This window comes from Diceros bicornis, chromosome 16 (assembly GCF_020826845.1).
Source record: "Diceros bicornis minor isolate mBicDic1 chromosome 16, mDicBic1.mat.cur, whole genome shotgun sequence".
Taxonomy (NCBI): Eukaryota; Metazoa; Chordata; class Mammalia; order Perissodactyla; family Rhinocerotidae; genus Diceros; species Diceros bicornis.
This window is the reverse complement of record NC_080755.1, coordinates 35164515-35236603: the sequence shown is the minus strand read 5'-3', so window position 1 is coordinate 35236603 and position 72089 is coordinate 35164515. Positions and strand designations below refer to the sequence as shown.

General features: G+C 38.8%; 1 long non-coding RNA gene across 3 annotated transcripts; it reads left to right on the top strand.

The window, feature by feature from the left end:
- Positions 1-19574: 19574 nt before the first annotated feature.
- On the top strand, positions 19575-46521 carry LOC131415386 (uncharacterized). Of its 3 annotated transcripts, none has more exons than XR_009222445.1 (3): positions 19575-19755; positions 24083-24220; positions 45469-46521. It is a non-coding gene; the product is annotated as an uncharacterized LOC131415386 (long non-coding RNA). The 3 variants fall into 3 exon arrangements; XR_009222446.1 differs by lacking the exon at positions 45469-46521 and adding an exon at positions 26135-26657 and having other exon boundaries at positions 19575-19673; XR_009222444.1 differs by lacking the exon at positions 45469-46521 and adding an exon at positions 26135-26657.
- The last annotated feature ends 25568 nt before the right edge of the window (positions 46522-72089 follow it).

Here is a 72089-nt window from a genome sequence, read left to right as displayed (position 1 = left end):
TTAAGGTTTCTTGAGATTCCATATTCTCCCTCATCTTTTAAAAAACCTTCTCCCAGTTTCCAATGTCTCTTTTGCTCACTACAACCAACATCTTGAAACAGTTTTTCTCCTCTCTCACCATATCTATCTCCCCATTTACCCCTTCTCAACCTATTGTCACCTGGCCGTCACCTCCACTACTCACTGCAGCTAATCTTGTCAAGCTCGTTGAAGATCTTTCTGTTCCTAAACTTAGGGGACTCTTACCTTGCCTGCCTTATCAATAGTATTTGAGACCATTAACCTCTTCTCCAGTCTTAGGATACTCTTCCTTTGGCTCTTGGAAATCCCTCCTCTGACTTCTTTCTATGTCTTGAGCTGCTCCTTCCCAGTCTCCTTCTTGGGTTCCTCTGACCACATTCTGGAATCCTTTCTCTTCTACTTAGTAGTTGATGCTGAGTGATCTAATGCATTTTCTTGACCTTGATTTCATGAACCTAATTACCAAATCTGGCATCTCGTAGTTTAAAAATGTATGAAAAATGAAGCAGAGGTGTAAAATCATAAAAGCGCATAAAAATACCAAAGCTAAAGAGGCATAAATTGAGGCAAAAGAGAGTTTAGGTTAAGCTTAAGGAAACATTTCCTTATTTTTAATTTAATTTAATTTTTTTTAGAGTTACCAAACAGAACTCCTGAAGTTATTGAGGAATTTTCTTTCTGGAGTATTTACCTGCTGGATATGTATCTTGACCAAAAATTGTAGAATTGCCTAACATTAATTTTAAATGCATTAATTAAACTCCTATGACATCAAACATTCTTTTTGCTCGTGATAAATTTGGCAAAAGTTTTAACGTAGTAGGTAGGCAGCTAGGCTAGAAGTCCCAAACTGCACATGAATGTGTGGGCAAGTTACTCAGCCTTTCTTAGCCTGGAGCCATTTCAGACTGATTGAAGAGATGGATTTCCTAACAGAACACTGTAATAACACTAGAGAATATTTACTGAGGGGAACTTCATCTGTGTTCTTAGTGTGAATCCATGTGTATCTGAATTTTAAGGGAAATTTTGTAAGGAGAGAGAATAAGTGCTTCTTGGGGATAGGGGGACAAATGACTGGGCAGACCTGGGACTAATGGCCCTAAGCTGTTCCCTTAAAGAGAAAGAAAGATTTAACGTAGAGGGCTGTGTGGTACAAGAACTCAGAGACGGGATGAGGGGACATTGAAAGAGTCAGGTGCAATGACACAGATTGTCTTTTGACCCAGGCCCCTTTGACCAATGTCACACAGCCTAGCCAAAGGGGCTTTAACTAATATCAAGTTAAATAAAAAGATTTAGCATTGGAATGTCTGGTAAGGCTGAGCAAACTTAGATAGCCCTGCTTGGGGGCTTGATAACTGAAAAGATACGTAGGGGTGTTCATCACAGCCTGCTCTTTATATCTCGCTTACCCTGCATGAAAGCTATAGGTGCAGAGTTCTACAGAAAAACCAAGGGAATTTCAGCATTCATATGTGGATTCTTTTATTTGTATAGGCAGCAGCTGTATCAGGCAAACAGTCAGGACACATACCTTGAACTAGAGTTAAGGATTTGGGAGGAACCACATTATCATTACTTTGCTGTGTGGTTTCAAGTTGTCCAGTTGTAACAGGACTTCTGAACACATTTAAATGATGGACCCAAACCTCATAGATTACAGACTCGGGCAAGAAAAGGAACGTGACTGTCCTCCTGCCCAGATTACCAGCTCGGCACCTCCCTTTCTCTTTGGTCACCTGCCCATCTCACCGCCTGGACCATTAGACTGGCTTTGCCTATACTGGTCCCCCATCTGCTGTGTTTTACTTGGGCCTGGCTTCCTTGATATTTTTTTTTTTTCTGGGATCAAAACTATACCTTTCCTTTGTTCTTCTGGGTAACAAAAGCTCCTCTGAAAATTTATCCTGAGCCAAGGCATTCAAGGGATAATACTTTATAGATTATTATACCCATAGAAATTGTTTGCCTTTGATCAGGGCCATTTAAGTTCTTGCCCTACAGCAGTTAATTTTATGATGCAAGTGTTAACACTTGTGACATGTGAGCTTGTGGGGAGACATCTCCTATGGTGGGTGATGGTCTGGGCTTCCTTTCTCCTTATCAGGCAGTGCGTTTTTCTAACATGGAGAGATGGCTAAAGCAATCAGTCAATCGAGGATCCAGCTAACCTGGCTTTGTTTTCTTTTCTGGGGGATGAAACTGAGGAGGGTGTGGAGCGTAGGGAGTTGGGATTGCTTTGAATGTTTGAACTGATTCCCTCTGCTAGTTAAAAAATCACTCTGGCGTAGCCATTTGCCGTGGTATTTTTCACACTTTATCTAGCATCCCGTGTCTCTGTTGCCTGAGAACTGTATTTATATTTACACTGCGAAGCGTGAATGTGCTGCTGTTCTTTGGGGAAAGGGATTCATCCAATAATCCTTTGGCTTGAGTATTATTAAGTGGACCATGGCACTTCCTCTGCTTGTTTTTGCCTGGAGCCCTCCGGACATGTGAGGTGGCCTTGTCCAGTTCAATGGGTTTCAGTAGGGTGAGCCAGATTTAAAGAAACATAAATTCAGTTGAAAGAGAAAGTAATACGGCATAGCTGAATAATGGGCTTTAATAGGCAAACCAAATAGTTAAATGCAAGATGCTTGCTGCATGCTAAAACTCAAGGAATGCATATTCAATGCAATGCATTATTAAATACAACATTGATCATATGGGTACCCACAATTAATGTATATAAATAGCTGATAAAATTGCTCAGTATTAGAAAGCTAGCGGCAAAAATGACCTCATATGTCAAGCAGACAAGTAGGCAGCTACCATTTTCTTTGTACACCTTGCAGATGATAAATTAGTTTTATGGTCTGCATGGGGCCCTTATCACACTATAGCACCAAGTGCATGATAAAGAAAAAAAATGCCTTGGCTCAAAAATCGAACTGGAATTTGGAGTCCCAGCGGAGCTCATTTTTTAAATGTAAAGAATTTTAGCCCGCTTCCTTTGGGGAAGATTTATTGTGCTCAAGAGAAATGTAGATCTTGGTTATGTGTTTTGATTAAAACTTGATTTTTATTTTTATTGACACTGGGTGGAATGTGAATCCGTCATAACTGGCTGCCTATTGATTGAGAGTAGTTTGGTCCAATGGGCACAGGACAGGAAAAAGAAGGGGAGTCCTGGCTCTTATTTCCAGCTCTACTACTAAGAGACAAAGCTGACCTTGAATGAAACTTTGTAACTCCTTACTAGCTCTGCCTGCCCTGTTTAATTCCCCTCGGTGCCGATGAATAAACACTCTGTTTTATCCTAAGTTCATAGGATATAGGACAGCAGTTACCCAATATAGAATTAAAGGAAGATGCAGTAATTCATCCTAGCATTATACGTCCCAGCAACCACTACCTGAATAAATGGCATTATTGTGCAGTGTGTGTGTGTGTGTTTTGTATGGGGAGCCACTGATATCTATTTAAAAATCTTGAATAGAAAGATACCAGGCTCTGTCGCAGGGTCTGTGTGTGGTTTCTCACTCTTTGTAAGACTATGCCTCTCTTTGATAACATAAAAATCTCATGTGCTCCTTTCCTACAATTTAAAATTCAAAATAAATTAAGTATTGTGACTGAAATCAATTATTGTAAGGGACAGAGGCCTGCTTTGCTTTCAAGTGGCGTGAAACCTGGTCCTCCCCCAAACACTGCTGCCCTGGAATCACTGCTTTGCCAGCCAAGAGTCTCCTTCACATTATTTTCATATCAAACCCCATCAGTGATCTGTTATTTCATATCAGGCAAGCAGCAGCCAGCAGCGTGTATCTGTGACAGGATGCATTCCTGTGCCTCTGGGGTGTGGCTGAGATTCGGAGGTGATTAAATTCCTTGTTTGAGGACTAGCATTATTCAGAGAGCTGGTGTGAGAAAGGGTCAGTTAAAGGTATAAAGAGGGGTAGCTTGAAGAAGAGAGTAAATCCTTCCCTCTCTTCTCCTGTCTTTGTCCACTCTTGTGCTTTGTCCCCCTCTCAAGTCTCCTGGGAGAATGGACTTTCCTTTTAAAGTTATTTTTAATAACCCACTTAATTCCTACATATAATTAGGAGCAGTGTTATCTGTTTTCTCTTCCCACCTGGTAACCAGAAATGATGCGTTTGGACCATCCATGAGGAAGTGGGCTGGTCCTCACAGGGAGGAGCTGTCCTCAGGGATGTGCTACGGGCAAGTCAGAGGCAAAGCCCTTTGGGTCCCTTTCCACTAAGGTGGTGTCTGGGGTCTCAGCAAAGCTTTAGGGTAAATATATGTTTTGCCTCACAGTTTTTTGTTTGTCCCTTATGGGGACAAATGGGGATGACATGTAGAGAATCTGGTTATTCCTCTAGACTCTGAGCAAAGTAAATATTTCTTCTTGGTCCTCGTTCTTGCTAGGATTTCATATATGTCTCTGATATTTCATTCATCCCTCCATGCATTTGTTCCAAACATAATTATGTGCCAAGAGCCAGTGATGCAAAACTCTTCATGAACCTGCCTGTCTCCTCCCCAACCCCAGTTTCACACTCCCCCCCCCCTCAACACCACCATTTCCCCATGCTCGTGCTTCCTTCCAGCTCTACTAAATATCATCCAGCCTTTGAACGTGTTACATGCTTTTTTGCATCTCAGCCTCTGTACATGATGTTTGTCTTGGCCAAAACTGTTTTGTCCCTCTTCTCCCGAGTCATTCCTAGTCATTATTTAGGTGTCCAGTCAATGGATACTTTCTCTAGGAAGCCTTCCCTAACCTCTTAGACTAGGTAGGATGCCGTCCATTATAATTAATTCTTGACAAGTTTTACTGCTACAGGTGTTCAATTGTATTTCATCCCCACTGGACTATATGTTCCTTGAAAGTGGAGACCATCCTCACCATTATATCCTCAACGTCTACATCCACCTTGACACATAGAAAACACCTAATAAATACTTTTGAATACGTGACTGCAACTGCAATGATCTCTGTCTCCTAAGCTGCAGAATGGTGTGAGACTGGAGTTTTAACATCCAAGGTGGGTGGGTTTACCTATTCCTGGCTGTTGTAGCTTAGGATTGCCTGGATGTGTTGTTTGCAATGACAGAGAGACGCAGAAGACTAAGGATCATGCGGAGGCTTTTAATTTATTAAATATTTAAAACACAGTTATTATTTGTAGGCCTCTACTTGGAACTGATTCCATTGTTTATTACGTGCCGATATCATTTGCCATATAAATAATTGTTCAGCTCAGGTTTATTCAAAGATGTACACACAGACTATTAAATCCCTAGGAATGACGAAGAAGAAAAGGCTGTTTGGCCACTCTTTCCTTGAACTATTAGGTCTGGGAAATGCTATATGGCACCACATAGGACATCCTGTCTAGATTGTTTACATAACTGCTCGTGTAGCTCCACATAGCGGTTGTCACTCTCTTTGGCTGGCAATAAACTTATCGTCACTTAGAGGAAACTAATCTGGATAGGTAATGATAGGGATGAGCAAAGTCATTTTGTAGATGTGCAACTATGGTCATTAAAAATAAAGCAGACCCTTCTCAGGGGGCTGCTAACCTTGCCAGCTAGTTGACATTGTTTAGATCAGAGGACGCTCAGCCTGTGTCTGAACAGAGAAGAAAAGCAGCAGGATTTCCAAACAAATGCACACTTTCTGTCTTTTTATTTATTTATTTATTTATTTAAGTTTTCCTTGAGTTTATTAGCAGCAGTGGAGCTGATTTGGAATGGAAACGAAATGGTGCCCCCAAGTGGGGTCCAGCCTCCCAGTTATTAGCCACATAGTGTGGGACAATCAACTGACATACGCATTGATAACATTACTGCCCTTTATCTGAGCTTATCTCCTGGCTCTGTCCCCTCCGCTGCTCTCAAATATTTGGGCCCTAGAGACACTTACAAAGGGACAAAATGTGTTGTCCTTGTTTGTTGGTAATGTCACTCCAGAAAGTGGCACAGCCAAGAGGGTTAGGGATTGGTTTCTTTTCACAGAGATTCTAGATGAGCACATAGACACACATGCAAAAAGTAGGATTTATGCCTCTGAACATGGCTTGCAAGGAGGGAGTAAACAGCCTGAATTTAGCAATCAAATTTGTTAAGGCTTCTCTAAAGCCTAAACATCCAATTAACAAGCAAATCATCATCAGACAGCCAGTGAATGGCAAATTCATTCCATTCAACATCTTTTCAAAAGTGGATTTTGTGCACTTATCTCCATGAAAACCCAGCAGGAAGATTTTCCCTGGGAGTGCTCCTACATCTGCCTGTTTTTAATGACGGTAATGGCAAGCAATATTCTACAATTACTTTGGCGATCTCATTTCAAGCATGCAAATCATATTATTGAAGAGCCCAGCAAAAGCCATTTGTTCCTTGGAACGACCAGATAAGTTCTGTGGGGTGAGCAAACGCTGCTTGGAGAAGGGCAGGCCCTTCTGTCTTGTCACCTCAAGACACAGTGGTAGAAGTTGCCCGCCAAGGTCAGAAAAGACAGCGAAGGAGAAATGAAACAAAATTTTATTCCTGAAGTGAAGGAGTCCTTCTGTTTGTTCCATTCGTGACAGATTAGCTTTGTAACTCCTTTACTTAATTAAAAATAACATCATTTAAAGAAAATGAAAGAACACAGGCTGCTGGTAAATTTCATAAGGTCAAAGCCAAGGCCCAGCTCAAGGGTGAGAACTTCATGCACCACAATGATCCTGATGCCTTTTCCATCTTCTCTACCTTTTAGCTATTCATCTGAGCTATAATATAGTCAGTCTTTTATACATATAATTAGAGGTAGCATAAATGGGATAAGAAAATGATAAGCATTTATAAGTGATAAAATTCATCTAACAAATACCATATGCAAGGGGCAGTGGGGAAAAGGGAAAGATAAAGCAACAGAATGACTCCTCTTAACTGGCTCACAATTGTAAAACTGGGGAAGGAGCGCCCCTTTAGCTGGGGTGATCAGGGATGATGTTACGCATAGGTGGGAACTGAGTCTTAACGGAGAGATACAATTTCAATAAGCGATGAAGACTATGAAACGATATTCCAGACCTGAGAAACTGTGACCCATGCCACAAAGTGGGAGAAACTGGCTTATTTTTATAGAAGTGATGCAGAAGGTAGAAGGGAATAATGGTAGATAACACTGCAGTGGGAAAATAGAGGCTTAAGTGCAAGTCCATTGTTAGTGCTTCCAGACTGTGAAGGGAACCTTTTGAAATAGGTGTTCATTATCCAGTTTTATCCACTCTGGACACCAATATATTGACTGCAGTCATGAGGAAGGATCCTACTGTTTCAGATAGCTCCTATAACACCCCTTGGAGGGTTCTTTAATTTGGGACTTCCTAAGAACACACATAAATTAGGCTGAGACTAACAGAACATACACCATGATATGTGAGGTCTCTTAATGTACTATTCATTTCATTAAGCAGAGAGAATATCATGATACATGGACTATAACATGGTCTGATAAAAATTTCTAGTTACTTCTCCAGGAAGGAGTTTGTGAGAAGCTTTAGACTATTACATTTAGGACATTTTTTCTGTTGTGATCCAGTCTGAATTCTTCAATATTCAAATTCTGCTGATCCTTTTCTATGTCCTTGTTCCATGGTAATTTTTACTGATGTAATTTCTTTATATTGCGGCCCTTGTTCCATAGGCAGGCAATATCCATTGCAGCATGTGAAAAAAATGCTCAAAGTTGCCTTTAGACAAAGCAGGGCTCAAGGGGTGTTGGCTCCTTCGCAACACAGCTCTACAGATGCTTGACATTAGAAGGTGTCTCTTTTTATTTGTGAAGTTCTGTGGTCCACTGTTGAGCCCTCTGTTCTGAGTGCCTTGGATTCTCTAGGCAGATGCCCATCTATGCTGTACATGGGTGTAAATGAAGGGAAGGGTGTTTATGTTTGTCTTTTATAAAAAGAGTAACTCACAGATTGCTGTCCGAGCTGATAACAGATTTTAAGTGTGGACAGCATCCTGTGTCCTGTGAAACTCTACTGGAAACTTCCTTGGCTGCAGCAGTTCAGAACCATTTGTATTCTGCTCTTTGAACCCCTCTTCCTTGAACAAAAGAGACCTTCATTAAATGTTTGTTCCCCAGAATGGTGTCCTTATCTAAGGAGATGGGAATTTTTCTAGAGGACAATGGAGGGGTTGTTTAAACTTTCTGAGCAGAGTATTTAATGAGGATTTATCTATAAGCAGTCAGTGCATTATAATAACAACATTCATAGCTAACGCTTAATAGCACTTACCATGTTCCAGGCCCTACTTTGACTGTTTTACCTATATCATCTCATTTAATCTTTACAACAATGTTTTGAAATAGATATTATTATTATCCCCATTTTACAGATGAGGAATTAAGATCTTTCCAAATGTCACATCCAGATTCAAATTCAGGTTCTCTGGCTCTAGGGTTCATGCTTTTTTTAATGAATAAAAGACACTTGAGAGCCATTGAAACTGTAACGATATGAAGTGATAACGGTTCACATATTTTATTTTTCCTTAACAATCTATATGTTGGGGCCAGCCCCATGGCGTAGTGGTTAACTGCACACTCTCCGCTGCTGGCGGCCTGGGTTTGGATCCCGGGCGCGCACCAACGCACCGCTTGTCAGGCCATGCTGTGGCAGCGTCTCATATAAAGTGGAGGAAGATGGCATGGATATTAGCCCAGGGCCAGTCTTCCTCAGCAAAAAAAGAGAAGAATAGGCGTGGATGTTAGCTCAGGGCAGATCTTCCTCACAAAAGGAAAAAAAAAAAAAGAATCTGTATGTTATAGCATAATAACCCAGTAATTGTTGTAGAAGCTTTGCTTTTGGGAGACAGGAGTTGTTGGTGTTATTCTAAGGCACTGTGTCAGCATATCAACCTTGCTGACAGCTTGGCCACCACGACTGTCCCCAGACACATTAGAATTGCTTACAACGTCTGTCTTCTTGGTCTTTGAGCACCTGAGTTACATTCTGAGTGGTCGTAAAAGAGTCGTAGAGCGAGCCCTTTAGTCATCACCCATAACTGAGCTGCCACAATTTCTTAAGATGTAGAGAGTCAGGGGAAGTGTTGATTCTGTTCTCCTGAAAGCAAGTTCGAACAACACACTTACCTTTCCTACCTTACCTTCCTGCTCCTTTCTCCTGTGAATTCTCGTAGCAATTCTCCAAAGTCTCTGAGGGTTAGGAATGAAAGAATTTGGTCATAGAAGGAAGGTAACTGTGAAGGTATGAAAGTAAATATTCTTGTTTCACTTTTCTTCTCTTCTCAAGACTTAGAACCAAAGGCATGGTCCTTTTCATTAGAAGCTACACTCTAATTGACAAGACCAGAGTATCTGCAATGCCTAAGAACTCTATCTATGCTCTAGGATTTGCTTCTTTTTGTCTTTAATGGGAACCAATAAATCATCTGAGGCCAAACCATAAAGACAGAGAATGCAATGGGCTGATGACCATAGACACATTGTCCGTTAACTCAGGCATGGGCTAATCAGGCCATAGAAGAAAATGAAGCATGGTTGGGTGAACAGGTGATCGAGTTCTAAGCACGAAGCCAACAAATGCTCATTGATCAACATTAAATAGCTTAAAAAATGATTTCAAGACAGTGACCTAAAGCTTCTTCTCACTGGCTGTTTTGGGAAGTAATCAACTTGGAGGAACATCATCCCCTCCATCTCTAACTCTGAACTTTTGACTGCTTGACACTGACTTTACTTTGGTTATCCTGTGCCTTGACACATTATGGATGTTATTAATTGCCCTTTTCTCTTTACTCTGAGACTCCTTTTGTTTGGCAGGAGTCGCCAGGGGCTGATCTGGCTTTTAGACTCTGTTAGGCTGGGAAATGATAGTCTCTTATCTGAAGCTATGAAGGATGTGGAACTCAGAGGAGGGTGCAGAGTGGGAAGTCAAGAAGGAACAAATTTCACTAAACCAAAGAGGAGAGTTTGAACAAGTTGCCAAACTGAGGGGCTAGAAATTGAGACCCAGAGTGTAGGGTTAAGGAGGTAAGCAAGTCTGAGAGCAGACTTGGGTGATGACCAATAACTGGATTTCTGTCTATAGCTGGCCTTTACCTGACTGCTATGTGGGGAAAGGGAGGAGATGTGCTGGTAATTTTAAAGGACTAGGAAAAGGAGTGATATTTCTCTCAATTTGGTCCCCTTTCTCTGCTTTATCATATCTGGTACTATTCATTTGACTTTCATTATTTACTACATTGTTTATAATTAATTATCTTCAGATGTGAATATCTTGGTTTCCTACTCTATAGTAAGCTCCGGGAGGGCAGGAATCTTTTTTATATTCCACACAACTCATGAAGATTGTCTTGAACATCTCAAAAACTCAATGAATACCTGTGATGGATTGATTAAGACAGGTCATTATGACTTGCTGCTATGAACCATCTCTAGCTGCTTTGAACAGATGGTGGTGGTTTTGCCCACATCATATGGACACAGTATGAGAACAGAAACTATCTAATAAGGCATGGCTAGGAAGCAAGCCAGAGGAACTTGAACTCTACATTATGGCACCTCAGATCAAGGTGGTCCGTTCGCAAAAGGGAACTGCATCTATTACTTTGGTTGTGCTGAAAAGGCATACTAGTAAGAGGCCTTCTTAGCCTATTACCATTATAATATAATGAAATATCTTTAAACTTAAACTTAAACCCATCTAATTAATAGCGGTATTAAACCATAATCATAGGGGGCCGGCCCCGTGGCTTAGCAGTTAAGTGCATGTGCTCCGCTACTGGTGGCCCGGGTTCAGATCCTGGGCGCACACCAATGCACCGCTTGTCGGGCCATGCTGAGGCGGCGTCCCACATACAGCAACTAGCAGGATGTGCAATTATAACATACAACTATCTACTGGGGCTTTGGGGAGGAAAAGGGGGAAAAAAAAAAAAAGGAGGAGGATTGGCAATAGATGTTAGCTCAGGGCTGGTCTTCCTCAGCAAAAAGAGGAGGATTGGCCTGGATGTTAGCTCAGGGCTGATCTTCCTCCCAAAAAAAAAAAAACAAAAGCATAATCATAAAGTGGATAATTCAGGCCAAAAAGTCCATTATTTAGGATAAGTTTTCCAATTTATCTATTACTGTGCTATTAACTAAATAACTGCTTTATCTCCATGGAGTTTTTGAAATCTTTACTAAATACTTCAGCCAATACTGGTCTGTCTCTGATCTGATTTCATGTAATTCATATTACTAGAATCCTTCCTTTTGGCAGTTGATTATATACATAATCAATTCCATTGCATCTGCAGGATATTTTTCTCTTGTATGCTATAGTAGATGGCCACTGCTACATCTCGTGTCTATTTTATAACCCCAGAATCACCTAGCACAGGGATCAAATACAGTAAGTGTTCAATGTATAATTTTTGAATTAAAATAAATAGTAAACAGAGGTAAGTTGTCTGAGTTCTTACATCTGTTTTGGAGCTTACACTGAATTATTTGACTCCTCTCATTTGATTGCAAGCTCCTCAAGGGCTCTCCATCTATTCAGAATATAATTTTCCTTAATTTCAAAGTGGTATCATTTAAGCATTATTTGTTTAATAAATATTTATGGACTATGATGACCATGGTTTTTAAGATGAGAGACTACGTAAAGACGGCACATTAAATGTAATAAATAAATATATAATAAAACAGCAGCATCCAAGTAGAATGTCTTTGGCTCATTGCCCTTTAACGTTAAGCTTAAAAATAGAAGCTACAGAGCTCAGCAAGTGGTTATGGGCAGAGGGGGCCTATTGTCAGTAGGTTGCTAATTCACAAGTCTTTACCTTCTGATGGCTGCCTCATGGTCTGAAAAGAAAATTTTTGCCCAATTCCTAGCTAGGGTGTGTGTGTGCAGGGTGGGGATGGGATATGCCATAACCATCTTTTTTAAGCCCACTTGCTAAATATCATCATTAAATTGGTTGCCATTTCTCTGAATGCAGTTAGCATTTCTATGAAACTATTAATATGTAATACAAGTACGTATGTAATGCATTTCCACCTGTTGACAAGTTGTTCTCAAATTACATATGTGAAAGTCCTGAGGAAAGAGTCATTATGCTCTCTTTCTTCATCTTATCTAAGATGAGGTTTGTGCTCAATAATTGTCAATACCTTACTGACTGCCTCAGCCACTAATGAGTGGTTTCACCAGAAATCGCTGGTCCCTTTAAAAGTCCACACAGAGACTAAAGTGTTAATAAAATTAGGATTCTTCTGTCCTTTAATTTCTACTTAGTTCTCTCACTCAGTTATAGACTCTTTGACTAGCTTTCTCTCTCTCTCTAATTGTTTTGAGGCAGACATTAAAGGAGACTGATTATTCTTAAAATCAAAACTTTTATATATCTTCTAGAAATGGTTCAGCAAGATCAGTACTAGGGCATCAGGGCCTAGCTACTCCCAAATATGGCCGTGTGTCTCTCAATTTCCCTGGAGTGAGGACCTTCAACTCTCCAAAGCTGTCAACCTGATGCTTTTTAGCAACATTGATGAAAGCCAGCAAACAATGACAAGCCCCTAAAATAGATTCACAGGGTTTGTGGTGGCTAAGAGCTGGGTTTGCTAAAAATAAAGCTACTTCTGCTCCCTCCATCCTTTTTCTGCTAGACTATAATTAAAGTCCACATCTGAAATTCTTATTGAGCTGCAAAGTCCCATGAGTGATTGGCATCTGGCATCCAAAAATATTTTGCAAAGAACAGTGTTCTCAGTGGCACATCTGACGGGCTTGGCTCACTTTCAGTGCTCCTGGTTTCCCGATGAGTGGCAAACCAATGGATGAACAGGAAGATTGCTTCAGCCCAATATCAATCAATCAGTTGGTTTTTCCATCAATGACTTAAAGCAGTATCCCATGCCTACTCTCACCTACCCCACACTGGCACACAAGAAAAGAGTGATAGGAGAAAAACCAGCCTCACTAATTGGAACACTTTTTGCTTTGTCAGTGCTGGGAAAGAGAGACTCAGCTTGGTTGGGAAAATGTGATTCCCCAGCGAGACAGAGAATTGCACTTGCCTGCTGGTCCAAATAGCATTAGTTTTTGCATAGAAATTCCACCCAATTAGAGGACTTTTATTTGAACCTGAGATTTGTGGTCTCTCTAGAAGGGAGAGATTAGTTTTAAAGAGGAGAGGAAAAGCCTTTCCCATCAACTTATTTTTCATGCTTGTGCCATTTGCATGAAAACTAGACAATGTGTGATTGCACGTGGGTTACTCCTCATAGCATCCTAAATAAGACTATGTTGGACAATGAGAGGCACTTTTTTTCCTTTGAGCAGTCAAATAAACCTAATCATATGAATATACAATGAGATAAAACACCAATCTTGCACCAAAAGGTTTTATGATTTTAAGTAGACTCGTGCTAAACTCTTATCATAATTGTAATTAGAAAGAGCAGGACAGTTTCCTGCTGTTCGTGCTCACATTTTGACATGTGAACACTATGAGGTTAGATGCCTGAGTTGAATTCTTGATTCACACTAGTTTAGAATTGCTGTTTGCTATGTTGCGAGTAAAGAGGTCATATAAAGCAGTGTTAACTCTGCTGAAAACAAGTATATTATCTTTCCATATTTGCTAGAGACAGCCAGTACTTGTCTTTAAAGGTGCAAAATTGTTAGTATACATTATATTAAATAATAGAATGGCATAAGAAAGGAGACCCAGAAGTATGAGAATTATAATCTTAGGACAGAGACAATGGTTCAAATGTTTTGAGATGCATGTGATTCATTCGATGGCATGGGTGGTGAGTGGCATGAATTTCTGCAACTGATCAAACCCATTTCCTAGGTCTTGCTTTATCACTGCGTGTGAAAGGGAGAGAAATAAAACAACAACAATAAAACAAAACAAGGAGGGAGAAACAAAACAACAATTTGATGGAGAAAGAGTCACAGAGATGACTTCAGAAGTAAGCAGAAAGGGAGTGTAATACCAGCTAGAGATGTTTTCTGCGGAAGGGACTGATAAACCAATATGTATTGACAATGTATGCTTCAATTGTACCTTTTGATGAGTTTCAAATAGCCTTTGAAGATGTTATACTTGCAATACTTGACACAGATGCCATGGGCAGGTACTTGCGTATTATTGCAAAGCCCATTTCTCTATACTGAGACTAGTAGAAAGATGAATGTTGGAGCTGGAAAAGCACCTTAAATATGCTGTAGTCCTTTTTCCTCAGATGGAGAAGCTGTGACCAAAGAAGGTTAAAGGATGGACATAAAGTGCTTATTATGGAAGATCCAAAGGAGAATTTTCGTCCCTTGAACATAAGCCAAGTGCACTTTCTAAACTGGATTAATCATCAGAAGTGTGGCCTTGAATAAAATATGAGAAATGAAGAGATGCCTCACCCACTTTGCATCAGTACCGTCAGGTACCACCATAGGTACACTTGAGGCAGTGACGTGTTGAAGCTAGCTTGTTTTTGTCTTAAAGTCTAAACTCACTAGAGCTGACTAATAAATTTTCAGAAATTTTCTTAGCTCGTTGATGTCATGTTGGAAGCTTGAAATCAGCCATGATGGGAAATGCTAGAATCCACAACCCTGGAGAAAACATTTACCAGAATGTTGTTGACTGGAGGTATATTTAGGAAAGGAGAAATTTTAAATAATTAAGACCAATGCCTGGAATGACAAATTCAATGTTTGCTTATGTGTAAGAACACCAAGCTAATGCAATATGCCAAAAGCTTGTTCAACATGAAAGAAACACTTAGTGAATTCCACTCCTTTAACATATGTTCATAAAAATAGCATCACGTATTAGAGACTGAATAGAGCAATGTTAGCATTGTAGAGATGAGCTCCAATTCTGGAGATGAAGAGAGATGATTTCTGTTCTTCATGTCGAAGGACGAGCATGTCAGTCTCTTTTAGAGCAATCTAAGAAGGAATTCCGAGAAAAATTTCCTAAAGTGGAAAGTTCAAATCCGTCCCTAGATAGCTCTTGATTTCTTCGTCAATGGGAATGATATTTACAGAATGAATCTATTTTCGGGCTGTCTGGAGAGATAAGATTTGAAAATATTCTAAAACAGAGAAAATCACCCATCTTAAAGATAGTGGGAAATTTGGTGATGAGCTGGAGCTGGCATGTACTGACTCAAGAGGCTGAATGTGTGCATCTCTTCCCAACTTTGCACTCTGTGACATCACTTTGGAAGCTTGAAATCAGCTATGACAGGCCTATTTCCACCATGGAAACTGACAAACACTACTAATCAGAATTTTTTCCTTTTCCTACAGAAAGACGGTTGTTGAACATTTACCAGAATACGACTGGATATTATACTACCCTAACATTAAAACCACAAATAGTCAAAATCTGATTCAGAAGGTTTCTTTTTCATTTAAAATTATTCTTTTACAAAATAAATTTAGCTAAATATATAATTATGAACTAGAGATATGGTAATAATAGGCCTATGATGTGAGGCCCTTATAGGAGAATGGAAGAATTCTCCCACCTGGACACATAAGGGGATCTATTGAAATAAATAGTTCAGATAAATGTGGTGAATTGGACTGATTTTCAGTCACACATCATTGAACACATTTTAAAACCTACATTATACCTAAAAATGTGATAAGCGTTTTAGGGAATGCAAAAGATGTACAAATTTGACCTTAGACAGCTTAAAGTCTAACTATATAGAAAAAACCCAAAGAAATAAAATACTTGGAGAACAGTGACTGACTGTTAAAGGGACACACAGTAAGTACGGTAAGAATTGAGAGGAAAAAAGAGCTGAGTATTGGGTAGAATCAACATTCAAGGGTCCACAGTGAAGGGGGACTGCAGCAGAATCTTAAAAGAAAAGCAGTGTTTGAATAACGTTTGGGAATGGAGAGGAGATTGCAGACGTGTTCAAGGGGCTATGTAAGCAAAAAGTCTAAAGGAGAGAGTGCTGTATATGTAAGGTCTGTTAATAGACCTTCCTGGCAAGAGTGGGGGGGTAGCCGGAAAATAGTGGCAGACAGAGTGGGATACAGAAAAAGGAAGAAAGGAAAGAGAAGGAAGGAAAGTGGAGAAAGAGAAAGGAGAGAGGGGAGGTAAGGAGTAAAACAAAGGAAGAGGAGCAGAAAAGAATCAGTTACTCAGTTCAGAGTGTTACGTGAAATAGCCCTCTTGTGTGTCATGTCAGGTAGTTATGAAAACGTCACTGCAGGCAGACAGTGTCCTCTTTTCACAGATGAGGAAACCAAGGCTGAGCCAGATGAACTCTCTAAAAATTGCAAAGTTACCAAGGATGGAGCTTGGTGTCCAGTTCAGCACCTCTGACTTTTTACCCAGGCTCTTGCCACAACACCACGTACTCTGGTACTTGATTTCTTGAAAAGTCAAGCAGTTTCTCTAAAGTATTGCTTTAGTTAAGTGCCAATAAGAGAAGGAAAAACATCACATGCAGAAACACAGGAGGCTGAACCAGCTGTACTCCAGGCAAATAAACATTAAAGAAATGGCTTGATTGAGTATGGAAACAGCCTTCCATGTTTGGGTGAAGGTTAAGGTTGACAGGAGCATCACTCTGTAGCTAGCTGAAAAGACACCAAGAGTGAATAGCCATATATTGTAGAAGAAAAGAGGTTCCAGTCATTGAAATGGAAGGAGACTAAAGACTCAACTAAAAGGAAATACCGAATCCCGAGCATTTGTTATGAACTGTACCTCTAAATCTTTCTCAAATGGAAGAATCACTGCAAGTTAGCTCACCAGGGAGCCAAGGATACTTTTGACAGAAATACACAATCCCCTGGTAAAGATAAACGGGGTGTAATTTAAGTAGTCCCAAACTTTTCTGCAAGCTTCAAGATCACTGCACGTTGTTGGATCTGTTCATAATGGCCTGGACTGTATCCCAAAAATACCAGTGGGAGAGACTCAAGCAGACTGGCCAGGCTGGAAAAGGAAAATGAAGCCATTTGGACTTGGCTGAGGCTATGGATGGTCTGACAGTTTGCAATTTATAATTTTTTTTTTAGTCCTTTTAACATTCTTTATCTGCCTTTATTTGCTCAACAGTCCTTTGCTGAAGTTCACGCTCAGCTTACCACATTCGGTGAAGCACACAGCGGTGGACAGGGGAATTTAATCTAGAAATCAGCCTGACTTGTCTTCACGGTGTATTTTAGCTTCCAGGGCTCTGCTATGAGGATGTGTAAGCAAGAGCCCTGTCTAGATCGGGTGGCCTGAGAGCCCTGCCAGCATCCCTAACTATGCCTTTTAGGCAATGCTGTCAAGCAGACTCCCATCTCCTTAACTGACAGCGATGAGCATTTTAATAAAATGCGGTTCTGGTTGTTTTGAAGCATGAAGCCTAGTAGAAAGGAGAATCTGATCAGCTTTTGCCATGCCTTTCATAATTGTGAATCCTTCCATCTGACTGCCGGTAATTCTCCTTCCTAAACATTCAGAATAGATCATCCTCACTTCAAGCTGTCTCAGACCCGTTGCTCAGAATTCTTTCAACCTGCCTTGGAGCTTTCAGGTGGTAAGATGGCAGGCATCCAGTCTCTCTGAAGAAAAAAGCCTTCATTGTTCATTGTGCCACTGTATCTTCCAATCCTTTTTGTTATATCCCGGAAACCTATTTGCTTTTTAACTGCTGCCACATACTGGGAAAACATCTTTATCAAGTGGTCCTCAATGCTGTGGCTTGAGTCCTCTTCATCAGGGGGCCTGTAAGTCCCTAGCTGAGATGAAAAGTCAGAATGTTTCTGTCCACCTGGTCATCTTTATGTCAAACCAATTTGAATGTCATTGATCTTTGTGCTGCTCTGTTGCTGAAATTTTCCTGGAATCATCACCATCTTCCCCAAAAGGCATAATTCAACACTATTGGCAAATATTCTCAAATTAGAATTCCTTCCGGTTCTGACTACATGTGTCATCCTAACAGTATTCTACAACAGGGTCTTTTCCAATATAACAAGGAAATTCTGGGTCAAATATGCCACAAGAAGGGATACTTGTCCACCTTGCCAGAAAACTCCTGCAATCTCTCTCTTGTATTACCTAAAATCTCCTTTTCCCTTCAATGTATAAAACAGCTTGATTTCTACTAACTAGAACTTAATTTGGATTCCATACATACTCTTGCACTCAACATATATATATATATACAGAGAGAGAGGTAACTTTGGTTTACAACACTAGGTAAATTTCATGTGTACATCATTATATTTTGGCTTCTGTATAGACTACATCCTCCTGTTCACCACCCAAAGTCTAGTTTCCATCCATCACTGTATGCATGTGCCCTTTTACCCCTTTCACCCTACCCCCACTCCCCTTCCCCTCTAGTAACCACCAATTTGTTCTCTGTATCTTTGTGTTTGTTTGTTGTTGTTCTTGTTTTAAATCTTCCACATATGAATGAAACCATATGGTATTTGTCATTCTCCATCTAACTTATTTTGTTTAGCAGAATAGCCTCAAGGGGCATTCATGTTGTTGTAAATGGCAGGATTTTATCTTTTTTAAGGCTGAGTAGTATTCCATTGTGTCTATATACCACATCTTCTTTATCCATTCGTCTGTTGATGGGTGGGCAGGTTGTTTCCAAGTCTTGGCTATTGTGAATAATGCTACAATGAACATAGGAGTGTATATATCTTTTCAAATTAGTGTTTTTATGTTCTTTGGATAAATACCCAGAAGTGGAATATCTGGATCATATGGTAGTTCTATTTTTAATTTTTTGAGAAATCTCCATACTGCTTTCCGTAGTGGTTGCACCAATTTACATTCCCACCAGCAGTGTATGAGGGTTCCCTTTTCTCCACATCTTCTTCAGCATTTGTTATTTCTTCAACATTCATATTTTAAAATACCTTTTCAAAGTGTGCGCAATACGGGTAAGATCAAGAAGGTATCAGTCATTCACACCCTAGATAAATTAATTTAATTACATTGCTTCCCTCTTGATGTAAGCAGAGACCAGCTACACTAAGGAATGCAGTTAATGATGTGGGACAGGGAAAAAGAAAATTAGGAAGAAAGCAAAAAGGGATTTTGAGCAAGTAACTCTGAGGAAGACAAACCTGATTAAACAGAGAACTATGCTCTCTAAGAAGGACCATTAGGGTATTGAGTGCCTAGCAAAGCCTGGTGATGAGTTCACTACATGGAGAGAGAGCTGTGTGGAAATATAGGAGTCATCCCAAACTAACTTTTAATGTGTATCAATTTGAGGGAGGACTATAGACATTCAGGATACCCTAATTTAATTGATTAATTAATTTAATTATAAATAAATTAATAATAAATTATTAAATTACCTTAATTTAATAAATTAGTTTAACTCTGTTCTTTCTCCTTGTGTACTAGTCCCAGGAGAACATTGACAGCTTGGTATGCTCACCACTCAGCCATCTGCTTTTATTTCAGGCTCTGTTTTCCAAGTTCCTCAGCTACTCACACATAGAGGGGACACAGGTCCAGTCTTTACCGAATATCTATTATTTTGCAGATACAACGTATCACCATATTTGATACAAACTGAGTGCTGTGATGAGCCGAGCATGGGAGTGATCCTTTGCTGATTGCAGCTGCTGGAAGACTTCAAGGAAAAGGTGGACCAACTCTCCTGTGTCATTGTATTTGCAGAGCAGCAACTATACCTCCATTCCTCTTCTGAACTTAATCAATTTAAAGGTTGACACCATACTTTATGCTTCTTTTGATTCTTAGAACAGTGCTTTGCACAGAGTAGTTATGATAAGAACTAATATTTATTAAGCGATCACTATATGTCAAACATGGGGCTGAATGTGTTGTGGGGAATTATTTAATCATCACAAGAGCCCTATGACATCCATGCTATTATTATCCACATTTGGCAGAAGTGAATACTGAGGCTTGGAACAGTTAAATGACCTGTCAGAGGTCTCATTCCTCATGTATGAGGACCAGAATTAAATTCATGTTCGTCTGGTAATGGATACCTTCTGCATTTGTGAAGAAAAGAATTCTATCAATTCCTTAGACTGAGTCTTTGCGGAAACCAGAAATCCATGAAGTTCTGCCTTTACGAGACTATGCTGAAGCCCTCCTAGAATCCAGCCCCACCACATCTATTCAATGTATATCTTCTTTTCCAAGTAGAGATGTTCTGAGCTCGTCTAGCCAATCTTGCATTGTTTTCCATAGCTTTTTATTTTTCCCTTTCCCTTCCCAGTCTTGCTTACTCTCAGCATCCTACTGAGGATCTCCATGAAGACATAGGTTGAGAGGCTGACTGTTCTGGGTTATAGTCTTTGTGCCGAACCTTACCATCTGCCTAACTTTATGCAACCTCTTCTAACCTGCTTTCTTGATCTGAAAGTAAAAGTAATGATAGCATCTGCCTTACAGGCCTCATGTGAGAATTAAATGATATAAGGCACTTAGAATAAAGTCTGGCATGTAGAAATTGCTCAGTAAATAATAATAGTAATATTATTATAATATCAGTCGATATCACCACTACAGTTGTAGTATTTGTGTTAGACCATCTTCATCATTTTCTTCTCTGAACTTTCTCAAACCCAGTACTTTAGTAGCAGTTATGTTTTACATGTGTGCTATTTTATTTTATCAAGTAGTGACATATATCCTCTTGATAACAAGGACTAGTTGCATACAAAATTCCTAAGGATACAAAACTCTTGTCCTCACCTTAGCTTAATCAGAACGTGCCTGGACAACAGTGTTCTGGTCCCCAGCTAGGTGTGTGTATTTTTCAGGTCCTGAGTCACCTGCAAGTAGACAGAGAGCATATATGACAATTGCCAGATGCCAAAGGGGAAATCATCCTTGCCCTAGGATTAAACTCAGTATCTTGGTGTCAGTATCTTGCTAACTTGTTTTCTGGAATTCGAGATATGCATTTACTTTAACCACAAGGCCTGGTTATTCCTTCACAGCACTGAGGATGTGAATTTTGACTTCCAGACCTTTAAGTTGCTCATGATAACTTATCTCATATGCCTGGCTGTGAATTTGCCTTGGAATCTACTCACTTTGAGAAACCGCAGCAGCAAGTGTTAGAAGAACAGCATTTTCTGGTCAAATATTTTTTTGTGGTGCTTGTTGTTTTCAACAGCGTGTGTCTGCTTTCAAGGCATTTCTAGTTAGATTATGTAAAAAGATGTCTTTGTGCAATAAATTTAATCTCTTTCTTAACCTCTTGCCTCTGACAACTTGAGTAAATACTTTGACTAAACACTTTGCTCTGGGTGCCTGGTAAACTAAGTTATCTCAGCCTAAAAGGAGGAGAGGGAGCCAGAAATTGCATTTATTGAACAGCTCTTTCCTTCTATTCTCTAGGATCTATATTCCCAAACTCCAGAAATAGGAAAATTTCCATGGAAATTTATAGATGATGTTTGCAGGGACGCTAACGAGTGTATATAATTCATCTGACAGTTCAATAAATATTGGAAACTACAAGAACTATTGCAGGAATGTATAATGATGTACTAGATGTCTATTTTACCCCAAGTTTGATACTAGTTTCATCTGTGATAAGTGAAATTGTGCCCTCTGCTAGAGGAAACATTAAAAGGACTTGAAAACTACCTTTCTGCATTGCAGTATAGTAGAGAGAATGGAAGAATCATGAACCTGAATTTTAAAAAGTAACTGACAAAGGAAACCAGAGATAAGATAAATCTGAGACAATGTAGGGAATTCAAAGTAAAGAAGTTACTTTGAGTGGAGGAGAATAAAGATAATGATATTTAAACACACATATGCAAAATATAATTGCCAAAGTCTCTCTTGAGACTTAGCAGGGCAAGATTTATGAACAGAAGGACACAATTTGTTCTTAAGATAGTTTAACAGGTAAAGAAGAGAAAAAGTTCAAAAAATGTCCATAGCTGTGAAAAAGCAATGAAAATGGCATTGCCGATATGGTGGGAAGCATTTAAGCTCACCTAAGAGGAATTAAACACAGAATCAGTGATGTAGCAGGAGTGTGCTGCAAAACTCATGCAAAGAGAAGAAGTGGACAATACTTTTTAAATACAGATCACAGAATGTCTATATTAGGGATGAGATACTCATATATATATGCAAGAACTAACTAATTTTGCTAAAAGCAAAAGCTACCTACTTAACATAACCTACTGTCCATCTAATTTTTATCAAATGCTGACGGAAATTAATATTCTAGACTATTTTCTATTTTAAAGAAAGTGAGAACCTTGGGACAAACCTGGAATTCATAATAAAAAGTTAGAAAAGGCAATACTAAACTAGTGGTGCCCCATGGGGCGGGGCAAGGAGAAGGTAAAGGTGCACCTGAGTCGCCTGGAGGATGTTGTAAACCACAGGCATGTTCCTCACTCGTGACTGACAATGTATTAAAATCTCTGGGATGTCAAAGAGTAGGGGAAGGACCCTAAGGGTAGGGTAATCTTTCTTAGAGAAGCCACAATGCCAGATCTTCCTCTGTCACTGACTGGGTCCACAGCATGCTCGCCGGAGGAGATCCAGTTTTAGATTCCCAGCAGTGACCAAAAGAAATAAGAGCAATCATGTCAGCAAGAGGCCTCATTAGACTGATTGGGAGTAGAAGTTGGGACAATCCACTTTTCGGACTGTAAATAGCCCTAGGCTTTTTGTTTTAGCTATTTGTAAGCTGACTTTGTAGAACTGTTTCTGCTCCTTAGAAGAGAAATGCGACCCTGTAGAAGAGAGCTAACTAGGGCAGAGGGTTGATTAACTAGGTTTGGGACATGTGGATTTGGGGTTGCTGGTGGGGCGTCTAGTCAGATGGCATTGGATAATATTGCCAAGGAAGAGAGTCAAGGACAAGGATAGATCCAGGAAGAAGAGCTGTAGTTGTTTTTGCTGGTGGTGGAGTATCAGGAACAGGAGGAAGCAGAGTCAGAGAAAGGGATAGAAAAAGAATAAGATAGAGAAGAAGCCAGAAGAGTCTCTTCATACTACGAATTAAACAAACACCATTCCGTCAGTACTGAGGCAGTCATGTGGTTAAAGAGGGGATGGGAGAGTCTGAAAAATAAAGTTCAAATTATATATTCAGAGCATGAAGAGTCATTTAGAGAAAATTTGACTATGCTCGTTTTAAAATCAGATGAAATCAAAGATTACAAGGATGTAAGAAAGAAGGAACACATAACTAAGAGAAAATACAAAAGAGAACCACGAAACTATAAAAAAAAAGAGGTTTCAAGAAAGCTAAGTACCAAGCTTAAAATGAGGCTCACAGAAATAATATTTAAAAAGATAGTACCGAGGATTTTTAATGCTATGTACAAATCGAGAATAAGGAAAGAGCTGGTAAAATGGTTGAGGACAAGAAGATAAAGGTAGCAGATAGCAAGAAGATGATCAACTTGTGGTCTGCTTCTATTTACTCTCACACTTTCTGACAGCAGAATGGATCTTCACCCTTTAGGCTGAGGTCTTCAGCATAGTGACGTGGGCATGGTCGTTGTTTTGTTGTAATCAACACCTTTATCATTTCATAACTCTATATTTATAGATTTTTTTACTAGTAGAAATGTATGGATATATCATTATATTTGAAAGTATTCAGTATCTTTGGTGTACATTTCTTCAGATCCTTTACAGATCAAGGTCAGTAAATTGACATAGCTCAAGGTCTCCAACGCTGCGATAGCTTGAGTATTGCTTTGACCTTCATGAATATGCATCACACTTATTTTAGGCTTAATTTTTCTTTCTTTTCTTTTTACATTTAATAACTAAAACCCTCAGAAAAAAACTTGAGTTTCTCATTTTAGTCTGAATGTGATCCGAAGGTAGTTAACCTTGGAAAGAAGGTAGAAATGAAGACAAACTTTCCTTCTGGCCTCCTGATGCTTCTGTGTGAATTGATGGATCCCTCAAGGATGAATGCGACACCATGACAAGTGTGGAGTGAAAAGTTATGCTGAAGCTGACATTCGCAGGTTGTATTAATTATAAGTATCCATCTCCCTAGTGATCATGTACTTTTTTTCCCCAGGAAACAAACCGACGAAGAATTTTACTTTTGATGGAAATGAAGAATGTTTGGAGTTCTTGTTAAGTTTCAATAGCTTTAAGTTAAATTCAACTTCACGTTAACTTTAGAGATCTGCAAATCTCAAACTTATGTATAAAGGTGAGGGGGGCAGGGTGGGAATGTACATTTTTTTTCTCATGGCACCGCACAAAACTTGGAGTGAACGCTAAATTCAATTAATATGAATGAGAGAAAGATGACCTTTATTTTGGAGGCTGAAGGGGACAGAGTTTCTTTGGCTATGATCAAGATTTTTCTTGCTATTAAGTTGCTGGAGGAGTGTTCCTTTGTTTAAATCTTGAATGCTGAATGTATCCATGATTGTGATGCCAAAAAGAGAAAGGAAAGTTGTCTGAAAGTGGTCATTACCACCACTGTAAGGTGAAGCTTCAGAAGTAGATGGTGGACTTTTGGACACCACTGAAGCCATGCAGATCCAGAATCCATGGTCCACCTCCTGCAGATCCATAAACCATGGTCAGCTACTTTCTAAAGAAAAACAAATGTGTCTGGAAAAACCACTCAGTCTGACTGATTGTCATGTTTTGGGCCAAGATGTAAAAAGAAAGTGATGTTGACAGTATGTTCACAAGGAAATTCTATGGCAACAAACTGCATATATATTTATTTAATCTTCTCACACAATTCACTGATATGCAGACACAGCTTTAGACAGCCTGTCTGGCTAATTCAGGTCAAACTCAATGCATTTTCTCAGCAGGTTCTTTTGCACAAGTTAAATGCAGCCAACGTTTCACCTGCACACACATGTTTTAGTTCTGATTTCCATAGCCACTGGGGGCTCTGAAATTATGTCATTTTCCTAAGTTGATCCTTTATTCCCCCAGTGGACTTTTGTTGCTGCTTCTGTTGCTGTTTTGGTTATTTGTTTGTTTCCCTCCAGATAGCATTACAAGAGCAAAAGAGCACACTTTTCTTAATTTGGACATGAATGCTTTTTCTTATCTGAAACTTCTTTATAGCCTTTTTCTATTTTTAGTGAAAGCAACTATTTTAAGTGAACAAGCATAGGCAAAAATGTTTGAGAGGTAGTCCAGGAAGATATTTCTGTCTTTTTAAACCAAACAGTTTTCATGTGTTTTCTATTGGGATGAACATGTCAAACTACATGGATTTTTCCGGAAGTGGTAAATCGCCATTTTAAATTGCATAGTCCCTATTCACCAAGATTTTATCTAACCATCCATCATTTACTCATAACACTTAATTTTTCTTCCTTTACAATATGAATTTTATGATGTTCAGAAACTCGGGAGCTATTTTCTTTTAGTCAAATGTTTTCCTACTGGAAAATGTCACCATGTAGATAAGTCACAATAAGATCAACTCATGAATATTCACAGGACATATTTTGAGTACTGTATTACCCACTTAATGTTCTTTTACTGGCTAGATCACCCATATTCCTGATTACTTTCCCCCATTAAATCCTTAATTGCTATTTAAACCAGACAATTTTTCATAGTAATTCTTGCCCAGTCTAGTGTCCTGGTATTGCCACTTGATATTACATATGACATATAATTCCCTCTCATTCTTGAAATTTATGTGTCGTTCATTTCATGCTTTGCTTTTCAAGTCAGGAAATTTTAATTTTTTCAAATTAATTGGCCATAATTTTCCAAAAGAGAGAACTTGTGAGCTATCCTTGGAAAACAGATCCTAATATAAAAGTTCTATAACATTCTCCTTACATGAAAAGATCTGAGTGAGTATAATCACTCTTTATTTCTCAGTTTAGGACAAAATATTTTGCACTTGGATATTTGTTATACTTGGCACTAGACATGTAGATGTACCATTTGGAGCTGCTTTTATTCCCTAGGAAGTTCTAGAAGCTAGGAAACTTCTTTTTCAGAATTGATATTCATCCCTAACCACTCCCCTCTCCAACTTTTGCTGTTTGGTTTCTTGCTAATTAGTTACTGAAGATGTAAAAAGTCTTTGTTAAATGTCTGCAGAAATACATATATGCATATCTTTTTTGTTTAGGTTTTTGTTTAGGTTTTGACTAATGCTTTTGGAGGAGTATGCAGACTTGGAAGAATCTTGACTGTGTTGATACAGGTAATATCCAATAGATTTGAACTTGACTGTAAACTGCCAAGTGAATGGAAGTTTAATTTTTCCCATCAAGTTTAAGGTTTGATCATATGGAAGTTCCAGTGTTCAATCTGTTTTGATCCATGAATATATGATTAAAATTTATATTTTTACCTGCTTGGAGTATTTGAATTAGTGTGTGCAAGTGATTGTGTTTACTTGAATAATTCAGGTAATTGTCTGTCTTCTACATGAATGTAATGTTCCATACTTTCTGTGTCTGGTTTTAATTCTTAGTTTTCATTTTGAGTTCTAAGGAACAGTCTCTGCTACATTGTTTGGCATGCTGGATCATTCTGGTCCAATGGGCCAGTCATGCCTGGATACTCTATGATGTGATTAGGGAAGGCCTATTGCAGCATAATAAGCTAACTGCCTTAACCCATATTACAGTGAAAACATCCCCAACAGAGGTAATAAATTATATAATAAATTATATAATTATATATGTTTCATTTTCACTTTTGTGAGAATAGTTTTGTTAGGAGTATGTGAGGTCATTAGAATGCAGCAATTTTGGAGTCAAACAGACCTGGGATTTGGCCCTGTTTCTACTGGTTCTTTGACATTGCCTTTGAGCTAGCTGCTCAATCTCTCCATGCCTCAGGTTTTTCATCTATAAAACACAGATAATAATGCTGATAGAAAAGGGCTAACCTGTTCAAGCCTAATCAAATGCAAAGCAGTTGGCTGCCTTCATAGCAACATGGGAACCAGTTATGGGCCAGCGCCATATGGCAAGGCTTGGATCCCAACACCTCCTTCCCCATATCCATCATGCCATGTGAGTGGCTGGTGCTTCCTCAACCAAGAGTGCTGAGTTGGTGGATCCTGCCACTATCTTGACACATTACATCATTGCAACTATAAGGCTTGGACCCCAGATTGCACCAGCGGAAGGAGACTGTTTCTCTCTCAAACCATAAGCCCTCAGCTTCCAGAAAAGGGCTGAAGCTAAGATCTTGCCGTGTTTTATTTCTATTTGTATCCTTGCTGCCAATGATGGCAGCAGAGAGGCATTTCTCTTTTTTCTTCTTTTTTGAGGAAGATTGGCCCTGAACGGACATCTGTTGCCAATCTTCCTCTTTTTTCTCCCCAGAGCCCCAGTACGTAGTTGTATATCCTAGTTGTAGGTCCTTCTAATTCTTCTATGTGGATGCCGCCTCAGCATGGCTTGATGAGAAGTGAGTAGGTCTGCGCCCAGGATCTGAACCGGTGAACCCTGGGCTGCCAGAGCAGAACATGCGAACTTAACCGCTAGGCCACCAGGCCAGCCCTGAGGGGCATTTGTAATCACGTAGCTTATAGAAAACAGCCCAAAGTTTGGGTCCCTCTTTCAGCCCTGCTAAGTCTCTTCAGGTTGCTCTAAAATGCAATGGGAAAAGGCAAATACACACACCTACTTCTGCTCCCGTCTCAATGATTTTTCCCTAAAGAAAGATGCTCCAGCAGTTTAGAACAAAATCTAAATTCTCCAAAGTCGCTTTCTTTAGTGTTTAAATTCATCAGATAATTGCTCAATTATCCACTTTGTTTGGTCTGTGTAGATATCCTGGCTTAAGTCCATTAACCAACTAATGTACACCAAACATGAGAAAATGAGGAGATTGTGCCTATGTTGATATTTCTGTTTTCAACCCAATGGTTTGTCTGTATCACTGATGTCTGCTGTCCTCATTAAGAGTTATCAAATCAAAGTAATGTTCACTGGAACAGCAAATAAAGTAGGTATTTACTGTTTGGCTGCCAGCTCGAAGAGACATTGTTTCTCTATTGGAGGAAGAAAGGTAAACGTCCCTTTTAATACTAGAAGACATTTTGGAGAAGAAAATCTCAACTTTTGATGAGAATATAAGGATTTGAGCATTGCTTCAAGTTCCCAGAATGAATTGTATCTCAGGTCTTGTTTCTAATAGGCCACCATGTCAATCCCTTACAGCTGGAATTAATGACGCCCTTCCCTCATTGAGATCACCTCTACCTAGTTCCTAAGATGGTCTGGACCAACAGATGCCAGCAACAGTGACTTTAACTTGATTTCTGGTGTACCGATATGCTAAGTAATCTATAAGATGATGACCTCATCTTCATTACATAGCAATCTTTTTCCCTTCTGGGACTTTAACTCTGTCTTGAACTCCAGCTTGGCTAGAGTTGCCTGCCCTGCTATGTGAGGGAATCTTGTGCTTAGTATGGTATAATAGAAAGAGCGTGGGTTTTGGAATCAGAATCCACATTCTGTCTCTTACAAATTGAATCACACTGGGCAAGTTACTTAACTTCCTTGATTATCACGTTCCTTATTTATAAAATAAAATACCTATCTCACATTCTGTGAGGGTTAATGCATTAATGTACAAAAGGGAACAAGCACAGGGCTTGCCATCTTTTGGCACTCTATTATTGACATGGTCTTGCAGTAATGGATTTATTATTTGGAACCATATCTGCTTAGCATTAAAATTACCTGGATTCCTGGTATAATGTCTGTTTTTTTCCCCCTCAACTCTGGCCTCTTTAGCTGTTGAATGCTTAATTCCTACTTTAGTGCCTACAACATAGTGAGATACTGAACAAAGGGTTGGATGGGTGGATGCGTGGACAGATGGACAAATAGAATGATTCCTGACCAAACCCAGTCCATAATTTACCTTCCCTTTAGAACACAGCCCATTGGACTTCTGACTCCTCAGATAGACCGGAATCTCTGTTAATTAAATTTCCAATGTCCCTGTCCTGCTCCTTCGCCTGCACTATTCCTGGTGTTCCTTGTCCTGAGACAGTTGGATTATAACACACCATGGGGAGTTACTGGAGATTAAGGCAACCCTCTATCTTTAACTACGAAAGACTAGCAATATAGACAATTCACGATTATCTTGACTAGAGAAACTTTTTTTTTTTTTTAATTAACCATTGTTAAGGCACATATTACTTTGGACTGGCTAATGTCCCCTAAGACAGACTCGAAAAGCAGGCCACAGGAGCAACTTCATTTTAATATGTGAGCAAATGGACTTGATGAGCCATAACATGACAGCACAGAACAGCGAAATATGTCCTTTAGAATATTTAGAAGTTATAAGAAGGAAAGAGAATATAAACACAGGATATTCTGAAGTCATCATGTCTTGAACCATGTCATAATTTTCTTACTGACTATTTTGCAATCACCAGTAGAGAGATTTTATTATTCAGCATCCCTATTATTAAAAGAACAGTTGTGATTAGGTGTTATTACTATCACTCTTCTTGGTTATAACAATTGTGGCAGATACTTTAAGAGACAGACCATATCAGAGAGTTTTTTTTTTTTTTTTTTTTTGTGAGGAGATCAGCCCTGAGCTAACATCCGCCAATCCTCCTCTTTTTTTTTTTTTGCTGAGGAAGACGGCCCTGGGCTAACATCTGTGCCTATCTTCCTCCACTTTATATGGGACGCCGCCACAGCATGGCTTACCAAGCAGTGCGTCGGTGCGCACCCGGGATCCGAACCAGCGAACCCCGGGCCGCCGCAGCGGAGCGCGCGCACTTAACCGCTTGCGCCACCGGGCCGGCCCCATATATCAGAGAGTTTTTACCTTGAATGAGCCTCTTTTTTCCCAGTTGTCTGAAAAGTGGATGGTAGTGATAAATGGTCTGAAAGGAATTCCACTTCTGGTTGTACCCATGAAATAGTAAACTTAGAAACCAGCATAAGTAATATGTGATTATTTTTTTGTTGAGATATAATTCACATACCATAAAATTCACCCATCAAAGGTGTACAATCAGTGGTTTTTAATATATTCACAGGCTGTGCAAAACACTATGTAATTACAGAACATTTTCATCACCTTAAAAAGAAACCCTGTATTCATTAGCAGTCATTTCCATTGTCCCAACCCCACAGCACCTGGTGACCACAAATCTACTTTCTGACTCTATGATTTTGCCTCTTCTGAGCATTTCATATAAATGGAATTATACATTATGTGTACTTTTGTGTTGGCTTTTTTTTTTTAATTTAGCATAATGTTTTCAAGGTTCATCTATATTGTAGCATGTATCAGTACTTAATGCATTTTTATTGCCAAATATTATTCCATTATATGGATTATACCACATTTTGTTTATCCATTAATCAATTGGTAGACACTTGGGTTGTTTCCACTTTTTGGCTATTATGAATAATGCTACTATGAACATTTGTGTGTGTATTTTGTGTGAACATGTGTTTTCAAATCTCTTGGATATATACCTAGGAGTGGAATTCCTGGTTCATGTGCTAACTCTATGTTTACCTTTTTGAGTAACTGAAAAACTATTTTCCAAAGTTGCTACACCATTTTACATTCCCTCCATCAATGAATGATTGTTGCAACTTGTCCACATCCTCACTAACGTTAGTTATTGTACATCTTTTTGTTTATAGCTATCCTATTGAAGAAGTATTTTATTGTGCTTTTGATTTCCATTTCCCTAGTGACTAATGATATTTAGCATCTTTTCATGTGCTTATTTGCCATTTGTATATTTTCTTTGGAAAAATGTCTTTTCAAATGTTCTGTCAAATTTTTAATTGGGTTATTTGTCTGTATCGGTATTAAGAGTTTTACATGTTCTTTATATATTCTGCATATTAGACCATTATTAGATATATAATTAGAAAATATTTTCTCTGATTCTTTGGGTTGTCTTTTCACTTTCCTGATGGTGTCCCTTGAAGCACAAAAGTTTTTCACTGTGTTGAAGTCCAATTTATCTATATTTTGTTTTGTTGCCTGTGCTTTTGATGTCATATCTAAGAAACCATTGCCTAACCCAAGGTCACAAAGATTTACTCTAATGTTTCTTCTAGGGGTTTTATAGTTTCAGCTCTTACATTTAGGTTTGCAATACATTTTGGGTTAATTTTTGTATATGATGTGAGGTGAAGGCATCCAAGGTCATTTTGCTGTTGTTGAAAACACTGTTCTTTCCCCTTTGAATTTTTCTGTCGCCTTTGTTGAAAATCATTGACCACAAATGTAAGAGTTTATTTCTGGACTCTCAATTCTTTTCCACTGATGTATGTGTCTACTCTTACAGCAGTAAAAATCTGTCTTAATTATCTTAGCTTTGTAGTCTAAGCCTTGAAATATCTAAATGTGAGTCTTTCCACTTTGCTCTTCTTTATCAAAATTGTTTGGGCTATTCTGGGTCCTGAATTTCCATGTGAATTTTAGGATCAGCTTGTTAATTTCTGCAAAGAAGTCAGCTAGAATTTTGATGGGGATTACGTTGACTCTGTACATCAATCTGGGGAGTATTGTCATCATGACAATATTAAGTCTTTCAATGAGTGAATATGGGATGTCTTTCCATTTATTTAGACTTCTTTATTTCAACAATGTTTTACAGTTTTCAATGTGCAAGTCTTACACTTCTTTTGTTATATTTATTACTAAATATTTTATTCTTTTTGATACTATTTTAAATGGAAGTATTTTCTTAATTTTCTTTGTGGATTATTCATTGCTAATGTATTATAATGTACAATTGATTTTTGAATATTGATCTTGTATCTTGCAGCCTTGTGGAACTTTTTTAATTAATCTGGGAGTTTTTTGGTGTATTCCTGAAGATTTTTTATACAAGCTAATGTAATATGCAAATAGAGATAGTTTTACTTCTTTTTTTCCAACCTGGATGCCTTTTATTTCTTTTTCTTGTCTAATTTCTCTGGCTAGCAGCTCCAATACAGTGTTGAACAGAGTGGTGAAAGCAGACATCTTTATCTTGTTGCTGACCTTAAGGAATAAGCTGTCAGTGTTTCACAATTACATATGATGCTGTCTGTGAGATTTTTATAGACATTCTTTATGAGGTTGAGGAAGTTCCCTTCTAGTCTTATTTTGTTGAGTGCTTTTATGATGAAAAGGTATTGGATTTTATCAAATCCTTTTTCTGCACCTATTGAGATTATCATGTGGTTTTTGTCCTCTATTAATATGTATTAATATGGCAGTATTACATTGATTTTCGTATAGTTTTGATATCTTACTTTCTTGGGATAAATCCCACTTAGTCATGGTGTATAAACCTTTTTATATGTTGACGGATTTGGTTTGTTAGTATTTTGTTGAGAATTTTTGCATCTATGTTTATAATGGCTATTGGTGTGTAGTTTTCTTTTCTTGCGATATCTCTAGTTTAAGTATCAGAGTAATGCTGGTCTCATAGAATGAGTTGGTATGTTTTTCCTCCTCTTCTCTTTTTGCAAGAATTTCTGAAGGATTGTTATTAATTCTTTAAATGTTTAGTAGAATTCACTAGAGAAATCATCTGGTCTTGGTCATTTCTTTGTGGGAAGTTTTTTGACTACTGATTCAATCTATTTACTGGTTATAGGTCTATTCAGGTTTTCTATTTCTTTGTAAGTCAGTTTTAATAGTTTGTTTCTTTCCAAGAATTTGTCCATTTTATCTAGGTTAGCTAATTTGTTGTTATAAAATTGCACATCATATGCTTTTGTTATCTTTTTTATAGTGATATAATCCTTTTTATAGGCTGATAGTAATATCTTCTCTTTTATTCCTAATTTTAGTAATTTTTAATCTTCTTTTATTAAAATTGGTTACTCTATCTAAAGTTTTGTCAATTTTGTTGATTGTGATTATTATTAAGATTTTTCCTAAGTAGGAAATTCAGGGACTTTGTTAAATGTCCTTTCTGACTGACTGTCAGAGTCTAAGATGTTCACACATTGCCTTATAAAAGTAAATTATTAATTATCTTTGGCTAATTATTTTCCTAAAATAGCTCATAACTTGTTATGGACATATTCTCTGGGAACTAAAGTGAAAACTTCCTAAAATGATACTTTCAATTTAGATTCCTTCTTGGGTTGCAAAGATCAGGAAGTTCTATAAAGGGTACTTTGTTAAATTTGCCCCCAATCTACTTTTTTAAGCTATAAAATATGTCCATTTCAAAAGGTTAACAATATGAACTCTTCCTGTTTGTCTATATTCATGACATCTGAGATTTGTTCAGTTCATCCAATGCGGAGTTGTTCTTTTCATCGTTTGTAGTGTTCAAGACTTTGGTTGTATTTCCCTTCTGTCTTTGTTTATAGATTGAAGAGTCCTTTTCTCCCAGTCTGTCCCCTCACAGAAGGTCCTTAATCAGTCCACTTGATTATGTGGAACTTTTCCATTGATGTTATATCTCCCTTGAAGTGAAGTGCCCAGAATTGCATGCTGTATTCTAGATGTGAAGGCACCATGGTTTTGTAACAATAGAGGATAATCTTCCTTGTATTGTGGACAGGAGATTTCAGGCTATGTGAAAATGGTAATTCTGTGAATGGACGGTGGATTTGAAATCTTTGGAAAGAAGGAAGAAAGGGTTTCCTGTGTTATCTCAGGGACAGAAGCCTCAAATAAAGACAATAGAACACATCTTTCTCCAAATGGTTTTGTGGTAAAAGTACATATTTTTGGTGAGACGTTCCTACTGCCTACCAAAGGTTCCTGCTGTCTGAGATCAGAATCCGATTTGAAGTCTGCATGCTCCATCATTCATCTTAGCATTCTTGTTTGCACAACTTCTGCTGCTCAGTAGCCAAATGGAAAATTAATCACAGAATTAGCATTTTCAAATCGCCAACAATCTCCTTTGCAGATGTGCAGTTATATTACTGAAGTCTGTTGTTTTGCCCTACATTTATTGTTAATAATTAATGTACATTTCTGGGTGAAATTATGTGCTATCACCATCTGGTTAATTTAATAGAAATAGTCAAATCTAAAGCACTTTATTAAATATGTTGGAAATAATCATCATCATTACTATAATGGAGCAAGCATCATGTTTTTTCAATAAAAAATGACAGAAAATAGAACAATTCACTGTATGTCAACTTAGTTACTGTTACTACAAACTCCTTTTTTGAAAAACTCTCTCCCTGTATTATGTAGTTAGTGTGGGAATTAACAGAATGCAAAGTTCATAGATTAAACGGTAGGCTATAAGCGGTCTATTGAATTTTCAGTAAAGAGCTTGGATAATAAAAGTAAACTGTATCAGATAGGTGAAGAGAAATTATTCTCCACCTCCACAAATTAGTCTTCATATTGAACATCAAGTGAAAATTCTAGGAAGTAACAAGAATATAATTATTTGGCATTTTTCTTCTTGGAACTGTCTGAGGAAAACAAATGGTGTGAAGTTAGTATTTCTTTCTGAATTTGTAAAGTGTCAGTATAAGGAAGAAAGCATCATTTAGCTATTATACAGTGTGTCCTTCTTGATAAGTTTTTCTCTGAAGATTGAAACGTAGATCACCACTGGGTTTTTAATGTCATCATGTTAATGTTCTATTTCTGTAATAGAATGCTCAATCTTTATGTCAAAGAGGTATAGGTAAGTTTCCAGGGATTCCCCACCCCACTGTCGATATTGCCCTTGACTTGAAGACTGGGATTCTTCCAAATTGCTCTTTTCCATAATTTAAATATGTTAAAACACATCCTTCCCTTCCCTTCCCATTTGTTCCTCACTAAGCCCAGCCACGGTCAACATTGTGAGGTTGCATGATATCTTATTTCTCTATGTAGTATTCCTGTTTTCATTTATTTCTCAGGTGAATATTTTACCCCAAGTGGTTCCCAGTTGATCTTCTCCAAGCTGGGAGTGGATAATGGTTTACACTGAGATTCTACTCTGTAGGGTTATGTGTTGTAACACAGACAAAAGAAGGCCCTAACTGCTCTATAAACATGAATGGAGCATGCATTAGTCACATGATCTCATTTCCGTGATGAGAAATGAAGACAAGGCACAGTCCCTGTCCTTGAAAGTATGAAGTAGAGATGAATTTTATTAATAATATTAGCTCTCATTTGTTGAGCTTTAAGTATGTAGTAGATGGTATTTTAAGCACTTTATATGGATTATCTCTTTGAATCCTCATAACAACCATGTGAAGAAGGTGCCATTATTAACTCCATTTTACAGATTGGGAGACTAAAGCCTAGAGGGATTAATTTACTTGACCAAAGTCACATAGCAAGTAAGTGGTGGAGTTGGGATCTGAATTTAGGCAGACTGATTTCTGCAGTGTGATTTTCGCCGTTGGTTGTATGTTAGAATCACCTGGACAGCTTTGAAAAATTACCTATGACTAGATTTTTTTTTTCTAACAGTCTAATTAATCTGGGGTTGGGGAGAGAGGATAAAATTTATTCAGAGATTCTATCATATGGTCAGGGTTGAGAACTCAGGCTCTAGAGACTGCAATCCTGGGAAGATTAACTCAGATTCAAATTCATCCAATAGCAGAGATATCTACAAGGTGCAAGGTACAGTGCTAAGAGCTTCTCCTGAATGACCTCTTCTGTTCCTCACCACAGCCCTGTGAATGGAGACAGACATCATCATCTGAGTGATAAAGAGAAATTCTCAATGTAGAGATATTAAACTGCCTGATTGAGATTTTTGAGCTAATAAACAGCACACCTTGAATATGAGCAGAGTTCCTTTAACTTCCAAATCCAGGTCTTTTAAAAGAATACCATAGTGCATATAAGTTAACAAATATGTATTGTGTAGTTAGCATGTGAATGGTAATATGCTAATCACCGTGATGGAAATACATGAAATTACAGTAAATACTATTGGAGAGTATATCAGTAGGTATTAATATTAGTACTAGTATTGCATAGTACTGACTAGAGTGCTGAGTGGTTCAGAGGAGCAATTAATGGTGATTCCATCCATCACCTATGCTTGGTCATAGGATGCCTCGGAGAAAAGAAAAGGAGATATTTACTTGCAAAGAGAGTCAAACTTCAGAACTGGCTCACTAAATCAAAAAATACAAGTATTTAAAAGATAAAAACAACATGCAAAATTAACCCAAATCACCACATTTACCTTGGAATGATGGTGAAGAATTGGCAATTGCCTCACATGATTATCGTATTCACAAAGATTGTGACTTGTCTTTATACATCAGTGTAGGAAAAGCAAAGAGTGTTTTTTATTTTTTTTCCTTGGTTAAAGAGTCATGTTTATGGAAACTGTTGAAGAGTTCTTTTATTTTGGTGACCATACCTAGATGACATTTTTTTTTCCTTACTATGGTCAAAATGGGATGCAGGACAACATGTCAGTTTTTGCTTCCATGATTTCATGAGTGAGATAGTTTTTTCCTATGCTTTTAATATTTAGAGATGAAATTTAAGCCCTAATCCTATTCAATTTAAGGGTTCTCGGGCTAGAGAACTTGCCCAATATTCCTCAAATTATGCCACTAGTATCTGAACTAATAACTTGAGCCCCAATTCCTGTGACTCTTTGCAGCATTTACTGTAAAGAAAACATGATATTTTTAGGCTCAAATGAACATTTATTTAATACAATTACCATTCACTTATTCATTCATTCAAGTATGACAATTTTTATTACAGTCCTACTATGTACCAGGCACTATTTTAGGTATTGAGAATTAGCAGTGAACAAAATAAAATGTCTACTTCTCTAGAACTTACCTTCTGGTGGAAGTTGGTGGAGAAAGACAGATAATAAATAAGTAAATCAGATGAAGACAAGTGCAGTGAAGATAAATGTACCAGGAAAATGAGCTTAGGAAGAGCCAGAGTAGGGAGATAAAGTTTTTGGGAGATGAGTGGAGAAAAGAAGGAAAGAGGGGGTAAACCATTTATATATCTAGGAGAAGAGTCTTCTTGGCCGGGAAAATAGCAAGGGAAAAAGTTTTGAGACAGAGTGACTTAGAATATTTGAAAAGTAGCAGAAAATACAGTATTGCTAGAGTGCAGTGAAGAACAGGAAGAGGTCACAGGTGTGTCCAGTGAGGTAGTGGGAGCTCAATTACATAGAACCCAGTAGTCCACAGAAAGTCTTGCCTCTACTCTGGTGAAATGAGAAGTAGAAGAATTTGAGTAGGGGAAAGTTGTGATCAGACCTAAGATTTTAAATAACTATTTGAGTTTCTATAGGTAAAAGCAAGGAGACCAATTAAAAAGCTATTGCAATGTTCTTGCTGAGGAATGATGGTAGCTTGTACTAAAGTGTAGAAAAATGGTTACACTTTCTATTTTGAAAGTGGAGCCAGTGGGATTTGTTTTGAGATTGGAGGTAAGTTATGAGTTAAATGGAGAAATCAAGCTTCTAGACCTGAGCACATGGGAAAATAGAACTACCATTTACAGAGACGGAGAAGGCACCAGGAGGAGCAGATGTGGAGTAAAATCAAGAGTATTACTTTATACAGGTTAAAGTCTAATGCCTATCAGACATCCAACTGGAGATGTTGAGAAGGCAGTTAGTTATAAGATTATGGAGTCTAGTGGAGAGGTCTGGGATGAGAGCCAATGGCATTTAGATAATATTTAAAGCCATAAGCTTGGATGCAATGACTTAGGGCATGTGTGTATATAAAGAAGATATCTAAAGTGCAAGCCCTAGAACAGCTCAATGTTTAGAGCTTGGTAAAATGAGGAGAAAGTAGAAAAGGAATCTGAGAAGGAACAACCAGTACGCTGTATGAAATAAGAGAACAATGACACAAAGGCCAAAAGAAGGAAAGACTTCAAGGAAGGAGTAATTAGTTGTGTCAAATGTTGCTGCTGGGAGGGGCCAGATGAAAACTCTAAACTTTGATCATTGAATTTAGCAACATAAAGGTCATTGTTGACTTTTACAAGAGTTGTCTCACTGGGTTTACAGAAGGTTTCCAAGGTTGAATTCTTATTTGTAAGGATATAAATGTTACTTTCTTAAACAGATAGGTAAAGAAGAGATCTTATTATGGGTGTTTCATTCTCTGAATTCTACTGACGGATCTTCTGATACCTTGATTCTTTATAAGGCATTTGGTTTTTTGTGTTTAGTAAGACACGTGAACTAATTTACTTGACTGTGGAAAACTTTTTAAATGGACAAGGTCAAATACAACACGTTGAAAAGGTAAGAAGCAGTCAACCTGTTGTTTGGTCTGTATTACTCCAAATAACCAATTGAAATGCAAGTTTACCCACATTAGGCTTTCACATAGGCATCACCTAGATACAAATTGAAGGCCTGAGAGACAGGGTTTTAAATCTAAAGATTTGAAGTTACTAAAAATTTTCCTAACACTTAGATGCAGAGGGGAGAACCCATCTGAAAGATCATCATTACAGAACTCTCCATGCATTGTCCCCATGCATGATTAACTCCGGACACTTCGATTATGATAATGGAGAGAGTTGCCAAAGTTAGCCAGACATGACGTATAGGTGAAATTTTGTGTGATGAATAACTAGAACATTCATCAAGAGAAATGCTATAATGGTGGGATGGGGGTTCGTTTTGGTTTGAAGGAAAGTCTGTGTGATTCCATAGTCTATGCTCCTAACCTTATAGCATCTTATCTTTCTGTGTGTGCAGGGGATGATAAATGTCAAATAAGTGGTTTGTCTTAAACCGTCTGAAATAAGCAAGCAGGTCTCTGAATCAAATTTTAATTTGCCTTTGATTTGATTCCTGTTTCTGTTCTATCTTCTCTTCCCACACCTAAAGATGACCCTCCACTTCACCTCTCCATTAAGGCAGCCATTACTGTTCATTTGATGTAAGTTTCTCTTTTTCCAGAATTTTCATATTAGAAGGAGTCATTCAACTTCTCTTGACCTTGGTTTCAGCTTTTGAAAATAGTAGTTCGGGTTAGCTGATCTGTATGGTCCCTTCAGGTGATGAAAAATTATAATTTTATGGGTCTATGTTAATAAACATGAAATCATGCTATTAGATATGAAGAGTGACTTGAAGTGCTTTTTTTCCCATAAGGGCAAGAATAGCTCTATGATGGTGCTCAGTCACACTAGAAAAGGAGGAGAAAAGGTTATAGAGTGTCTCATAATCCTGAGATGTGGTGTGTAATTATCCATTTGCAAAAGGCTTTCTTTATGTTCTGTTTCACTGGGAAAGTTAGAGCAAAGTGAAAATAAAGTTCTGCAATTATGAGATCTGCTCACTTGGCTCTTTCTGCTCTTCAAAGTAAATTCTGTGTTAATAGAGAAAAGTTAGTGTAACAGACCCCTGATTTGTTATTATTGCAATTATTTTTTTTCAGACCCATTAACATTTGTGAATGAATTTAATGCTCAGTGAAATTACGATCTCAGCCATGGTCTGATCCAGGCATGGCACCAGCCTGCTGGGATAAGAATCTTTTAAATTGCTCCCAGAATACTTAATTTTCACTTAAAGAGTGTCTTCCTTTAAACCTTTGCAGACGTGATTACCAGAGATTAAATGCTCTGGATATCACGAAGTAATCATTCATTCATTCATTAATTCAGTATTTATTCCGCATTATGTGCATCTGTTGTTCTAAGCATCAGGGATAAAGCAACATACAATTCAGACCTTTTAGTCCTATGAGGAAGACAGACATTTAAAAAAATTGCTATGAATTGTGGCGCATATGATAGAGCAAGTAAGATGCTACGGAAACAAGGTCTGTACTTATTCTAGGGTCAGGGAAACTCTGGAGGAAGTGTGATTTAAGCTGAAAACTGAAGATGAATTGGAGCTAACTTTGTGAAGTGTGTGTGTGTCTGTATTGTCTTTGTGTGGGAAGGGTACACTAGGGATTCAAATAAGGAAATATTATGGACAATAGGAATAAAATGTGGCAATACCAAGGAATCCAATGGAAACCAGTATTAATGGAACATTAAGATGAGAGAGTATAAAGGAGAAGAAAATTAGAGAGAAATGAGTTTGGAAAGGTAAGTAGGGGAAAATGGGGAAAAAATTTGTAACATGTGAAGCAGTTTTGTATTTAATCCTAAGAGCCATGGTAAGAGGAAAGATACAATTAGAAGTGAATTAAAGAATGATCATTCAAGTTCTAATGTATATCTTGGATTGGAAAGGAGAAGTCAGGAAGCAGGAAGACCAGTTAGGATACTTGTGTCACAGTCCAGGAGATAATGACATCTTGGACTAGGACATTGGCAGTGAGTCTTGAGAAAAATATACAAGCTTTTAGAGCTATTTAAGAGACTAAACCACCAGGAGTTGATTGGAATTGTAAGGAGAGAAGGAGAGGGAAGACTCAAGGATGACTCCCAAGTTTCTGGCTTGAGTAACTGTATAGATGGTGTGGGGTATGATGCTGCCCCTTACTAAGATGAGCACCTGAGATATGTTGCTGAGATGAGGAACTCAGGAAGAAGATCGAGATGGAAGATGCAGGAAGGGTGGGGGGCAGTAATGAATTCAGTTTTGGACTTTTGAAACTGAGAACATAAGACATCCGGGTGGAGATGCCAATAGCAGCTGGATGTATGAGTCTGGAATGCAGGAGCTAAATCTGGATGAGATTCCACAGTCATTAGTATGTAGATAAGTCTGCCAAGCACTGTAATTCCCCGTCTATCATGGTGCTTACCTTGCTTTGAATTATAGATGTCTGTGAGTATTTCTCATTCCCCTACTCTAGAGGATTCCTTGAGGACAGAAACTGCATTGTCATTTTTTGTGCTACCCCCACAGCATCTTGCACAGTGCCTTACACCGGGATCTTACTTGATGATTGTTTGCTAACGGGAGTTGTTTTCTCTGGTCATCTGACTTCCTTTACCAGCCGAGTTGGCTGTGGCCCACTGAGCCCTGCCTTTTGGTTCTTCCTCCTGTTCTGAAGGAGCTCTCCTCTCTACTTTACAAGTTTAAACCCTGCTTTCTTCTCAGAGTCTAGCTCTTCATAGTCTAAAGAAGACAGCATAATGTACAAAAGAACACTAACCTGGAGGTGAGGAGACATGTGGAACAGTACCAGTTACGTTTCTTCTGAGCTGGGCAATCTTGAGCATATCACATTTCTCTGGGCCTCTGCTCATGTGATACAGAAATGATATCTAAGATCTTCCAGGTACAACAATCTTCAAGTTTTCCCTCTTTTCACCTAATTTATCTTTTATTTGTTCTCTTATCTTTTGAACTGTGCACATTGGCACTTATATTCTTAAATGTGTTATTTATGCATGTTATGAATTTTCTCTGCTCAAATACATTCAAAGCTCATATAGAGGTTTTTTTTCTGGTACTCCACACAGCCTTCATCCCAGTGCAATGATAACCACAACAAGATGCTCAATAAATGCTTGTTGAATGCAATTGGGTAGGAACAAAAACATCAGAAGCATGCATATGATCACTCTGTACTTTTGATCATAACTTGCTTCATGCAGCCCCAACTCAACAAGGTGTTAATGGAACAGGAGTTAAATTCTGTTGTTTTTCCAGTACTTGCTCAAGGGAAAATTGGATGATAATCTCTCTGGGATGTTGTATGAGGATTTCTCTAAGTTTTTTTTAAGCAATGGAGAGAACTTTTCTTCAAATAACAATCTCATATCATATAATCTTGCAAAATATTTAAAAATTAAGTGAGTGGATCTGGTTGAAATAGTGATGAAACCTGGATCTTTCTTATAGAATTATCCTTTGTGCACTCCCTTTCTGGACTTTTGGACAGATCTCTTAGATTTCTGGAAAGATTAGGTAGTCTTTTACTTTCCTACTATTTGACTCTATAATTCTAACTACCAGTCTATAGTATGGCTCATCTCTGTTTCTCTAGGCTTATGCTAGATGCTGTGGGGCTTTTAGAGATGAAGAAAATGTGACCCCTTTCATCATTGAGAGAGAGAATCTGCCTCACATGCATTACCAAGTAACAGATCCCATATAACATCACTGCATGCTTTTCTGTCTACGGAGGAGGTGATGCAAGTGATCTTCATAGTCTCTTCCAGTTTTCGCATTCTATGATTCTAAACGTTAATGATGTGGACATGTGCATTAAGTGCTTTGAGCTCAGGAATAATGCACTATATAAATTCAAGGACCATTACGTGCATAATCACAGCTGCTAAGCAGGGACAAATTCCCTATTTGCATGATATCCTCAAGAAATCTCAAGGAAAACATTGCTTGGATCAAAATGCTATTATCTTTTTTTCTTAAAAAGAAGAAAGGAAAGAAATATAAGCCCCTTTGCTCCTCAAACTCTTCCTCACTGTGTTGTTGCAAGCAAGTCATTCATTCGTCATTTAGGAAAATATCCCAAATAATATTTTGCCTTGATTCAAATAAAACTTCCAGTGCCAGGCTGTGCTGGTTGCCAGAAGTGTGTCTGGGTTAATTGCACACCTGCATTTTATTTCAAGTAAATTACATGAAGCCCCCCTCTTTGTGCTCCTCACAAAGCAGGAGCCCACCTGTCTGGAGGCTCTTTGGGCAATGAAGGGCTGCAGGAAAAAATTAGTCATTCTCTTTCCTTCCCTGTGACTTCTTTGACCTTGAGACTTCTAATGGCATCTCAGACAAAATGAACATAATCTAATGGACAGCGGGGAAGAGGGAACGGCTGGGTACATCTGTCGTATTACTGGGCTGTCTGAACAGTCAATGAAGCAGGGCCAAACCATAAGAGGCCTGTTCAGTTTAGCTTCAGGGTCTGCAGAGAAGGAGCACAATCATTTATCTTTATTTACTGAACTCTGCTTTCTGTTTAAGAAAAAAAAATTGACAGGTTGACAAAAACCCGCGTTGGCGCTGCCCGCTGCCCAGAGATAAATGCTATTTGTGCTCTGGAGAGTCAAGGACAGCTCACGATGCCCTTTAGCTGGTTTCAGAGGGTGCCTGTTATATGGAAGCAAAAATGCCAAGGCACTTGAATCTTCTTTCCTCAGCAGCACCTCCATATCTTCCCATAGAGGGATCTGGTCGATGGATCCACAAGAAAGAGGTCTTTCAAAGAATGGGAGACATGATTCCTCAAGAAAACAATCCAAGTTAGGAAAATTGGGGCAAAAGAACCAGGGGACAAAGATGACTGGGAAATGTTGAATATTCCGTAGGTTTCTTTATGATGAGATGGTAAGAGAGTTACTCATGGCAGACAAATAATGCATGTTCCAGCTGCAGACGAAATTTTTACTCTGAGCTCTAGAGCAGGAATTTAGAAATAGGATTTTAAAGTCCTATGTACCTGTGTCTAGTCCTTGCTGGATGATGCTGGTCACATTACTGACTCTTTTAATGTCACATCTACAGCTTACTATACTTTTGTTAGAATGGTCATGACCAAAGTGGAATTTCTCTTCCTCAGGTAGGATATAAGACAGTCTACTGGAAGTGGGGAAATATGAGAACTTATTTATCCTTTTCCTTCTTTCTTTCTCTCTCATCTTTTAAAATTTCCATTTGTTGTAGATGTTTTCTAATGTTCGTAATGTATTCATACAATAGTATATAGATATGACTTATAAATATGAAAAAAGGAGATATGTGCTTGGAAACTTTTTATAGATGGGAAGCATAATTAAACAAATGTGAAGGCATCTTGGGGCTTTAGAAATGTATTATGCCCATTGAGGCTAATTCTCCAGGCTAATTGCCCAGACTCAAGATGCCTTACTATGTATGGAGATATTTTTTCAGAAATTCTGGAAAACAGTCACCTCTCTATCCCCTCTAGTTCTTGAAATAAATAATGGTGCACATTGCAATTGGTATAACACCACTTGTTTTCTCTCTGCCGTGATAATCCACGTGTATGTTAATATTACAGATAGTCGATCTTTGGGATAGTTTCTATACTTGTCTCATGCCATTTACAGAAGATCCACCAAATCCTTTATGGGACAGGGGTTGGGGTTGGGGACCAAGTGGGGAAAACATAGGAAAGACTTTGAGGCTTTTGAGCATAGAAGAGTGTCTTAGGAGAGCAGCACAGACCCTGTGTGCCACAGTGACTCTGCTTTGGAGCACCAAGGACAGGCCAAGAGTCGACCCATCAGTTCTCATGCTCTTGATTAGCTTCACTGGTCCACATTCTGGGATTTGCTTTAACTTCATCAAAAAGCAAGTATGAGGAGCAGGTGTGTTCCTGTGAAGAGTCATAATGCTAGGGGATGAAATAGAGGTCGGAACAGGGGCAGAGCCAGTGTCCTGGAGCCCCAGCTGGTACTGGACAGCTCACTGCAGGGGGAGCTGCAGCAATGATCGGAGCCAAGGCACATTGTGGGAGGGCTGGGATAAGTGGAAGCAGAGTGAGGGTGGAATCTAGTGTGTGAGAAGCCAAGCAGAGAAGCTTGAAGGGAAGCCAGAAGGGACCCTACTGACAAAAAGCCATGATCTCATTACACAGGTGTTAATGAACTAGACATTGAGATGTGGGCAGAAGGAGAAGAGGGCACTCTGAGGGTTTAAGTGGAAGGAGGTTAAATGATAGTGACCTCGAATGAGTTAGGTTGGGTTTACTACAAGTGATCCTTGAATTCTCTGCGGTGGGACTTTGAGAATGAGGCTGATAGATTCTGCTGAGACAGACTGTCAGCTGTGGAGGCCAGTAGAGTGGGGAAGGCTGTGTCTCTGAAAGTCACTTTAATAGTTTGTTAAGTGTGGTGTCTGCTGGCTTGTAACACGTCACTGTGTCAGATTTTGTCATGTTTAGGAAACTCACCTCGACTGATGCAGTAGGATGAGGCCACTGGAACCCGACACTGCAAACCAGAGTCAAGAAGCAATTTTATGAAGACAGTCTTGAGAGCTGTGGGTGTCACAAACCCCAGTAAGCTTGACTTCCCTGGCTCTGAGCTGTTTGCTAAAATTATTTACTAATATTTTCTACCTCCTTAAGGGAATAAATAACCACCAGGATATTTTTATTGCATTAACTAAGAAAACAATAAATTTGTTATAAACAGTGTAGCTGATATATTTCATCTATTTACATAATGATTTACGTAAAAAAACAATTTGGGGGGATTGTGATGAATATTTTCTGAAACTGTCTCAGCTAGTTATTGTTTTGTATTCACTTTGTTATAATTGAATAATTCAACTCGGGGCTGTTAAGAATAATTATTTTGAGATATTAAACATAATCACCATTTTCTTCCTTGATGATTATTTATGTAGTTATTGTGCACTAGTATCCATGAATGGTTGTATACTTTTTATTCATTAAAATAAGTTCATCATGAGTTTTTGTTTCTATTTAATTTAATAAGCACTGAACATTTAGCTGTATGCATAGCACTCTGCTATGTGCCAGAATGGAAGATGTAGGCATTGTGGGCTCTCAAACAGGATGTCCTAGGGCATGCTTTGGTATCAAAACAAACTCCAGTGTCTTGGGTTTAACACAGTAATAGATTATTTCCCTTTCATTTCAGAGTCCAATGCAGATCCTGACAGTTTTCCTCGGAGACTGTCCTCTGACACTTGCTGGAGTCTGGGATCCTTCCATATCGAGATTCTGACATCTCTACACAAGGCTTCTAAAGTCTCTGCGGAGGGAAAGAGAGCTAGAGGATTACATAGGATGGATTTTGGCTACAGACTTAGAGGTGGCTTCATTACTTCCACAGACATTCCATTGATTAAAAACTAAATCACCTTTCCAATGCTAACTTTAAGTTTTCCAACCTCTTCCTCTAGGGCAATAAGTTCATTGGACATGTGATCTGCCTCTCAAGTTACATAGCAGGCAACAGTTCTACAAAGAATTTTTCTAATGCATAACGTGCACAGCCATCTTTCCACCCTCTTACATCAGTTTTATTGCCTCTCATTGCTGGGTTATGTCATTGGCACACATTTTAGGTGTTTGTTACAGTGGCACCCCGCTCCAAGGTACTCATTTCTGTACTATTAAGTATAGCTATGCTACGATTCAGTAATAAATAAACCCTAGCATTAGATAGAGGGGAAGAGTAAGAGTTAAAACTAGAAATGTCTGCAGGATCCAGATCACAGAGAAGTGAGAATAAGATGTGATGTAGGATCTTAATCTGGCAGGGGCATGCAGGCATGAAGCACGGAGAAATAGAGGCAGAGTAACAATTTAGGAGATGATTGCTATAACCTGAGAAAGGATATCAAGGGTCTAAACCAAGGTTGTGTGGAAGAAACGGAAAGAAAGGGAGGCATCTGAGAGATATCCTGAAGGAAGAACATCTGGCTTTGTAGAAAAGTAGTCAATCAAAGTCAAAGAGGCAGGTCCCAGCTCCAATTACTCAATTTACTGGCTGTTAAATTTCCCTTATTCTCTGTTGCCTCGCTCTAAGACTGAGATGTTCAAATCTGGCCTGTAGATTTCTAAAGTTTATTTTGATAATCAAATGATATTAGATACATGAAAATGTTTTGTAAACTGTAAAATGTAATGGAAATGTTAGTTAAGTCATTAAATAAAAAATAACTAAAAATGACTCTAAAGCTTTGTGCCTGGGTAACAGTGAGAACGTTGCATTCCTAACAGAAATGGTAGGAGGAAGCAATAGGTGGGGCATGGTGATGCACTGGCTTTGGCCACAATGGATGAGAGTTTTCATCCAGAGCTCCAGGTAGATATATCCAGCAACAGTGTATCTTAGTTGGGTTACCCAGAAGAAGGCCCTAAAATGGTGAATTGCATGCAAGTGATTTGTTAAGAAGAATCTAGTAAGGAAGTGGGGAAGCAATTCAGGAAAAAAGAAGAAGCCGAGCGAGGCTGAGATTTCAGGTGGAAACCTCAACCTCGTACAGGAAATTTCTGGATTGTAAATCATGCCTCAGGGGTTATCTCATCTGAGGTGAGGGAGCAAGGCTTTCATACTCCATAAGTCCTTTGTTGCGATCAGTTGTTGACTAAGGGCTTGGGAACACAAACTTCTAGGCACTTCTTGTGATTTACCTGAGCCGGCAAATGGGCCCTAGGAGTCAAGGGTAGAAATCCAGCTAAAGAAGAGCTGTAGGTATGGGTAGTTAGAACCAAGAAAATGAAAGTTAGAAACAGCAAAAGGGATCCAGTAGGATCTGAGGTAAGCTTCAAAATAGTTTTCAGAGAGAGGGTGAAATGAGAAGTCAGTTTGTTTTGTTAGCATCTGATAAGCAATTGAAGTTAAGGGTTCTACATGTTAATGGGGTTTTTAAGTATCTCTGAGCTTTTAATTATTATCTCTCTTTACAAATTTTTTCAGTTTGTAGATCCTAATAGTACTTCCAACCCCTGTTTCCTTCTCTTGTCCTTAGGGATCTGCAATGAAGGATTGGGAATTGGGGAGATGTTGGTCAAAGGGTACAAACTTGCAATTAGAAGATGAATAAATTCTGGAGATCTAAAGCATAGCATAGTGATTGTAGTCAACAGCACGTGTTATATGATTCAAAGTTGCTAAGACCTTAAATGTTCTTACCATAAAAAAGAAATAATTATGTGAAGTGATGGAGGTGTTAGCTAAGGCTATGGTGGTAAGCATGTTACAACATATAAATGTATATAAATCAACATACTGTACACCTTAAACTTATATATCAATTACATCTCAATAAAAAAGTAATAAAATAAGCAACCAAACAAAAAAAGAATTGCAACTTAGGCGAAGTTGTCTTCACTGTTCTACCAGACCTTTGGAAAGACCCTCCACCATCTTCTCAACTCTTATAGGATATCACACTAGCTTATGTTTTCTTGAACACCCTAAACACTCTGTCTTCTCTACCAGTTATAGTCTAATCAAATTCATATGAAATTATATGTACCTAGTAGAGATTGAGCACTTCTTATCCTCTCATGCTTTTCCTCCCTTCCCCTAACCCATTGGGGATATTACCACTTAATAATCTCTGATGGTGGAATTTTAGGTAATGCCCAAAGACTATTGAGTAGATTTTTAAAATTCTTATATTTTTGTTAATTCACAACTTATTACAGAATATCAAGATTGGAATAGATTTAGCTTATCTCATCCTACATCCCATTTGATATTTTTTGATACATTTGATACTTAATGAACAAGTTATTTTTGGGAGCATTTCGTTATCCCCACACACATACCGCATTATCACAGAGCACTAAGTGAAGAGTCCAGTGATTTTTCAGAATAAAGATGAGGATGCTGAGATAGAAGATACAGGGCTTGAGCATGAGGAGGAACTCTTTGCGGGGACCTCTGGTTTCCTCATGGATGCAGAGACTTCTTAGATATGTCTTGAAGGTAAATCTTCCACAGGCTGCTATTTGAGTTCTCAAATGAGGTTAAAAGCTTTTTTTTCCCCTTCCTGGGAAGTGAGGATTTATATGGCAGAATTTTTACTTAGTAATTAATTTGGACCCCAACAGCGTAGAGACGGTGAGAAAGGGACCCTATTAAGACTTGATATTAAGTTAATAGCAGGTGACAGTGACTTCATCAAAAACCCTGTGCAAAATATCAAGTGGATGGAAATTTCAGTTCTGGTACATTACTCAGCTGAGTATCATCAGACCTGCTTACAAGGGTCATAAACATTATTTGTGCATTAAAGAAGGGCTTGTCCATCAAGCTCAGTATGAAAGAGAAGCAGGAAAATTACCATCTCATAAAATGCAAAAAATATTGGTGCAATTCCACTAATGAAACACTCAATACCTTGGAAAATTCTGTCTATATTTCTTTCGACACACAAATACACACACACACACATTCTTGCCATAGGAATGAGTGAGGGAGAGCAAGAACAGATATCATTATCATTTCCATATCTTACCTATTCACAAAAATCACCACAGGGAGATGGGGGTGGGAGAGGCATCAGGGAATATGGCCATTGTGAGTTTAACAAAACTGGCTTGCTAAATAGATGGCAAGGGTCACCTGAGGAAATGGAAGCTTGGTAAGGCTGGGACAAATATAAAGAAAAATCACAGCCACTTTGGAATATTAACCTCTCTGGTTCATTGTTGTGTAAGGTCATTGCTTATAGATCAAGGATCAAGAAACAAAGCAATAACAGAAAATGTTTGAATACAATTGTCAGCAAATGACAACATTTCCCATCCTATAAAGTTAAAGGACAAAACAGTGATTCAATTACGTGTTCAGGATATATAGAAATTTGGGAGGTCATAGGACACCCATTTCATTTTGAATGTTTCGAACAATCATTTAGCGGGGAGGCTGAATTGTCTTTTCTTCCCTAAGGATGGAGCCTTCCATTTAACAACACTTCTTATCTTCTGAATAGGAAGCTCAGAAGTTTGTGCAAGGAGTTTGCAACAGGAATATCTTTTTTTTTTTACCTCTGTCCCTTGGTACCTTCTATAAGCCAAAAGGACATTTCTGATTAATACAGTAATTAGATAGTTATTAAAAACAGTAATCATCTAGAAATTATTTGGTGCCGTAAACATCCCATACAGAGAATATATTCAGACATTTAAAAGTTGAACATTACAATTGGCTTCACATGCAAGAAGCCAAAAGGGACATAAAGAATTTTTAAGTTCCCAAGAAAGCACTCACAGTGTGAACAAGTTGTGTTCTTGATCAGGTTGGAAGTTAGTACCACACATCCAATAGATTCCCCTTGTGGCCAGTAGCAATGAACCAATTTCTATTAATGAAGAGCTCATGTTTATGGCTAATATAGAAGAAAATGTACTGAAGGGGGGAGCTCAGTCATTCATTGGAGATAGCTTAATTCTGGTAATTTCCAATTTCCAAGCTTGTTTTAATTTGTTATCAAAATAATCACTCATGGGGCCGGCCCGGTGGCGCAAGCGGTTAAGTGCGCGCCCTCCGCTGCGGCGGCCCGGGGTTCGCTGGTTCGGATCCCGGGCGCGCACCGACGCACTGCTTGGTAAGCCATGCTGTGGCGGCGTCCCATATAAAGTGGAGGAAGATGGGCACGGATGTTAGCCCAGGGCCGTCTTCCTCAGCAAAAAAAAAAAAAAAAAGAGGAGGATTGGCGGATGTTAGCTCAGGGCTGATCTCCTCACAAAAAAAAAAAAAAAAAAAAAAAAAAAATAATCACTCATTCCAACTGGAGTCAGAAATAGCTTTTTGTCGTCTGTAGCCTGACAGATTATACAGATGGAACCCCATTTTTTTAAAGCTCACCTGTTTTGCATCTGTGATATGCTGATAAGTTCCAAGATGTAAGATTTTCAGCATCAGAGCCAGACTTAAGAACTAAGGCTGCTTTACTGCAGTTTTCTGAGCCAGGAAATATATTTCATGACTCTTAAATCCTGGTTGAAACTCACATACAAAGAGCAGAATATGATGGGGAGCAGAGATGGGAGGATGGAATATACACTGGACTTCATCTTCTGTGCCAACCTAATCCTACAAGCTTCTTTGTCCACCTTGCCATAGGGACAGTTTCTCTGGATTTTTCTACAAACATGAGACTACTCTCATAGGATTGCCCTTGGCTTTCCTAGTACTGGTGCATATTTCCTTTGATTCACGGTATTCACCCACAATGTCCAGGAGAGTGGTCAGCTAAGTTTGTTTGGCCAGCTGCATAGAAGGTCAGCAAATGAGGCTGTGAAAATACTAAATACTGTTTAGAAATTGAACTTTGAGGTCCATACTGGCTTATGCAATTTACAAAGATGACTCCACCATCAGAAACTTGGAAGTTACTTTGCATTGTTTTATCAGAGATAAAATAATGAAATAAAGGTTCCCACTCGGTGCCCTACTTGCTTCTAAAACTATGGGAGCAGAGAGCACACAAGAAGCATATGGAATTTTATTTCCATCTTCTACAGAGATGCTGTAATGGTCTCAGGGCCACTTCCACAGGAGACAAAACTACAGCCTTAGTTGACTTAGCCACGTTTACACAGCTTGGTAAGGTCACAGCAAAGATTAGAACCCTCAGTCATAGCCAGGGTTTTCTTTACATCTGAAGAAAAATAACAGTTGAGACAGAGATGGGGGAAAAGAGGAAACAAGGGATAAAGGCTTATCAGGGATGTGGTGGGAATTAAAGGGGAAGAGAGAGCTAAGGGGGAGGATATACTTGACTTTCCTTCTCAGGTTTGTCATCTCTCTTGATCTCGGAAAAGCTCCAGTTTTTTAAAGCAAAGGAGTGGAGAGGATGGTTAAAGTAGATAAAGCTGATTGTCACTAAAACCACAACTTCAGGACATGCTTTCTGAATATATATTCAGAAACACAAACAAACCAAACCACACTTCCCTTATTGTCACTGAGTAGCTTCCAGGGATGATAATGAAGAATTGTCTCCTCTTTATTGCTTTGGCTGACGCTTGAGTTTGTGGCGCCAAGAATCTGGATCTCCCAGAGCCAGGCAATGGAAAAACAATACATTAGCATTAAATAATGGGATCTCTGGTGCCCGGATTGCAACAGAGGAAGGGTTAATCGAGCCGGGGGTTTGCACGGCAGGAGCCTCCATCTATAATCTCTTGTTTTTCTAGGCTGGGAGGAGGAGAAAGAAGGCTTGCGGGAGGAAAACACAGAGTGCCCTAATCTTATGATAAAAATAATATGATTCCTCTACCTGCTATCTCTTCCTACCAGGTTTCTGTTCCCTCTGCAGAACACTAGTAATGCCCATAAATGTCAGTTAAAATAAAAATTTCTGTTCCATTAAACATATGAAAAATATGTTGCATTGAATACAGTTGGTTTGGGAAATCTGTTTTTATCCCTCCTAACCAATTGTCCATATAACTGCAGCTGCCACGAGTGGCAGTGCGGTGGGCGGGAGCTGGGCTCTGCAGCAGGGTCAGGCTGACCATCCACGCACAGTGTGCAGTGTGAGCTGTGTGGGTCTGCACACCAGACTGACCCCGCTCAAGTTCTAAGGTACACAATCGGACCAACCTGCTCTGGGAATTGAGTGTGGGTTTATGTTCTCAAGGGAAAGGTGTTCTGCTTCTCTTTGCGTTCTGAGAAGCCTGAACCACAGTGGAGCACCCTAAGCCAGGGTGGGAATCTCAGGGCACATGCACTGAGAAGATAAGGTCAGTATGTGCTGGCTTCTGATCCACATAGCAACAGAATCGGCTATGCTAATTCACTTGAATGTAGCAGGTGATGTGGGAACATTTGTCTACCAACTGTTTAAGAAATATTTGTTGTTTACCCACCACTTGCAAAGTTCTGTCCTGAGAATGTGGCTCAGTCACCAAGCATCTTCTATGTGCCAAGCGCTTGCCCAGGTGCCCTCCTTCATAAGGTAGTTATTATCCTTTCCTCCATTTTTACAGTAAGGAAACTGAGAATGAAAGATGCTTGGCTAGGGTCATATCCTTTAATAAATGGTGTCTCTCCAGTGGAATTCCTCACCTCCCCACTCTCCCTAGACATGGCCCTTCAGCCATGGCAATTCCACTAATACATTCTTCTGTCTCTTAGTTCAAGACAAGCCCTGGACTTCACAGTTTCTCCACTTCTATGAGGGCCTGTCCACTCTATTCCTGAGTTGAGATAGAGGATGCCCTTCAACACACTGTGATTTTCCTGGAGCTTGGTCTTAAGTGATCCTGGGCTGTCACTTTCACCCTTCCCGCATGGCTGATTTTTCTACGGTTCTGATGATACTGCTGTCAGAAAGTTTTTCCTGGCAGTTCAGCAAAGGGAAACGGAAGGTCTTGTATTCCATCAGTAGCACATGAATCCCTTCTCTTCTCACTGATTCCACCCTACAAATATTTATAGATATCATTATGCCTCCCTTAGCTATCATTTATCCAAGCAGTAACAGCACCAGTCTTTCCATCTTGCCTCATAAATCAACCCCTCCAGCCCCGGTAATCATCTCTCTGCTCCTCTCTGAACTCTTCAGGGTCTGTCTACATCTTAATAAGGTACCCCAATCTGAAGGTTCCTCTCCACAGGTACCAAAGCAATTATATGTCTATTCGGGTGATGGCATATGCTAAACAGATACTTTGGCCTTGTGGGTGCCATCGTGGAGTTCAAGCTCATTTCTCACATGTGGCCACTCTTCCTCTCCAGAATGTTTTCTGCGCAGTTGCTGCCAGTGTGTCCCTTCTCTCCCTACTGCCTGCCACCAGACAAAGATCAGACGTAGGCAGGGTTTGCTCTCAGCCTCTCCCACTCTCCTTCAGGACTCTTCCTTCCAGATTTCGTCTTTGCATTCTCTGGCTTTCATGATGGCCCATAATGAAGGCCCCTGAAGTCTTTATTATGGTGTTCTAGCTCAAACCCCAGGCTTTTCCCTCTCCTTGGTCCCCTATCAGAGAATATCAATTGAGCCTTAAGTTTGGGCAGACCTGTGTTCAAACCCCAGGTCTAACATGCTGACCAAATGGAATGACTTTGGACAAGTTATTTAACGTCTCTGAGCCTCAGTTATCCGTGAAGTGGGGATAAGAATTACATCCAATTCGTGGACTGTTGTGAGAATTAAAGGAAAACATATAATAAGAATGCTCAATTAATTCAAATTGCTGTTATTGTCCTCTTCCTTTTCCTGACCTCCGTCTTTTCCAGGTCCTCATTCTTTTCTACTTGCTTATTTCCATCTCAGGTGTGGATTTAGACTAATGATTTATAAATTGAAGAGGAAGAAACATATTTGCTTCAATTACCTAGACATTTTGGGGAAAAGGTGTTTTTAAAGGAGAATTTTCTTCATTATTTCTTTGAGCATGTGGAGATGCTCTATGATGATGTAGAATTGCAAGAAGAAATCTTGATTGGCTTTATTATTTACTCAGTTTCATGATCCTTGCTAAAAATAATCAGGAAGAAGAAGAAACGAAACCACAGATATGCGTGCTCAATGAGGAATTAAGTGACATTCCTTCTGAGGCAGCCGTGATACTGTCTAGGAAAATTAAATAAGAAATAGAATATATTTGACAGTATTAGAGAATATTCAGATATATGAACTGATGAAGATTATGTGAGAGGTACCTCTACAGGTATATCTGAGTCTAATCAGGAAAACAGAGTCTTCATCAGGTTATTCAATCATAGGAGTTTATTTTGGGCAACTAGTTAAAAAGGTCTTGAAAAAACTGCACAGCCAGATATTAGCAACTGTAGGAAGATACTACCTCTCCAGGACTGGAGAGACTTAAGGAAATGGTGGTGTTAGAGCCCAAGGGCTAGGACTGCCTAGAAGGAATTGAAACTGCTTTGAGAGCTACATCAAGAAGGACAGGCAGCATTGCTCAAGATGCTTGATATGGGGAGTGAAGAAGGCATCCTTCTTAGCAGATTTCTCTCATTTCCTCCTCTCTCATTTCCCACCACTGGCTGATCTTAGCCAGAAACTGGTTGGCAAAAAATGTGAATCAGTTCCTGTGATAAAAAGCAGAGAAAGGGAAGGGCAGGGAATAGATCTGAGAGCAAACAGGTGAATCAACAGCACAGCAAGAATCATAAACACAATGTCTATGATGGCAGTAGATAAAATGCCCGAGGGGTTTAGAGGACTAGACTAATGACTAAAGGTATCTCTATCTCTGTCTTTCTCCATCATCTCTACTTCTACCTCTATGTCTATCTCTATCTCACAGATTAAAGGAAATGTGCTCTCCTCTGAGGGAAAACAAGGCCTGCTTATTAGTCAGGGTCCACTCATGAGACAGAAACCATATCAATTATTTTAAACAGGGTAAATTTATCCCAGTTTTATTGAGATATAATTGACGTATAACATTGTATAAATTTAAGGTGTATCACATAATGATTTGATATATGTATATACTGTGAAATGATTACACAAGTTTAGTTAAGATCCATCACTTCACATAGTTACGTTTTTTTCCTTGTGATGAGAACTTTTAAGATCTACTCTCTTAGCAACTTTCAAATACACAATGCAGTATTGTTAAAGGGTAAATTTAATATGAATAATTGATAACTAGGTAAAAGGGGTGGTTAACTACTAAAAGAGATAAATGAGAGCTCTATGGGGTGACAGAGATAACAACTACAGAAAACAACTGTACCCCTAAGGTTGAAAAAAAGTGTACAAGAAGAAACTTGGAATGTTAGAGGAGGGTCCTTGAGGCTGAGGTTCAGTCCCCACGGTCCAACTGACAAAGAAGCAAGGATTGTTTGCAGTGTCCCAGTTTGAGTATCACACAGTAGGACCAAAAAAAGATATGTTTGAAGAAGCAATAAATTAATAACTGGCATACTTGCCAAATCTTAGTGATCTGGATTTCCATTGGCTACGTTTATGTTTTTCTACTTTACCATTTAAGCCATGATGTCAGGGATAAAATTCAAGACAAACTCAAATCAACGCATTTGATTAAGGCTGGAACTACAGATAACCACATGTGTAGCTTTGGCTATTCCATAGCAGCCTTGAAAGCCTCAACCAGGTATGATTCATTACACTATAAGGCTGCTAAATATGGAGTCTATCTTGATTGAATCAATAAGAAGAAATTCCCCTGACTGTGGGCAGAGTGCTCTAGAAAAAACTTAGGAAATTGCTTCCCTTTCCTCCTTGCTTATCTAAGTCAGATCCTTGCTTTAAGGTTCAGTTGAAGTCCTATCCCCCTCCCCAGCTGACATCTTCTCTCCTCAACACAAATCTTTTTTACTGTGTTTATATTTTGTACCATTCATTTGAAAAAAGCCTCATCGTGTGTGTGTGTGTGTGTGTGTGTGTGCCTGTGTATGTATGCGTGTGCACATTTAATAAGCCTTGTCTCACTAGTCTAATTGTCAGTTCCTTGAGCTGGTGCTTAAAAGGAAGCACCTTGTCTAGTAATTGTCAAGCACATAGGGACAGGCGATCTGACCCCTGTGAATTCACTGAGTCTGGGAGCTTTATGCAGAGGGTGTGATACTTAAGCCTGAGTCATACCTTGCAGGTGATTTGAATTTTGATAAATGGAAAGGAGTTTGTGCATGTGTGAGTACATGCACATGAGTGTGAACTGGTCTGTGTGTGTGTGTCGGTTATGGTTATGAGGTGGCTCTCTTTTCTAAACACTGAAAGCAGAGTGTGTGATGTAGAGTATGGGGACTAAACCTACTGGGCTGGAAATCAGCAAACAGACAGGAAACAGACGGGAGAGTATGAGGCAAAAACCAAGCATTAGATAAATATTCTTGTCCCCGCTTCCATTTCAAAGTCCTGATCCGGTGCCTTTGCATATTGATGAACTCAGGGGTGCATACAGCGCCCCGTTTGATTAGCAGTATTCTCCATTCTGGAAAATGTTCTTATTTTCAGTATCCCAAGAAAATGCTGCTTCTCTTTGTACTGTTTGTCCTTGCTGAACGAGCATGGGAGATGGGAGATCTATCAGGGCATCTCTTCCCCATCCTTTCAGAGTTGCGTTGTTCCCAGCATAATACAGTCTCTTTCCTTGCCTTTTGTCCCTTCTGGTTTTTTATTTTGAGAGCAGAAGCTGCCTGCACTTAGTTGGACAGATTGGCCCTGACTAATAAATCTCAGCATCAGGATCCGCTTCTTTTACTCGTCCAGAATTTTAGTCTTTATTTTTCTGAGACTAGTTCTATCAAAATGTGCTTTCTCCAGTGTTATTCATTATCTTTCCTATTTTGAATTTTGCTCAGGAATATTCTCTGGAAAGGAGGATGGCAGTGAGTGCCCCAGGCGCTGTGTTCCAGCACCCAATACTGCTGTAACTTAGGGACATAGTGTGTTTAAAAAGGTTTAAAAATGAAATAAAAGAAAGCAAAGAACCAGCTTATACACTCCTACATTTTCCCGTCTCTCCAATCCCCATAGTAAAATGAACTGAAATGCCCCTATCCCCATCTCTTCCTCCCTTCTTATCGCCCCAAATATTTTCAGAGTACCTATTATGTGGTATTTATCCAAGAGACAAAGGTAACTAAAATTCAACTGTAAGTCTTAGGGAAACAGGGATTATCGTTTATTGAATACTTCCTGTTTTCTGGGAGCTTTATACATGTTAATTCAATTTTCACAACAATTGGGCCAAATAGGAATTACACTCACTTTTACAGATGAAGATCAGAAGGTAAATTGATTGGTCTGTGATCACAAAAATGGTAAGAGGCTGAGCCAGACACAAGCACAGGTCCTCCCAAAGCCCATATGTTCCACTCTTCTCTGGTCAGAGCCCACATGTGGATAAGCATGTGGTCACTGTGTGGGAAGATAAGCACTGGAGGGAATAGCACACTGGGAGAACATTGAGGAAGGAGATGAGCTGTGGATTCCTTTGAGTCCTTTCTCCTTCGCAGCTCCTCGTGGTGTTCTTTATAACTAAACTTTCCTTTGGGTAAAAGATTGGGAAGAGGGTTGTCCAATGAGGACAAGGTGGCTAGTTACAAACAGATGCGGTCCTATCAATCATTTGGAAGAAGGATAGTTCCTTTCCCTGCATTTCCAGGGGCCAGACAGGACTAAAGAATGCCTGTTGGAAGAAGATTGATATTGACTTAGAATCAGGAAGCTCATTGGATAATTAGATCTGCTCTGAAATGGAATTGGCATGTGAGGAGCATCCAGCTCCCTGTCACCAGGAGCGCTGAGCAGAGGCCAGACCTTACGTTCCCTCCAGCTCTAAGACTTTGTGATAAATAATTTTGTATTGTCCCTCAGGCTCCACAATTCAGCTCTCAATGGGCAGCAATCACTCCTTTTAGTGATCATTTATTTCTTTTGGCTTACGGTTGAAACCAAGAGAATGGAAACTCTAGGAGCCCCAATTCCTAGATAGATTTTGCGTAGCCTAGTTTAAGAAAATCAATACACTAGCACGTGTTCTCAGTAGAGCAGACAGACGACTGACCCGGCGTTTGTTAAATGAGTTGGTGTTGTGTTTGTGTCAAGGTGGGTAAAGATATTACGCAGGGTAAGAAATTCAAAACACTGAAAATGGGCTAACATCTCAGGCTGCATCCAAGTAATATCAGCTATTAAAGAAAAATGAAAATAATTTCTCAGATAACCCCAAGCATTTTGAAATGTGGTACTGAATTTAAAAAAGTCAGTATCTTACACTGTTGTCTTAACTTGAATTTAAATTTCAGTTAGTTTGAAAACACTGAATTATTATAGCCAATCTAGAACTTAATTCCGAAAGGTTTACCCACAAAGAAACAAAATCCTGACGAGATACTCTAGAGTGATGTTTTTTCTTATCACTGCTGAGACAAAAAATTTTTTTACTAATACTATTGGCTTTTGGTCATTTCTGACAGAAATAAATTTAACCAACTTAGGCTTAAAAGACTAAAAAAAAAGTGTGGTCATTTATTCCTTAAATTAGCCCACCACTCTTCTCAGATTCCTTTCACCTCCATTTTCTGGGGAGTAGTCAAGGATTTATTCAAAATCATGCAATGCCTAAAATAATCATTATTCCCTCTATTATAGGTGGTATTATATCCGGGGCCCTCTCACTTACAGGCATGTCTGTCAAAGGGACCATTTTTCAGGCTCACAGTTCCCAAGACTCTGTCACTTTCTTACTTACAGAGGCCCAAAATGGAAACTATTTTTCTTTTCATTATGAGCTGTCACTTTTTCATCTTGGCACTGCAATGATAGACTTTCATTCATCTTCTATATTACCTTTCCTGAAACCTCTGACACGGACTGACACAATGCAAAATGCAAGAGATCTTGGAGCATACGTTGGCAATTTTGAGGGAAGGCAGCCGCTTGTCTCACTCCGTTATTTTAAATATATATTGAAAACGCCAAGATTTCCGATGTGGTAGACTAGAAATGCTAATGTGCCATGCTCTGTTTTTACCCGTCCTTATAATGTCTGATCCCTGGCCTCAAATCAAAGTGAAGAGTTGGCAGAGGGCAGAAGAGTTGCCAAGGCTTTACCAGAGTGGTGGGCAAGAGAGTAAAAAGTTTGCTCTAAATCTGTGAGGAAATGAGGCAGAAGAGGGGAGTGAGGGTCACATTTTCTCAATTCCTTCTGAGCTTACCGAGGAGACCACTGATTCTTATGTGTGTATTGAGCTGTTCCAATGACAAAATAAGTCCCTAGGCAAGTTCACCTCTTCTCACAACCCCAGATATTGAATAGAAAGGCAGTGACATCTCACTCTCCAACCTCAGCATCCAGACGCACTTCTGTGTCCCTGCTGTCAAATGGGATGGTTCCAGAAGCATTTCTCACGGCATAGAAGACCCAAAACAGAGAGCTATTGCAACAGTAAGAGAAAGCCAGATCTGATTTCCTCCTACTTCCCTCAAACAATACTGAATTTTGATTCTGCCTCTTATTCAGAAATATAAATATCCAATGTATCAACAAATTCTTGTTATGCTTGGATTCCGGAGGGTGTCAAAGGAAAAAAAATCTCATATTCTTGATATTCTCATTTCTAAGCGGACACAGGGCTGGCTATAAGTGAAACTGTGAAAAAGACAAAGGTTGGTATTCCTTGTTACACTTCCTATTGAGCCTAGATATTTAGTGCATCAAAATGCCCATTGCTAAGCACACTGCTGTAGCCAAAAGTAGGATAGGGACACCCATCAGGAATGAGACAATGTCATCACAGCCCATTGTCTATAAACTGGGTCTCATACCTAGCTCTTTAATTGTACACTCTGTTTGGTCAACCCCAGTTACATAAAACCTTATCAAGTGGCATCTCATCTAGGAGTCTGACTTTACTTTCTCAGACAGATGTTTGGTCCTCCAAGTAGATTATAAACTACTTATAATTAGAAGATTGGGCTTATTTAACATTATATCCCTAGTGCTTGACACACTTCTTGCTTAATAAATGTCTGCTGATTGAATGAATAAATGGTAAGAGATTCTGACCTGATTCATTGTCCATTTATTTCCAATTCTGACCTTAGCTGTGAGCCATTAGAGGTGTTTTCTTTTCACCAGGTGACTGTTTTAAAACTATGGGTTGGAATGCTTTTAGGCTGGGCTTGCCCTTATCAATTCTCCACAGCCCTCTTCATGTGTTTAGTATTACCTGTCTGACTCAGTTGAGCTTGAAGTTTTGGATTCTTCCATTCCATCTTGGACAGACATTTTAACGTCCCACCTTTCATAGTGTTTTTTGATCTCTTCTTGGTACTTTTACTTTGGGTACCTTTGTTCTGAGCCTGAGAAAGACCAGGAACATTCTCCCACTCATATGAGGTCATAATCAATGTAGGCCTCCCCTCAATCAGCTGCCATTCAGCCACACCTAGAGAACCCAACCCACTCTGTACCTGAATGTGCAACCATCCTCTGTGCGTTTCTAAGCCCAATACTAGGGGTTGAATATTGGGGCATTATGGAAGCTGAAGGTAAGAGAGATAAATAGAAGTGAAGGAAAAAATTGAGGAAAGCCAAGTTTTACCTGGAAAACTAAAGAGAATCAACTGAAAATCTGTTATAAAAGATAAGAAAACTTAATAAGGTGGCTGAATACCAAAATAATATACAGGAATTAACAGTTTTCACATATTTGTTCATGTATATAGGGAACATCAAGTTAGAATATGTAGTGGAAGAAAAAATGTATAATAGTGAATTTTAAAAAGATTTTATCGAGGTATAGTTGACATATAATAAACTGTACATATTTAAAGAGTAGAACTTGATAAGTTTGACATACGTATACATGCATAAAACAATGACCACAATCAAGATAACGAACATATCCATCACCCCCAAAAGTTTTATCATGAAAATATATAGTCAATGTAATATAACAAAACAGAATTCTACATAAAAATGTAAAATATTAATAAGGTCAAAGGTAACCTAACTAGGAAATTCAATTAATATGATAAACAAAAAGGTATATTATTTAATATATAAAGAGTTTCTACAGATCAATAAGAAAAAATATAATCCTATAGAAAACATGGGAAAAGAGACAATATAAAGTTCATAAAAAGAGAAATTGCTTTTTAACAAATATGCTCGGCTTCACTGAAATAAGGAAAGTATAAAATAAAGCTATAATGTTTACTATTTTCCATCTAATAGATGAAAAAATTTAAAAAATAGATAACGACATATTAATTATTGTGAGGAAGTAGCACTCTCATTCCATTATGGTTGGAATTATGGCCTTTATGGAAGACATTTTTGGAATATTATTCAATAAAAAATTTATCTTCCACTTAAGTCAGAACAGAATTTCTAAGTGTTTATTCTATAGATATACTAGCACGTGTGCTAAATGATATATGTGCAAGGATATTTTTTGTAACCTTGTTCTAATAGCAAAAGATTAAAACTCAAATGCCCTAACATATGGTTACATAAATGATGGCGCATCAGAAATGTAATTCCATGCACCTATTAACATAGGTTAATACATGCACATGGTACAAAATTCAAGAAGTATGAAAGAATATGCAGTATAAAGAAAATCTCTCTTTCTCTTTCCTACAAAAATCATACAGTTCTCCTCTCAAGGCAACCATTGCAACTGATTGTATACAATACTTTCAAAAAAACACATACAATGGAATATTATGCAACTAATTAAAAGAATGATGTGGTTCTATATAAAATTATAAGAAAAACATCCAACATAAAAATTTAGTGAAAAAAGCAAAGTACAGAACACTGTAAATGGTATGCTATCAAATACGTAAATGAATAGAAAATTTCTACACATGACAAAAGTAACTCCAATTACATCTCTACTTCATATAGTTACACATTGTTGAGACCATGGTTACATTTCATCATCGATCAGAACCACTGCTCTTTATAGATCATGCACACTGGTCTCTTGGTCTCTTCCTTGCTAACCCCCTCATTTAAATAAAATCTGTTCTTCATTATCATGACTTCAACTTCCTCAACCCAACTCTATTTTTATGGCATATGACTCCACTCCAGTTTCATTTCTCTAATCCTCCAGCCAGGACACCTGCACTTATTTATATTAACATTGCATTTTAATCAACATCATCCTGGACTAGACCATTGGTTCTCAATCTTGAGCATCAGAATTATCTGGAGGGCTTGTTAAACCACAGATTGCGAGCCTCATCTGCAGAGTTTCTGATCAGTATATTTGATGAGCGGTATGTGAATTTGTCAACAAGTTTCAGATCATGCTGATGCTATTAATTTGGGGATTAGAGTTTGGCAACCACTGGCTTGAGCATTGAGTAATGATAGAATCCGTCCCATACCTAGTCTCAGTTTAAATTTGTGTTCTACATATGTAACCAACTTTGCACCGTCAACCCACTATAAGCCCATTTAGAACTAATGGCTTCATCCATATGGGGAAAATTTGACATTTGGTGAAATTTCATGTTATTTAGCACAGGTATCTTTTCAAAGGGAAAGGAATAAATTCCCTTTGGGGCAATGTCTAAATTGCCTAAAGTCAGCATGGTATTAAATTGCCCAAGTTCAACTCTTTGCTTAATGTTAGGAATGTGCATTTTTCTTTCCTTTACAATTGAATGAGATATTTGCAGTTATCTCAGAAGCAGCCTGTATGGCGTGGATATTTGGCAGCTCTGGTTTTTCCTGGACATAGAAGTGTTCATTAACGTAGATGCACATGGCGGGGGAACTTATGCCTTTATATAACTAAATTTAAAGTCTTTCCCCCTTCTGTGTCCTTTTTGCTCCTTATAACAATCCAGCTCATGACTTGCCAACAACAGAGCAAAGGCAACAGATCCAGAATTTTGACTTACCACAATTCAACAAGAATGGCTTAGGGACCAGAGGCAAGGGCACTTCTCCATGAGATTCTTTCTTTCTTTGATATCCCCTCCTTTTATTAATAGCAGGTTTATTTTCAATCTCTCTTGTCCTGCCCCATGCTATTCTGGGGGGAGGATGAGCCAAAAACCATCCAAATGGGAGGCTGCAAAATGGAGAAATGGTGGTGGGAGTATTGGAGTTGCAAGCTGTTGTGTTAGTCATGGAGGTGTGGTGTTTAGATCTCCCTTTAAGACAGAACTCCTCATTTAGGGGCAAGGAGTGTAGTTATTGGACATCACTCACCTGCAGCACCTTTGGGACCTGCCTCAGCTTTTGAAACAATGTCAGACTCTTCATGGCTAGTACCCAGCCAAGGACTGAGTTCAGAAGGGGTCCTAGGGCCCAGCTATTTCTGCCCGTGGAGGACTCCTCTAGTGGGTCATCTTTGTTCTGAGCTCCCCATCAGTTTAGCTGAAAATTTATCACATCTGTATCATGATCTGAGGCTTTCCCTGCCCAATCCTGCTTCCTCTACTCTTTTCCTTCGTAGATGTCAGGTCTGCACAGAGTCTAAGGTTTACCCCCCCTAAATCTGTCTCCTCCTCTCACTCTTTTATTTTTCACAGGAGTTGTTCCCCAATAAATCATTTGCACTTCTAACTCCATCTAAATATCTGCTTCCCAGAAGACCCAATTGACACATCTGGAAATTAGGAGCATATGATAGTTCAAAGGAAGGAGATGTGATTTCCCAATGATTGCTGAGAAATGGGAGAAAAGTGATGCATAAATGAAAGGGAAATTTCAAAGTGCAAATGACAGCGGCATTGATCATACCAATTTTCTCTTCAAAGGCAACCAATGGTTCACCATTGCCTGCAAGATGGGTGAAAGCCCTGTTAAGTCTCCTCTATTATTTCTTTCCATTTTTCTTTCTAAAATTTCTCTTGTACTTTCCTACATACAAACCAGCTGCTCTACTGACTTTACTATGTAGACACAGACAGAAAATTATAAGAGCTGGGAGAAACATAGTTCATATTGTGTCCCTCATTTTAAAGATGATGAAATAGATTCACAGAGAGCCAACTGGCCATATTTTCCACCCTCTCAGCACACATGCGCGCGTGCACACACACACACACACTCACATACACACACTCACTGTATTTTCAAGAGTCTAAACCAGTGTTGTTCAATGGAAACTTCTATGACGATGGATGTGTTCTATATCTGTTCAGTTCAATATGGTCACCACTAGCCACATGTGGCTACTGAACACTTGAAATGTGGCCAGTGAATTAGCCACATGTGATTAAAGGCTATGGTACCGAACAGTGCAGGTCTAAAATTTTGCTTGTTCTCTTTTGTCAATGATACCTATTCTGACTCCTTTTGTCTTGCTAAATTCAATCCATTAAAAAACTGTTCTTAAGCCTAAGTCATTTTTCCTAAATGAGGCTTTCCTTGATCATTTTAGTTTACTTAGAAAATTGACATCCTCTGTACTGATATGTTTGTTGGATTGTTTATCATTCAACACACATTTAAGAAGTGCATACTGTGTTCAAAGCCTTATACAAAATGCTTTTTTTAAGAAAAAGAAAAAAACCTCTTTTATTGTCATAATTTTTTAATCTGTGATGTACTTTAACTTATTACTCATAAATTATTACTGAATTGTGTTTTGATTTTTAATATGTCTCATAGGTATATACCTTCTTTCCAACATTACATTTTAAATCTCATGGATATGGTGTCTAATAATCTCCTGATTTGCACAACATGTAATAACCATGTTAGTTGACTTGATAGATAAATAATGCCCTTGGATACTAATAACTAATTATAAAGTAAATGGGTTATTGTTTCTTGAAGAACCAAGCTTCTAAGTTAACATACTAACGTTTTTGCCATCTTATTTACTAGGTCATAGGGAGGGAGTGACTTCACAATAAATTGGGATAGTGGAAAGAAATATAATATCGACTAACTTGTGGGATTCAAGTTAAAATTCTACAGTGGATGTTCCAGAAGTCTAATTTGCTAAATTATATTCCAAAGGATTTTGGAAATATTGAAACATCTGCTTCTTTGATATAGATTGTCACAGTTCCCTACTATTATAGAAGAGAAAAAATTTCATTTTACTTCTTTTTTGCAATTTCTATCTGTTTTAGAATTGTCAAGGAAATATGATGTTCTTATTGACTGTATGGTATGTCAGTCAAGGCACCCCCAGTGGAATCAATGAATGGTTTCCATTCCCTAAAATATCTGGAATCTCTTTGGATTCCACAAAATTGGAGAAATCTAGTTATCCTAGTTCCTGTGCCTTGCATTCATTCCTATTTCTTTCTTTCTTCAAGTCTAAGCTCAATTATTACAGTCTGATGAGTTTTAAGTGTTCAGGTCTATTCTTAGATTTAACACATGATTTGGCAGTTTGCACAAGGATTGACAGACACTTTAAATATATCAATAGAAATCTATTATTTTTTAAAAGGGAATGGATTAATTTGCCTGCAGTAAAAATGTCCTTTCTGCAGTTCGAAAGCCACTGTGAGATTGGGGATAAGTGGCAATATAATTTATCTGTTCACTGACAGGAGCTAAGTAGTCAGGATGCTTTAAATAAAAGAGGTCCGCATCTGCTCTCCTCATTGTCTGGCCTAATCAGAAGAGAATGAATTCTTAGAGGAGTCACTGTTTGGTAGGAAACTCTTTCTTTGCACTCTATCCTTCCTTTAGAGCCTGCCTACTCAGGTCTCTCTTCTCCAGGAATCTTTACCTGTTTATTCACCTTATGCAAACACTTCTGTCTCTGAATTTCTATATTATATATAATCCTTTCCATACAATCAGGTGCTGCCTTTAATTTCCTTTTCCTCCCATCTCTTCATCCCTCCCTGCCTTTCTTCTTTCCTTCCTTCCTCCCTCCCTCCCTGCCTTCCTTCCTTCCTTCCTTCCCTCTGTCCTCCCTTCCTTTCCTTCGTGTGTCTGAACTCGCAGTTTAGATGTCATGCAAAGCAGAAGGAAGGAATGTGTCTATTGTCTACCTAACATGGGATAAGTAGAGAAGAGGTACTTAAACATTTTGTATTGACTTACTGAATTGATTTTTCTTAGGAACCTCTCAAATCTCTTGAGCATTCTGTGCCTCACCCTGTCTGTGCATTTGTATAACTTTAAGTAAAAACTCCTACTTCTATGGTGTATGTGCTCCTATATATACCTGAATCTCAGGTAAGCAGCTGAAGGCAATTGCTTCCAGGTGTTTACCAGAGGAAATCACTGCCTGTCAGTAAGCCAGTGACTAATTTCTCAAAAGAAGTAATTAACTCCTAGGAATCTTGGCCATGTATTTTAAAAGAATAAATCTTTTTCTTCAGTCTCTCCTGTAATAATGTTTGTCCATGCACAAACACACTAACAGAAACCCACACCTTCTCAAGGTCTCTGTGTTACCGTACCATATTCATTATTCAGAGTCACTGACCAAAATAATACTTATGCAAAGATTCACTGGCAGAAACTAGATCATCTGTACTTTAAAACAATAAAAGCAAAAATAAATAAATAAAATATAGCAATAAAGGTTACTTGCAGCCCCTCATTGGGAAGGATCTAGAGAATCCAATATTCTCTTACAATGGATTTTGATCATATACGAGGATTTTTCATAGGTGAGCACACATAATGTCTTCTCTCCAGAATGCCCTGTTTGGAGGAAACTCCAGGTCTAGAAAGAGAAAAGGAAACATCTACCCCTCCAGCTAAATCAGTCGAACTAATCCCGGTGTCCATGCAGTGATCCACAGAATAGCCTCAGATCCTGATGCTTTAACCACATTTAACAGAAATGACTAAAAATTAACTTAGAGTAAGATAATAATACTAGTGATTTTTTTAATTTATAAAAATCAATGAATATTTTGCTTGGAAAACCTTTTCTGATGCCTGCCATGTACACTGTACTCTCAGGTAAGGGCCTGGGTGGCAAACATTTTATCCTCATGAATAAACCACCACAGCAAATGAATGAACTAATAAAACCACGACTGAATTCATTGCATATTTCCACTATAATATAAGGAACAAAGTTTTACTATGTTTGGATTAGTGGTGAGAGACTACCTATATCTTCAAGGATTCAGAAATTGAATCCTGTGACTATGATCCTCAAACATTAGCATACATCAGAATCACCTGGGAGGATCCTTGGACCACAGATAGCTGGGTCACACCCCTAGAATCTCTGATTCCATAAGTCTGGGATCGGGCCTGAGAATTTGCATCTCTAACAAGGTCCCAGATGGTGCTGATGCTTCTGGTTCAGGGACTCCACTTTGAAAACAATAGAGACCAATATTTATCTGTGATTATCCCTCCCATACGACAGAAATCATGTAGCATCCGTTAAACATTCATTGATCACTTATTGTTTCCAATGGCCTCATCATCTAATTGAGAAAATATATTAAAAAAATATGAAATTTAAAATATATCAGAAGTTAAATTGCATAGTGCATGCCTTCCTGTTATATTGAGAGCACAGAGTTCTCGGAGGCCTGGAGCCAGAGTGGAGACAGGCCAGGAACTCATCAGGCCTCGCATAATGGACAGGACACATATTACATGAGGAATGGGAGACATAACAAATATTAACATGCAGAAGTAGTGGCCAAGGAACACAGCAAACTCTCTTTGAATAAACTCTCTACAGAGGATGACGGCAAAGTTGTAAGTTGGATAGAACTTAGGAGAGAAAAAACAATGACAGGAAAATTCAACGGACTTTTTGAAAATGGGTTGCCATATTGCCCTTGAGAAATAGTGTTTATCTTGCTTGAAAACAAAGTTTCACTCTCCAAAGATAAAACTTTTTTTCAAAATGTCTTTAAATATTACAGTCGTCTAATGGTTAACCAAAGTCATTGCACCTTGGAGAATGAGGTGCAGCGGGAGTCCAACTGGGTGCTCTTAGTAAACAGAGTCCAACTAGGTGCTCTGGTCGCTCCCCTTTAAGACCTCTGGCTTTCTGAACGAATCACTCCATAGATAAGGGCAAACCCCTGCTGGCTCCAGCTTGTTCTTCTTGCCTAGAGCTAGGTGGTAAAAAAATGTGAGCATTGAGGTCAGCAGAACTAAACACAGAAGAGGTGGTCTGTTGTTTAATTCTTCAACTCTAACAGGCAAGCAGCACTCCCATAGAAAATAGTAATAAAGATTGAAAGGTGCTGGTTGGTTATTTATGAATTTCCAGAATATTAGAACTAAAAGAGACCTTAGGGATGAACTAGGCTAATAGCTTTCTTTTGCCAATTAGGAAAATAAGAGTTCTAAGGAAGTGAAAGACTTGTCAAAGATGGCACAAGTCATTAGTGGTCTGAGTTCAGCTCACACCCAGCCCAGTGCTATTCTCAACATTGCCTTGAGTCTCGCAACCAACCCCAGTGCAAACTCTTTTCCAGCCATTGTGTCAACCTCATTCACCTACAATTAAAAAAATGTATATGAGAGTTTTTGTAGAGTTGAACAATTAAATGTTTTGTTTACATACTCCTACTTAAATATAATTTTTTCCAACATATTCTTGAAAAGTCCAACTGAGAAAGTCACCATTGGTAATCTGCTTTTGAAGCCGGGCACTTATTCAGAGGGTTCAAATCACAAATTCACGCTGAAAGCCCCTATAGTTATTAACTGACATGTTCAAGCAGGAAAGAATTCTGGGTCACCAAGACTCCTTGCATGTTTATAGCTCTAGCTACAGCAGAGTAGCTCCTTGTAAATGTCACAGGAGATAATAATTGCAATGGAAAAGAAAGAAAATGTTTGGAGCTTATAAGAAAAGACCAAACCGCTCCCAATCACAGGACGGGAGAGGTCAAGAAAACATCCCTAGGGCAAGAGAGATGAAACTTCCCCACAGTCAAGAAATTAATGCTGACACCTAGTCAGCTAAGTCAAGTGCAGAGTGGAAAGAGCTGGCCTGGCTGTATTTTGGCTTATGGATAGAGCTGTGTGTGTACAGTCCAAAGAGAAACAAGTGTAAAGATCATCTTGTCACTGTAAATAAAAATCACCCTGTTGCCCAAGGGACCCAGAGCTCGGTTACAGTCTGGTCAGTCCTAGCCAAGCCGTCACTGTGCCATTATTGATGATAATACAGGGAGAGGGTCATTTTCGCCGTGGAATGGGAGGAGGTGGTTACAGCACTAATGTCCAATTACGTTAATGAACATGAAATTTGGCTCTGTGAGGACATTTCTTCCCATGCTCTGAATTAGATTTTAAAGGGCAAAATAAAAGATAATAAAAATCTTTTGTTCAACACCATTTTTCTTTGGCTATGGTTATAGAAATAGGTGTGACAGAAACATAAGTATTCTGGTTTATTAAGCAACCCATATGCACTAAATCCAAGTGTTGAACACAAGGCTGAAATTCTGGAAGGACAGAAGAGCACTGTTATCTCTGTCCTTTGGGGAGGTTACACTATCAAACTGAATAATTCAGAATGTGTTTCCCTGAATTTGGACCGCTTTTAGAAAGCCAGTGTGAAGAGCTGCCCAGCTGGGGTCTAAAAGGGGAAGAAACCTTGCAGAAATGTATGCCTGGAACAATGCTTTCAAAGTCTGCCTTGAATGTCCTCAGAGTATTTCTCTCACTAGGTAAGAGACTCTGCCCCAGGGTGAGAGTTATTTCAAAGATAAGTGTTGTATACCTGAGGTCCAGTGACAGTGCTGGGCTAGAGAGCGGGTTGGGGGAGAAAATAGAAAACAAAACAAAAACTTAAGCCCAGAGACAATGCTGGGCTGGAGGCAAGAAACAAAACAAAACAAAACAAAACAAAACAAAACTCTGTGGTAAGCAAAAAAAGTAGTCCTCAAAGATGTCTATACATCTATTTCTTTAATAAACATCTTTTTGTTAAGAGACAATAGAAAAAGCTAGTTAATTCTTGTATGTGTGGGTATATTACATTATACTGTAATTATTTTACATTACAAAATGGATTTTGAACTTCGTAGGTGTGACTAAGTTAAGGATCTCGAGATGAGTTTACCCTGGGTTATCTGGTTGACACACTGTAGTCACATGGATTCTTAGAAGGGAAAGAGGGGAGCAGGAGAGTCAGAGAAGAAGACGTGATGACAGAAGCAGAGGTCAGATTGATGTGATTGCTATCTTTGAAGAGGGACGAAGACTACTAGCCAAAGAACGTGGGCAGCCTCCAGAAGATGGAAAAGGCAAGTAATGGATTCTCCCCTAGAGTCTCCAGAAGAAACACTGGAGGCTCTGCCTACGTTTTGATTTTAGCCCAGGGAGACTTCTGACCTTCAGAACTGTAAAGTAAGTTATCTGTAATGTTTAAGCCACTACATTTGTGGTACTTGGTTACAAAAACAACGGGAAATGAATACACAAACATTTATGGAAGGAATGTGTATCTAGATGGTGGCATCACTTTGACACCCTACATGCGTTCTCACCTAAATTAATTCCAAAATTTTATGTTAATGCTTTCCTAAAAACTCTGCTTCTTCTGTAGTGCACCCAGAAACAGGAAGCGAGAGTAAAGGAAAGGTTGGCTCATTCATTCTTTTGACTCTGTTAAAAAGTTGACAAAGGATCATTCATCCCACTGATGGAGCTGCTACAGATGGGTGTGTCTGGAATTATACCAAGTCCTGATAACTCCGCTCTGTGGTCTGAGGAAATGTGAGAGAAACAAATTTTCAGCATTAGCTTAACTTGAAATACAGTTTGACCACCGCTTAGAAACGTGCATGTGCATACTCTCACACACACGGATTCGTTGAGTATTTTAATGTTTACAAACCCTTTCATCTATATCACCTCATTTGAACTCCACCACCACTCTATGATATAGATGCTATTGTTGTCTTCCTGTTAGAGATGAAGAAATGGGATTACAGCATTGGAATGACTTGAACATGACCTCTCAGCCACTAAGGGCTGGAGGGTGGATGTGATTTGGTGTCAAAATTCATGCTCTCTTCCCTTTACCATACTGCCTCAGGGTCTTCTAATTCCCAACACAGTGGACATGAATGGTTCCTAATAAGCACTCAATAAGTACTTCCAGACATGGCTGGATTGATACCCCTTTTCAGAAACCCTAAGGCCATGTCTTCCTGGAAAGATTTCAGGCATTTATATTATTTGGAAAGAGCAAAAAGGAACCTCAAAGACAAAGATGACTTTTGGTACTTACATGTTCCAACTAAAATGTCTTTATAATTATGAAGAGCAGATAATTGCTTTCCCTTTCCCTGGCTTGTGTAGACCAGCCTTAAATCACTCTACAGTCCACTCTTCCCCGTTTCTCCACTCCTCAACCAATTGCAGAATAATTTTATTATCTCAATGTGAGGAAACATTCTGATTCTGCATGTGGAAGAGGAGGCAATTTCACACATCCCGAGGACCCCCAAGGGTTCTGTTCTACCTTCCTTTCCACACAGGGCATTTGCAGATATTTCATGTCTTTCTCATAGCTGCACAGGGCCTAACATGGGATGCCACACACTGCAGCCACATCATAATGGATGGTCAGCTCTTGATACTGTTACCACCTGGGAGCTATTTTTGCACATTTTGTAGGATTCGGTGACAAAACAGAACAAAACAGCAACAGACCTCATTCTCCTGATGATAGCAGGAATCTGACCCAAACCAATGGTTCCTGTTTTCTGTCATTGAGAATCTAACAGCTAAGGCTGTGACTTAATCAAATGGGTTGTCTCTAATTTCATCTGTCATCTAATCATGAGACAAAAGAGTATAATGTTTTGTTCTTCAGGGTATGAAGGGCTTCATTTATTTTTTTACTAGATATTCATTTGTTGAGAAGCAATGGAGAAAACAAGTTAAGACTTTGGCCTACGTCCTTGTTCTGTATCAACAACTATGTGACTTTGGTTAAGTTTTTAACTTAAATGCTGCATCTCAGTTACTTCATTTATAGAATAGAGAAAATTATGTTAGAAACCTCATCAGGTTGCTATAGGATTAAATGAGCTTCTATGAGTAAAGTGTTTAGAACAGGTTCAGACACATAATAATTGCTGAATAAAGCTATAAACATTATTTTTTACTGGACAACCACTAAGTGCATGGATCTCTACTGGGTATTGAGGGGCATGGAAATAAATGAGAAAAGAAGCTCACATCTCCGTGTATATCATTTCCATACTCAAATTCTTTGACTGGCTCCCCATTGACCATTACATTTATTCTAAACCTCTGAAGCCCAGGCTTCATCTCCCAGGACTCTCTAATAAATTTATGCTCAACTCAAATTAGGCAAATCCATATGCTTTCTAATGCACCTCAGTCCCTTATTTCTACAGCTCTGTCCATGCAGTTTGCTTTAATGAAAAT